Source organism: Brassica napus, chromosome A4 (assembly GCF_020379485.1).
Source record: "Brassica napus cultivar Da-Ae chromosome A4, Da-Ae, whole genome shotgun sequence".
NCBI classification, from domain to species: Eukaryota; Viridiplantae; Streptophyta; class Magnoliopsida; order Brassicales; family Brassicaceae; genus Brassica; species Brassica napus.
Genome location: NC_063437.1, coordinates 7,596,954 through 7,658,392, shown reverse-complemented (window position 1 = coordinate 7,658,392; position 61,439 = coordinate 7,596,954). Strand labels below are relative to the sequence as shown.

The 61,439-nt window shown below is 36.2% G+C and overlaps 5 protein-coding genes and 1 non-coding gene across 6 annotated transcripts; 2 read left to right on the top strand and 4 right to left on the bottom strand.

Moving 5' to 3' along the window:
• The first annotated feature begins 12,267 nt into the window (after positions 1–12,267).
• Positions 12,268–16,584, top strand: LOC106408885 (DNA-binding protein SMUBP-2-like). Its single transcript, XM_048777342.1, has 7 exons — positions 12,268–13,285; positions 13,366–13,674; positions 13,747–14,030; positions 14,187–15,218; positions 15,575–15,743; positions 15,851–16,008; positions 16,103–16,584. Exons 1-7 carry the CDS (start codon positions 12,592–12,594, stop codon positions 16,343–16,345), a joined length of 2,889 nt encoding a protein of 962 aa, XP_048633299.1. The 5' UTR covers positions 12,268–12,591; the 3' UTR covers positions 16,346–16,584.
• Positions 16,585–17,047: 463 nt separating this feature from the next.
• Positions 17,048–20,939, top strand: LOC106424948 (receptor-like cytosolic serine/threonine-protein kinase RBK2). The gene is made up of 7 exons (XM_048777343.1): positions 17,048–18,857; positions 19,355–19,606; positions 19,690–19,844; positions 19,932–20,011; positions 20,110–20,245; positions 20,322–20,471; positions 20,543–20,939. The coding sequence occupies exons 1-7, from the start codon at positions 18,524–18,526 to the stop codon at positions 20,651–20,653; spliced, it is 1,218 nt and encodes a 405-aa protein (XP_048633300.1). The 5' UTR covers positions 17,048–18,523; the 3' UTR covers positions 20,654–20,939.
• Positions 20,940–35,001: 14,062 nt separating this feature from the next.
• LOC125607871 (glutathione S-transferase T3-like) lies at positions 35,002–38,634 on the bottom strand. The gene has a single exon (XM_048777340.1). The coding sequence runs from the start codon at positions 37,742–37,744 to the stop codon at positions 36,803–36,805; it is 942 nt and encodes a 313-aa protein (XP_048633297.1). The 5' UTR covers positions 37,745–38,634; the 3' UTR covers positions 35,002–36,802.
• Positions 35,007–35,732, bottom strand: LOC106442857. The gene has a single exon (XM_048777341.1). The coding sequence runs from the start codon at positions 35,730–35,732 to the stop codon at positions 35,007–35,009; it is 726 nt and encodes a 241-aa protein (XP_048633298.1).
• A 4,692-nt stretch (positions 38,635–43,326) lies between the features above and the next one.
• On the bottom strand, positions 43,327–44,722 carry LOC106424968. Its single transcript, XM_013865708.3, has one exon. The coding sequence runs from the start codon at positions 44,125–44,127 to the stop codon at positions 43,540–43,542; it is 588 nt and encodes a 195-aa protein (XP_013721162.2). The 5' UTR covers positions 44,128–44,722; the 3' UTR covers positions 43,327–43,539.
• Positions 44,723–52,792: 8,070 nt separating this feature from the next.
• LOC125608503 lies at positions 52,793–52,899 on the bottom strand. The gene has a single exon (XR_007339393.1). It is a non-coding gene; the product is annotated as a small nucleolar RNA R71 (small nucleolar RNA).
• Positions 52,900–61,439: the final 8,540 nt, after the last annotated feature.

Genomic DNA, 61,439 nt, shown 5'->3' with positions numbered 1-61,439 from the left:
CCATGCTTTCAGATTCTTTATCATTGTGATGATGTTTTTACGGTCCGTCCCAATGTATTGACATGTTTGTGTGTTGAAGCACGTCTACATAGTCGAAGTAAGTGCTTCCAATTCAGAATGCAACGGAGACATCTTTCTTCGTTTCTCAGCCATAAGAGTTGTTCACTTCCAGAATCGTTTACCCATACCCAACCATACCCACTAAACTGTGAATCTGAAGTCCACAATCCATCTACCATACAAATTTGATGCAAGATTAAGACTTGTATATCATGTGGTTAAACTGGCATTTGACCGTATGTTGGATTCCTTGAATTCGGTTCAAACCATTAATTATATTCACTCTGGACGTGTCTTATTAACATTAATGAGTCTCTTGAGATTTTTCTAAATAATTTGTCATTAATACCCGTTTATAGGTACTAAATTATCTATGAACAAGGGTCTCTACCGAAATCTGGATTCTCGATTTCTCTTTTTCTCCAAAACAAGAAATTCAAATTTTTATACAAACTTGTAATTGAAAATATGCTCGGACTCGATGGCATTGAGGCAAGAGCCCAAATTTGTAAAGTAGGCGGACATTCGAATATCAAACGGTTCATCTAGTTCTCCACATCCAGGGCATCACATCGCATATGAAGACATGTCAAATTCCTTTTGATGGCTAATTATCTAGATACCAAACCGGGGCTTCTAGCTCTAGTGGTAATGGGCTTACAGCTGTGAGTACCGCCACCTGGGTTCGAATCCCGGCTACTGAGAATTAACATTTCGGCATCGCCAGGGACAGAGGACCGACACGTGGCAACACGTGACTAGTCTGGAACACTTTTGTGGGGCCAGGATACCTCTGTATAATTCAAAAAAAATTTTATCTAGATACCATCTGCCATATTTTTGTGTAACATTAATTTTTCAAGCGAAAACTTGGAGCTTTGTAATAATAGGCTCTGATACCAGTACATTAGGTTTTTACCATATATTATTTTTTGCAACCCAATAACCTGATTTAATTGTATAGATCCTATTTTTTGTTTGGCTCCAACTATATTTACCATTTCTATTGGTTTGACTTATGGCTAAACTCCGAATCAACAGAAAATCTTCTAGGTGAACTAAATTTTCCAACGCTTCTTCATTCCATTCCTTTGGAGAGCCATGTATAAGTTTGCTTATTGTCCTGTGTGGATGTACTACTGATGCATTAGGTTGTGCTGTCCTAGCATGGTTTGTAGGGATCCAAGGGTCTTTCAATACTCGTTTTCAAACCGAATGAACATTTGGTCTTATCTTCATGCTGAGTAAGGGTCTGGATGCCATTAAGCTCGTCCAAACATAAGAAGGACTCTCAATATCTTCTACGCGCAAAGGCGAGCATAATCGATGATACATGTCTTTCATCACTCTTGCACGAAGAAATTTTGAGAATTATATAAGCCTTCGTAGTTGTTTTATTAATATAGCAAAACTAAATTCTTGGAGTAATCAATAACTAGCTATTTACCGTGAGTTAGTGTAAATAATAGAAAGAGAAAAATAATAGTAGTGAAAAGCAAGAAAAATGTTGTTTAAAGGGCTTATTTGCCAACTAGCCATATTTAGAAGACAAATTAGGTGAGTGACAACGATTTTGACATAATAAGAAAACTAACATTTACATCATATTTCATCCGGTTATACTATTTCTCTTTGCCATTATCTGGTAAAAATATGTTATGTGTGTCCACGTAGTCTATGTAATACATGATCAAGTATGTCTAAAAATATTTCATTAGAAAGAGAAGTCACCCACACTACACCTTTATTATTCACACATATATATATATATACACCGAATGTTTTATTCCATATAACCGAAGTAGTGTAGAATTATAACTTCACCTACAATCTGTAATACTAAACATATCTCAACCCTAAACCCTAGATACTAAACCTTGTCCCAATCACACCTCAACCCCTAAATACTAAATCCTAAATTATAATCACTAAACCCTTACCCAAATATAAACCCCAAACTCAAATATAAATTCTAACCCAAATAGAATAGAACAAAATAAATAACAAAATACATATTGGTAAAACTATGAAATGTCTATGATTGCATGGAAGAAGTTAATATTGACCCCAACCATATCTTCTCACCTTCAAAATACTAAACCCTAAGTTATAATCACTAAACCCTTACCCAAATATAAACCCTAAACCCAAATATAAACTCTAACCTAAATAAAATAAAACAAAATAAATAACATAGTACATATTGGTAAACTTATGAAATATCTATGATTGCATTGAACAAATTAATGCTGACCCCAACGATACCTCTCGCCTTCTAAATATTAAATTCTAAATTATAATCACTAAACCCTTATCCAAATATAAACCATGAACTTAAATATAAACTCTAACCCAAATATAATAAAACAAAATAAATAACATAGTACATATTAGTCAAAATTATGAAATGTCTATGATTACATGGAAGAAATTAATGATGATCCCAACGATACCCATTCACCTTTGAATACTAAACCCTAAATTCTAATCACTAAACCCTAATCTAAGTATGAATCCTAAACCTAAATATCAAAATCTAAAAATACATAATATTATGTAATATTAAATTATATTATGTAATATTAAACTATACAATATAGGTTATAGTACGATTTTACAAGTTCAAAAACATGTAACGATAGTCAGCTCTAATCCAATGTCAACCCCAATTTTCCATAAATTAAACCCATAGTTTCAAAATGTCAGTAAAATGCATTACCATTCTACATGAGGCATATATAATAAAAATATAGTTGCAATCGAAAGATCATCTTAACATATTTCTCAACGTTGATATGGTTATGCTTTCATGGAAGGTGGTAATACTTGCAACGATGTCAACCCCAATTGTACATAAACTAAACCCAATCAACTAATCACTAAACCGTACACGGAAATATATACTCTAATCCAATGTTAACCCCAGTCTTTCATAAACTAAATCCTAGCCACTAATCACTAAACCTACATAGAAATATAAACCTTAATCCAGTGTCAAACCCAATCTTTTATAACATGCATTTCCATTCTAAATGAGTATATAGAATAATAAGGTAACAAACGATATAGCACAATACATATATATTGTTCAAATTTTGAAGTGTTTATAGGGAAAGAGGTAATGCTTACACCAAACTCAGATTGATTGTAGCAAATAAAAATGAAGATTGACGGCATTAGAGAAAAGAGGTGGAAGAGACAACATCATATGAATATCATTCCCTTTCAATATTACATTGTATCCCCTTTTATTTGATGTCATAATAAATTATATTCTATTTACGTTCAATATAATATTTCTCTTCTCAAAATTATATATAGACTAATGTAAAACACATGTATACACCAATACAAAACTTATATCGATAGAATATGAAACAACAACAAACAAGATTGAACCCTCTCTTTCAGGCATCGAATGAAATATAACTTACTAAGTACTACATTATATATTAATAAACATGGCAAATAAGAGAAGAGCCAAATTTGAAGAAAAAATAGTATGTTCCATTTCAAAAAATAGTATAAAAATACTATTACTCTTCCAATTCATCCATGATAAACCTAAAGAACAAAATGAAAATGAAGACACCCGTTAGTTTACAAGTTGGAAGGAAATGACAGTAAATGAGATAGGCTACTAGTATATGAATTACATTATGCTTAAGTTAAATATTTAGTTGTGTCAATCCCAAATAGCATATGCGAGTAAAGAAGTAACATATGCAACTAAAATTGTACCATCTGATATAATATATAATTTATATTTATGAAACGGAACAAATGGTCAGATGGAATTGATATTAGTTCTGCTATGATTCTTCAGAAATAGCAGAGGAATGGAATGGCACGTAACCGATCTCTAAAACTAAGATTTTCCATTTCAAATAGCACATTTTCCATATGATATTCCATTTCAAAGAGAACTAAACTTGTTTTATCGTCAAAGGAACTTTTCATTCCATAATCACTATCCTCCTTCCGCAGTAAATATATGAATACGACGAACCGAGAAAAGTTCAAACCTAAATCAAATCGTTTACCTCAGCTTACCAGATCGGGTATGCAACAAAAACAATAGGTTAGATTTATAACTTAGAATAGGCTAGGGCCGAATCTATTCCAAATAGAGAAAATAACAATGAAATAATATAATTTGTGTGGCACAAAACAGAGAACTTACAATATTGCAACAAATCTCAACCTAATCACACGATCACACTTACAAACTCTTCTCGCAACCAATTTCACAAGCAGAGATTATTTTCCCTTTGCAACACACTTCGAGGAGTCGAAGTAACGCATAAGATGCCGACAATGGCGATTGTGGAGAGAAAATCGGTGAATTGGAAAAGGGTGAGCAAACCGTTGACAACAACCTTTCACTTTCTTAAAAGTTACGAAAGCAAGTTAAAAGAGATAATGTGATGCTAATAGCGCCACGACTTACTTTCCACAGTCACTACAAGAAAACACAACTATAGCGATGAAAATTAACGAAAAAATTTAATCCTCTTAAATTTACGTCGACTTTACGAGTATCTTACGAGAAAAATTAAAATTAACGTTAGTTCGTCGTAAAATAACGATGAAACGATTTCCTCGTAAAAACGACGTAACATAACGTGGTTTTTACGAGGAAAAATGGTTTCCTCGTAAACTCGACGCAACAATAGCATCTACTTTACGAGGAAATATTTTACGAGGACTTAACGACAAAATTTCGAATCCACCAACTTTGTAGTTGTAACACGTTTTTTTTGTTTTGGCTACCTAACTAAATTTCATCGTAAATTTCTAGTAAAATTTAAACTACTAGATTCGAAAATTTCCTATAAATATGGACGTTTGAACATCATTTTAAACACACCAACAAGAAAAAAAATAAAAAGGTGAAAGAAAAAAAATGTCGGCCTCCGGAAATATTTTCGAGTTGCGGAGGTGGATGTATATGCACAGAGATGCTAACGGGAGAGTGACGAAAGAATACCTCGAAAGGCTGGAGACATTTATGCATCAAGCAGATTCCACACCGCTCGCCCAAGAAAGCGGTAAGATGTTATGTCCTTGTCGGAAATTCAACAATTCAAAATTGGTAAATCGTAAAAATGTTTGGAAGCATTTAATAAATAGAGGTTTCACGCCAAATTACTATATATGGTTTCAACATGGAAAATGTTATAATTATGAGAATGAAGCTAGTAGTAGTAATAGTAATTTTCAGGAAGAACTAGTTGATCATCATTTGTATAATGAACATAGTTACATAGTTACCATCAGGAGGAACATATGGTAGATTATGATAGGGTTCATGATATGGTAGCTGATGCATTTGTAGCTCATGATGAAGATGAAGAACCATAGATGCAAATTTTTTTTAATGAAATGTTAGATGCTGCGAATCAGCCACTTTACAGTGGTTGTAGAGAATGTCTCTCTAAATTGTCGTTGGCTGCTAGAATGATGAATACTAAAACTGATCACAATCTACTTGAAATTTGCATGAATAAATGGGCAGACTTGTTTAAAGAGTATTTGCCGGAAGACAATGTGTCTGCTGATTCTTATTATGAGATTCAGAAACTGGTTTATAGTTTTGGGTTGCCTTTGGAGATGATAGACGTTTGCATCGACAATTGCATGATCTACTGAAGAGATAATGAGAAAGAAGAATGTTGATTCTGCAAGAAGCCACGATTCAAGCCGCAAGGATGAGGACGTAATAGGGTATCGTACCAAAAGATGTGGTACCTACCAATTACAAACAGATTGAAAAGATTGTACCAATCTGAGCAGGCTACCGGAGGGATGAGATGGCATGCTGAGCATACTCAGACGGATGGTGAGATGACTCATCCATCAGATGCAAGAGCGTGGAAACATTTTAATATAGTACATCCGGAATTCGCTAGCAATAGCCGGAATGTGTACATCTCGGATTATGCACAGATGGATTTAGTCTATTCAGAATGTAGGAAGACAATATTCATTGTGGCCAGTCTTTCTTACGCCATACAACCTGCCACCGAAGATGTGCATGCAACAGGAGTTGCTGTTCTTGACCATATTAATACCTGGTCCGAACCATCCAAAAAGGTCTCTGGATGTTTTCCTACAACCACTGATAAAAGAGTTGAAGAATTTGTGGTCAACAGGGATGAGGACATATGACTGCTCAACGAAGACGAATTTTACGATGCGAATGATGCTTTTGTGGACCATAAGTGACTTTCCTGCCTATGGGATGTTGTCTGGATGGACTACAAATGAGAGATTAGCTTGTCCATATTGTAATGGAACGACAGATGCATTTCAACTGAAGAATGGTAAGAAGACAAGTTGGTTCGATTGTCACCGTCGATTTCTTCCAATTGGCCATCCGTACCGAAGAAACAAGAAATTGTTTAGGCACAAAAAGGTTGTGAGAGACCCTCCTCCTCCATATCTAACCGGAGAACAAATTAAAGCGCAAATCGATTACTACAAAGCTAACGAAACAGTTCGTTGTGGTGGTAATTGGCATGTCCCTGGTAATATGCCTTATTTTTACAGTGTTCGGCCCTACTGGCACAAAAAAGTATATTTTGGAAGTTGCCATACTAAAAGGATCTTCTTCTGCACCACAACATCCATGTGATGCATATAGAGAAGAATTTCTTTGAGAACATCATGAATACAATATTGAATTTCCCAGGGAAGACAAAAGACAACATAAAATCGAGGTTAAATTCTCCGAGCCACATCCGAACTGGAAAAAGACGCTAATCTACATCAGAAAGACATTGTTCAAAATTTTCTCTGTAAGTTACTATCAATTAATTATATATACTTTAATTTTTTTATGATTTAGATTTTTTAATTTTTTAAAACTAATTATTATTTTAATTTTTTTTTGTTACAACAAAAATACTATTGGTCCATGGGGGTCAATGAGAAGGTGAAGAAAGCGTTTAACGCGAAGGCGAAAGCTCGCTTGTTGGACACGGTCTACAACTAGAAGGGTGACTGGATCGTGAAGGGGTATTGATATTACGTGTACACGCACACCAAATAACCTAATGTGCACACTACCACAATCGAATGGTATGTCGATGTAGCACTTTAGGATCGAATCCACAGAGACCAATTGTCACACTTTATTTCTATAGGATCAATATTAAGCTAAAACAATATGGGGGTTTTAAGATTGAGGTATTATAACAGAAAATAAAAGACTAGTTAAAAGGTTTTCAGATGATTAAAAGAGCTAGGTTCAAGGTGATTCATTGGGATACTTAGGATCATGAGCTACACAACTATTCAGGAAAACAATACGAGCCAATCTAGAACTTGAACAACAAGAATAGATAAACCCACTGTCGTGGTGTCTACCAATTTATCAAGCAATCCTAATGCCTAAATTGTCGTTTGGATCAGAGAATGATGACAAGCATTAAGTTCAGATTCAATTGGTTCACGATTCACGTTAACATCAGCTTTCGTTGGCTAAGGACAAATCGCCTATCTATGATATTTCCAGTAACCTAAAACACTTTTGATGAATAGATTAAACTTGTGATCAGATGCTAAATGGCCAGTTTAACATAAGCAATAAGCATAACAATAGACAGAGATATCAAAGAATAACAATCCGATTTGTGTCTAGCTCATTGATCCATGATCCTTAACACCCTAAACCTAACAAGCGACTACTTAGACATGGACAAAGAAATCACAGAGACAAAGACTGAATAAAACATCATGCAATTCAATAGAATAAGAATAGGGTTCAGGATAATCTTCTCTATGACGAGAGAGATGGAGCCTTCTCCCTTTACAATAAGCAAATCCTCAAATTCTAAAGTCTCCAATCGTTTTTTTGTGTCTAGAATAGCGTAGAATGATAAAGAGAAGCAGAAAATATGATATATCAAAGCCACAGGCGGCTGGAAGAGAAAATAGAGATAATTAGGGTAAATCCCGTAATGATTGTAGTTTCCTTAAAAATCTCTGCCGCGGGAATAGTCACTCGGGTTGCTCCGCTTGGTTGTTCCGCTTGGTCGGAGCAGTCGTCAGACTGTTCTGCGTGAAAAACTCCAAATTGTACTCTTTTCCTCCAGCTGGTCCATCTGCCATCCAATGCAACTCCAGACCTGTAATGACTCGAAAAAGACTAGGAAGACTCAATAAAGACTTGAAAACCAATTAAAAAGCATATATACAAGATGTATAAAACACCATATATCAGGTATGAACGTGGTAAACCCCTTGAGCTCACCACGGAGGTGTGGGATGTCCTCATCCGTTATTGGCGGGATCCTGACTCCATTAGAGTCGCCGAATCTTGCTCTGCCTCCCGTCAGACGGTAGATGAGCACGACCATGGGCCGCTGCTTCACTCTACGGGTTAAAAACCCCACGCCAGTATCCGTCTGGATATGGTAATTAAATATTTAATAAATTATATATATATATATTCTAACTTTTTAAAATATTTTTTAGGCCAAAGAGACGGGAGAACCCACAAGAACAAGGCGGATTAATTTCTAGATGCTAGGTCCGAGCAGATCTTCAACGACTTGGTTGGTCGGGTTGAAGACCGCCAGACCCAGCTGACCCAGGAGTCCACCGACGGATTACCCGTCACCTTATCCACACTTGAAGTGGATAGGATTTACGAGGAGGTAAATTTTTTGAATTTTTTTTTTATTATTCATTTAATTTAACTTTAACTTTTTACTAACAATATTTATTTTTTGTTTTTAAGGCTATTCATGAGAAAAAGGGACGTACGTTGGGAATTGGTTCCGTCAACGATTTTCCTAGAGTGACATCGTCTTATGGTCAAAGACGGGATGATGAAGTCACTCAGCTGGGTAACAAGTTGGACTCGACGCGATCTTCGTTCACATCTCGTATGGGTGGAGTTGAGGGCTTATTGGACGTTGTAGCGGCCACAAATCCGGAATGGGAGTCCTTGTTGAGGAACATGCGACAACAAAATCCCATTCCAGGCAAGTCATCCGACACACATGACGAGGCAGATGTAGAGAGGAGGAGTGAGGAATTCTACCGGGCGATGAACGACCATTAGTTCTTTTCTTTTTTTTTCGTTGGTTGTATTATAAATGCAAAACTTATTTATGCATAAAATATTTTCGTATTTACGTTTATTTTAAGCTATATTTTTATTAATAAATTAAATAATTTTTATTATATTTTTTAATTCTGGAAAATAAAATATCGAAGTAAATTCGTAGCTAAATTACAACTACATTACGTGAAAAGTTTACTAGGAAGTTACAAGAAAAACTTTTACTTTAACACTACGAAGAAAGTTTAACGAGTATTTTATGTGGAAGGGTTTACGTGTAATTTAAGAGAAATTACTTTTGAGGTATTTACGAGGAAATATAGCGTCCTCCTTACGTGGAAATGTTACGTGGTTTTTACGACGAATATTTTTCTTCGTCTTTACGATGAAATGTGTTTCTCGCTAGTTTATGACGAATTGGCGAGGAAATATGCGTTACGACGAACGAATAACGATAAAACTTGTTTCTTCGTTAGTTCCTCTTAAAGCCTATTTGACGAGAAACTTACTACGAATTTTGTCGTCGTTAATGTTGTGTTTTCTTGTAGTGAGTTTCAAATTAAGAATTTTTAATTTTCTTTTCAGTAGGTTTAGTCGGTTGGTGTTTGGGACAAAACATTAATATTACATAAAATTGTATCGGTATATAGAAAAGCTAGGATAATTGTCTATCAAACTAATTAGGGCAATTGTCAATAATAGCAATTTTTGAAGTTTATGTCTCAAAAATAGCACTAGAAGGAGAAAGTCACAAAAATGACATTCATTAAAGGGTAAAATATCCCTAATACCCTTGGATTAAAATTAAATAAACAAACAAAAATAAACAAAAATAAATAAAATAAAAATAAAAAAATGAAAAAAGACATTTTTTTATAGTTTCAGATTATATGTTTTCAGATTCGAAATTTTTATAAATTTTTTTTGAATTTTTTTTTAAATTTTTTTTTTATTTTTTTTTCAAAATTTTCTTTTTATAATTTAAAAATACATTTTGAAACTGTTTTTAAAATTTTTATTTTTTATTTTAGTATTTATTTTTTATAAAATTTTAAACCCTAATTCCAAAACCCCACCCCTTAACTCTAAACCCTAAGGTTATGATTAATTAACCCAAGGGTAAAAGTGTATATTTACCTTTTTAATGAAACTTATTTTTGTGACTTTGAGCCTTGAGTGCTATTTTGGGAACAAAAACTTGGTTTGGTGCTATCTTAGTCTTTTTCTCAACTAATTATGCATTATTGTGGCTTCATACAGCCCAATTTTCCTTGTTTAAATCATATAACCCTTTTTTTCCTTTTACATAACACAAAATCTCATTTTCTCCCCAAAAAAAACATATACTATTTCTTTTTAAACCATAAATTTTCATTTTTCTTTTAAACGACCAGATTTTTTTGTCAAAACTATAAAATTTTGTTTTTTACTAAAATCACAATTTAAGTTTTATTGTCAAAACTGTAATTTTTTTTGTCATACTCACAAAGATGTCTTTCCATAATTATATTTTAATAAAGATTTTTAATTTCTTTTTTTTTTTAATTTCATACTTTATAAAAATTAATAAATTATATGTTATATTAATAATTATATCAAATTATATATTTAAAATTATATATTTAATTTTGGATATACGTATATTTGTAAGTCAGAATAGAGCAGAAATCTGGCTCTATTTTCTTAGTATTTGTAATTTTCTACGTTTTTAACAATATTAATTTTTAATATTTGGTTTGCTTGTATATAAACTTTTTGGATTGAATTGAAAAAATAGTGAAAAGAATTAAAATTAACGGATAAAATGCCCGTTTTAGATCTGAAATTATTTAGTGTTTAATTACAGCAAGCCAGTTAGTTTGACACGCGGTGTTTCGTTATTACATGGACGACATGGCAAAAGCTCGGTCTCCAGCGTTGATCCTCCAATTTTGTTCCATCTTGCCACGGCCATGTTTCGACCACCGCGTATGCATCCGATTAACCGGCTACGCTTCCTTCGTATTTTTGAACTGAGCTAAAATCAAATCCAAAAGTGGAGGATATTCAAATAATGATATACTGTCCATAAATAAATCTTTTGAAATTTCTAATACATTATTCGCGGGGTATGCTTCGTTGTCTGCCACATCGTCTCTTTTGCTACAGGCTACAACACACCTCACTATTGAGGACTAAAACTGTTTACTAGTATTAAATTAATATACCTTTCGAAATCTTCTAAACCGTGACCACTCAATCAAGGGTGGACAAAATATCCGCAAATATTGATTCGATTCCTTATTTATTTCGATTCGATCTGAAAAATCCGATCATCCGTAAAACTTCGAAGCAAAACAAATACTAAAAATTAATATCCGTTAAAATCGAAGCAAACCACAAATATTAAAATTTTGAAAAACGGATATTCGATCCGATCCAGCAATATATAAATACATGTATATCTTGATTATATTTAAAATTTTAAATGTATAAAGTTATATAATTATTATTTTAACATATAATTTGACAAATTATATCCACATTATTACTTATATAAAAATATTACATAAAAGGAAGTGAAATTTTTATGACAATTATAATTTTTTTTCTTAAGTTTTGTTTTATTATAATTGTTTATTAAGTTTAAAAAATTTACAAAATATGTAAACTCACTATTTCTTTTAACTTTTATTTTATATATCATCCAAAAATATATTTTGCAAAAAAAAAAAATTATATCAAATTTTTAAGATTATTTGTATTAATTAAAATAGATGAGATATCCGCAAGTATTCATAAACATCCGCAAATATTTATTTATTTTTCAGATATCCGTTTTTCTGAATATCCGTATTTTCTCGAAGCAAAGCAAATCAAAAAATTAGATATCCGTGACATACAAAGCAAAGCAAATCGAAAAATTAGATATCCGTGACATACGAAGCAAATCACAAATACTTTCAAAAACCCGGATATCCGATCTGTGCCCAGGCCTACACTCAATGCAAAAAGGGGAACAACTGCGAATGCTAAAGTTACGGGGTCTGTAAAGAAGAATCTGAAAAGAAAAGGGGGCAAGAACAAATGACTGGACAGTAACTAAACACGTCGCTAGCCCACAAGAATCAATCCTCACCAATCACAACTCTCGACTACAATCTCTCATCACGACTCTCCGCTGAGTTGGAGTCTCAAAATCAAATTCCGTTTACCAATTTTCAAACTAAAATAAAAAAATAAACTCAGAGAGCCTCAAGTTTCAGCTTGCGGCTAAGATTAAAAGTCATCATCAACAATTTGAGAGAGATTCGTGTCTTTTTAATATCTGAAACCCTTCCCTCTATAGCGCTCCACACGAAGATTTTCTATTCTCTGCCTGAAAATGTCGATACACTTTGCTTTCTAGCTTTAATTTTTCTTTTCTTGCGGTTTTTTTTTTCTCGGGAAAATCTGAACTGAAACTCCGGGAAAATCTGATGGACGCAGCTTCAAGTTTTCTGTGCAGAAGCATTCGGATTCCCTCGACGGCGTTCACCTTCACTCGACCGCCGGTGAGTTACGTCTGTCTCGTCTCCGATAAGAGAGACGGCGTTCGCGTATCCCCGACGCGGAAGGTCTTTTGCAGCGGCGGTTCTAGTGCGACGAAGAGGAAGCCTCGCAGGAAAAGTAACGTTTCCGATAAACTTAGGCCTAGGAAAGTGGAGAAGAGGAAGGATACTGAATCTGTGAGTGTTAGCAGTGAAACTTGTGTTGTCGAGCAACCGAAGGAGAAGGGTAGAGAACTGAGTCTCCGCGCTTTGAATCAAAACGGTGATCCCTTGGGGCGGAGAGATCTAGGGAGGAACGTGGTGAAGTGGATTAGCCAAGCCATGAAGGCGATGGCCTCTGACTTGGCAAACGCGGAGGTTCAGGGTGAGTTCTCGGAGCTAAGGCAGAACGCTGGTTCGGGTTTGACGTTTGTGATCCAGGCTCAGCCCTATCTCAACGCCATTCCTATGCCACTCGGCCTTGAGGTCATCTGTATGAAGGCTTGCACCCATTATCCTACCTTGTTCGATCATTTCCAGAGGGAGTTGCGTGATGTTCTCCAAGACCTGGAGAGCAAGAACGTCTTGGAGAATTGGAAGGAGACTCAGTCTTGGAAGCTGCTCAAGGAGATAGCTAATTCAGGTTTTCTTTCTTTTGGCTATTATTTTCTTCGCTCTCTTATTGGTTTGGCTAAAGTGGAGATTTTTTTGGGTGTTGTGCAGCTCAGCATAGAGAGGTTGCTCGCAAAGCTCATCAACCAAAGCCAGTTGCTGGAGTTTTTGGGATGGACTCAGAGAAGGTGAAGGCTATACAAGCAAGGATTGATGAGTTCACCTGCCGCATGTCGCAGTTACTTCAAGTGGAACGAGATACGGAGCTGGAGGTTACACAGGAGGAACTAGATGTTATCCCTACTCCAGATGAGAGCTCTGATTCCTCCAGACCGATCGAGTTCTTGGTTAGGCACGGTGAAGCTCCGCAGGAACTTTGTGACACTATTTGCAACTTGTATGCAGTTAGTACCTCCACAGGTTAGTTCTTTGTTGTAATATGTTCTCTTTCAGTTTCCAAAAAATATGTTGTAAACTTTAATCAATATGCAGGGCTCGGAGGTATGCACTTGGTGTTGTTTAAGGTTGGGGGCAACCATCGTCTACCTCCTACAACACTTTCCCCTGGTGACATGGTTTGCATAAGAATTTGTGACAGTAAGGGTGCTGGAGCAACTTCTTGTACGCAGGGGTTTGTTCACAACCTTGGAGATGATGGGTGCAGCATTGGCGTGGCTCTAGAATCTCGTCATGGAGATCCTACTTTCTCCAAGCTCTTTGGAAAGAGTGTCAGAATTGATCGTATTCATGGGTTGGCCGATGCTCTCACTTATGAGGTATATTTTTTTGTAGAGTTTAATCCCAGTAATTTTCATCTTTACGACATTCAAAGATGCTTATCATGGCCTTTTATTGCAAGTGTTTGCTCAAATGTCGATTGTTCACATTACTATTTCTTTCTGCAACTCGCTTATTGTAATCTTCGGTTGCAGCGTAACTGTGAAGCCCTAATGCTTCTGCAGAAGAATGGGCTGCAGAAGAAAAATCCATCAATTTCTGTAGTGGCGACATTATTTGGGGACGGGGAAGATATCACATGGCTGGAGCAGAATGATTATGTAGACTGGAGTGAAGCGGAGTTGAGTGATGAGCCAGTGGGAAAGTTATTCGACGATTCCCAACGGAGAGCCATAGCGCTGGGAGTAAACAAAAAGAGACCGGTTATGATAGTTCAAGGACCTCCTGGTACTGGAAAGACTGGAATGCTCAAGGAGGTCATCACCCTAGCTGTTCAGCAGGGAGAAAGAGTACTTGTAACAGCACCTACTAATGCAGCTGTTGACAACATGGTCGAGAAGCTCTCACATCTTGGGCTAAACATTGTCCGAGTCGGAAATCCTGCAAGAATATCATCCGCTGTTGCTTCGAAGTCTCTGGGGGAAATTGTGAACTCCAAGCTCGCAAGCTTTCGGGCAGAACTGGAAAGGAAGAAGTCAGATTTAAGAAAAGATCTTCGGCAATGCCTGAGGGATGATTCTCTTGCTGCTGGTATTCGACAGCTTTTGAAACAGCTTGGAAAGGCGTTGAAGAAGAAGGAAAAAGAAACTGTGAAGGAAATTCTATCAAATGCCCAGGTTGTTTTCGCCACTAACATTGGAGCAGCTGATCCTTTGATTAGGAGGTTGGAAACATTTGATTTGGTTGTTATAGATGAAGCTGGTCAGTCTATCGAGCCTTCATGCTGGATTCCAATATTGCAAGGGAAACGTTGCATTCTTGCTGGTGATCCATGCCAATTAGCACCAGTTGTTCTATCACGTAAAGCTTTAGAAGATGGGCTTGGTGTATCCTTACTGGAACGAGCTGCATCTTTACATGATGGGCTTCTTTCGACAAAGTTAACAACTCAGTATCGTATGAATGATGTAATCGCTGGCTGGGCATCAAAGGAGATGTATGGTGGATGGTTGAAATCTGCTCCAAGTGTGGCCTCTCATCTGCTTATCGATTCTCCTTTTGTGAAGGTACTTCTTCTTACTGTTTGATTAGTTTTCTTATTTATTTGATGGCAACATGGCATGCAATCACACATATGTATACTTGTATACTTGTTCTACTGAAACATTACATGATTTCTTTAGCAAGTCCGTTGTTTTGTGTGTTTATGATACTATCTTTGCTTGTGGTTAAAAGTAGAGCTGCTCTTGAGCTTGCGAAAGATGATTCGCGTCTTCTTTTGTTTGGTGATTAGAAATAAACCAATAGTGTCGAAAAGTAGCTTACCTTTGGCAGTCTAATAGACTGCAACAGGACGCACTATGGTAACCCCATGACACTTAAGGGTTTAACACCATCTTTCTTTTTTTTCCACCTACTGCAGCCTACTTGGATAACGCAATGCCCGCTGCTTCTCCTCGACACAAGAATGCCATATGGGAGTTTGTCGATGGGTTGCGAGGAGCGTCTAGATCCAGCTGGTACAGGCTCATTATACAATGAAGGAGAAGCAGATATTGTGGTTAATCACGTCATCTCGTTGATTTATGCAGGTGAGTAGTATATTTTCAGTTAGTTGTAAATTAGAAGAAACAAGCCATAGTTTGGAGACTCACGCATGTTTAAGCTCGAAATCCTAATAAATTCCAAATGATTGTAGGGGTTAGTCCAATGGCTATAGCCGTTCAATCCCCATATGTTGCTCAGGTGCAGCTTCTCAGAGAAAGGCTGGATGATTTTCCAGTTGCTGATGGAGTTGAGGTCGCAACCATTGACAGCTTTCAAGGACGGGAGGCTGATGCAGTGATCATATCAATGGTACACTATTACCTTCTGTAGCATTGCATACCTTTTTATTTTATTTTGCCAAGTGGAAAGAAGATTCATGTAGTTGGTTGCTGCTTTTGTGTAGGTACGGTCCAACAACCTAGGTGCAGTGGGATTCCTAGGGGATAGCAGAAGGATGAACGTAGCCATAACAAGAGCCCGGAAGCACGTGGCGGTGGTATGTGATAGCTCAACAATCTGCCACAACACATTCCTTGCAAGGCTGTTGCGTCACATACGCTACTTCGGAAGAGTGAAACATGCGGACCCAGGTAGCTTGGGTGGTTCAGGACTAGGCTTGGACCCGATGTTGCCTTACCTTGGCTAAACTCCGCCAAACATACAATGTAAGTACTACCAACAACAAGAAAACCAAAAACTTCTTTTCTCTCTCTCTCTCTCTATCTTGGTGTAATATGTTTCCATGGCGAGTTGTTCCTTGTACAGGAAAAGATTTGTTATCAGTTGTCGTTACCACAGAAAGTAATCTGTATATGAAAAGACAGAAATATTCATGTATATTTTATACAATTGGTGTGGCGTCATATTTTACCACATATCCACTAAGTTCTCTGTTCTGGTCTGGTAAAACAAACACAATTAAACAGTTTTTGATTACTGTTCTATATTCCAAATCATTTTAGTTAATAGTTATTAAAGAAAATGGTTAAGTCGCTCGTAGATTATTGGGGAGTGTAACAAACAAGAAATCAAAGAGTTGTCGTTATAATTGTGCTTTGATTTGGTCGTGAAGTAAAGTTTTTCTTGATTATATGTAACACGTAACAACTAATGACAGTCAATTGATTATTTAGTTTATATATTAAATATATCTTCTTCTTGAAGAGAAAAAAAAAATCCTTAATTACTCTATAATGATTACAGTTTGGTAGATATGATGTTATTAGTGCTATTATAATACACATCTCTGGAGATTGGTGGATCTACAAGGTATTACTCGAAGCCAATCATTATCATATATTTGTATACATGTTATACGAATAACGTTTGGTGGTTCAGTAGTACTATTATATAAGAAAGCGATGGTTGATTTGTACCTAAAGTGATAGTTTACACCATTTATCCTGTCTCACTTTCTCGTCCAGCAGAATATATATATTGAGTTTCTCCTCTCTCATGGTATGCTCTCCTGTTTTTCTTATTCTTTTAGATTCTGCATTTCTTTTTTTTATTTGGGTTGATTGTCATTTTCTTGTTTCATTCTTTTATTGAATTATTTTCTTAGAAGATTTTGTTGGTTGAAGGCTAGTCTTTCTTCTGTTCTTGGCTATTGCTTTCTTTTTCTACATTTGTATGATAATACCTGACTACTGTAGTCAACTTGTTTTGATATGTGCACAACTTGCAGAGTTAATGTTGATATGCTCCTTATACAAAATGTTTTGGTTCGAATAAGCCCATATGATTTCGTTTCACATTGTACTGTGATTTTTCTTGTGATTCACTAACTCCCAATGTTTTTTTTTTGCCATTTTCCATGCTCCAAAATTTTCTTTAATAAGATTTGTCTTATTTCTCATTCATATTGTGAAAGGGTTTATTTGGGTATACACCAAAATAATCTTATTGGTTTATAAGTTCAGTAAAGAGTGTCTTTAATTTGAGACCTAGAATCATTTATAGTAAAATGGCAATTGGATGTTAAACATGAATCTTTAGAAAATATTTAAAAATTTCGTGTTATTGAACTTATGATTTTAAAATATATTAAAAATGTTTCAATGAAAATGTTTCAGTTAGTGAATAATAATAAAATATTGTGATCTAAGATGTTGTGGTAGAGATTTTTAGTTAAAAGGATAAAAAATGAATATTTAATCTTTTTAGATGATATATTTAGTGGTGTTAGTAGGAACTGAATTTTGAATGATTTGTAAAAATTTTATTCTGTTGTTATTAGTTTATTGATTTTAACAATCTAGTGTTACTAGTTTGATGATTATTTAATTACAGATAAAATCTACTATTATCTAAAAAGTTTGATCTTTAATGATTCAATTATGATGTCACTGGAACTTGAATTATAAAAAATTTAATTCCTAACAGAATATTTTCTTAGATTTTATAAATATGCAAAACCCTTTGCAGTTCTTTATAAACTTAACAAAATTAGAATCTCTTAGGATCAATACTTTATGTAAGTTAAACTTCCACTAACACCTTTTAAGTGTTTTTATATTTAAACGTTTTACATATTTAGTCCTTGTTTACAACATATTCAACCCTTTTTACGTATCTAACTTTTTTCTTGTCTCTCTCTCTCTTTGATATTTCATATTTAACTTTGCTTGCAAAATTCCCATGTTCGATTTTCTATTCTTTTATTTAAAATAAAGGAGAGAGAGAAAGAAAAAAAGACTTTCATGTTTTCGCGGAAAACAAAAACAAAAAATCGCCGCTTCAAGTTTCAAAATAAATGCTGAAAGTGAGTTGTGTGTCTGTCTAAATTCAAAACCGCTTTTGTCACCTTCCTCAGAGCATAACGATGCTGAAAGTTCCTGATTCTTCTTCACCCACCGGAGTTCTCGAAGAATTCTTCAGAACCGAAGAATTTGAAAGCTCCGAGGCCGCGAAGAACCCTTCCTCTTCTCGTTTCCGCAGAATCGTTGAGCTTCTAAGAAGCACATCGAAAAAATCGCTGGAGAATCTGAAGATTCCGTTTCACAACAATGCCATTAAGAGCTCTCTGAGGAGATGCACTAGCTTGAGGGACAATCTCAGATTCGGATCCTCCAACGATGCTCATTTTCTTGTACACTCTCCTCGAAGAATCTTCACTTTCTCTGAGCTCAAGATTGCTACAAACAATTTCGCTTTCGGTAAGTATCAAATCCGAAATCTCAACATGGCTTTGTCTGATTGTTTTGTTTGTTGCAATTCGGTTTAGTATCGGTTTGATAAAATTCGTACTGTTGATTTTCTAGTTTACTTGGTTTAGCAGACTTTTTTTTTGTTTACTTGGTTTACTACTAAACTTTAAAGTAAACCAGTGAATCAAAGTTGTCATGTCTAAGGGTTTGAATGGTAACCAAGGGAACGAAGAGAAACACTGCATTCCTTAATGTTCCTCAAAAATGTTACCATTCGTGATAAATATTTTTTCCAGGAATCCTTATTCCTTATCGTTCCCAAAATTTTATTTTTATTCATTTTTTTCCTAATCATTTCTAATGTTCTTTGGTGGTTACCAGTCACACCCTAAATGTTTTATGATTTGAATTGTTAATAAAATCATTTTTTTGTTGAACATATAGTTGAACTGACCAAACTAAAGAAGATTTGTCGTGTAATAATAGCAATATTTTCTTCTGGGCAGAGAATCTAATTGGGAAAGGAGGTTATGCTGAAGTGTACAAGGGGAGGTTGTCAAATGGACAAATGGTAGCTATAAAACGGCTGATGCGGGGAAATAGCGAGGAGATCATTGGAGACTTTCTATCAGAGATGGGCATAATGGCACATGTTAACCATTCAAACATTGCCAAGCTTTTGGGCTATGGTGTCCAAGGTGGAATGCATCTTGTTCTTGAGTTATCACCTCATGGGAGCTTAGCTTCTATGCTTTACAGTAAACTCTCTTCCTCCATCACTCTTGCATGCATGCCTTTATGATTATCATCCAAATTAGAGAACATTGTTTGATTGATATAGGCTCCAAGGAGAAGATGAATTGGAGCATCAGGTACAAGATTGCATTGGGAGTTGCAGAGGGTCTCGTCTATCTTCACAGAGGATGTCACAGGAGAATCATTCACAGAGATATTAAGGCCGCAAACATTCTTCTCACTCATGATTTTTCGCCTCAGGTACGGTATATGTATGATGCATTGGAAGAAGACAAAACATATCTTTAATTGGTTCTTTGCCTCTTATGAAATGTCTTGGGATTTTAGATATGCGATTTTGGGCTTGCAAAGTGGCTACCTGAACACTGGACGCACCATATTGTTTCCAAGTTTGAAGGCACGTTCGGGTAAGACTACGTACGCATTAAGCATATACTTCCTTGGATAATTGTTTTCTTTTTTTTTTCGTTTACCAAGCAAGTCTCAGAGATGGATTTTGTTTCAGATATCTTGCTCCTGAGTACTTAACTCACGGGATAGTAGACGAGAAGACTGATGTATTCGCCTTGGGTGTTCTCTTACTCGAACTTGTTACTGGACGGCGAGCTCTCGACTACTCCAAGCAAAGTCTTGTTCTATGGGTTAGTTCTATAAAAACAAGACACCCGTGACTGAAACTCCACTTCTGTACTTAGTTGCTTTTATATTTCTTCCCAGGCTAAACCATTGATGAAGAAGAACAAAATTAGAGAGCTGATCGATCCATCTCTGGTGAGTGACTATGATTGGAGGCAGATTAAACTTGTGCTTCTGGCTGCTTCGTTATCAATCCAACAGTCATCAATAGAGAGGCCTGGGATGAGTCAGGTAGCTAACAAATATTTCTTGTGTAACAAGTAAAGTTAATCACCTTTGTTTTGATCTTGTCTTAAAATTAGGTCGTTGAGATCCTCAAAGGCAACCTGAACGACCTCAAGTGCATCATGAAATGCAAAGTTCCCTTTTATCGGAAAGCTTTCAGGGATGAACACATCTCAAGTGCATCTTGAAATGCAAAGTTCCCTTTTATCGGAAAGCTTTCAGGGATGAACACATCAAGAGATATTCATAAAATTATATCTTGGAGAGTGGAAATAGATAAAATACAACTAAAGGGGAAAGAAGAAAAAGTTTAAAAGGGGGGGAGAGGAAGGGGGAGTGTACATCATTTTGAGGGATAAAAAATAAGTATTATACAAATTACTTGTGAAGAATAAGATTTAAATGACAGTGACATTGTATATATATTTTCCATATAGATTACTGCATTAATGACTATTATTGCGTTATACGTGAGTCGGGCGATCAGGTCTTCGTAGAATATATATTCAGAATTGCGTTATACGTGAGTCGGGCGATCAGTATGAGCCTAGCAAGTTAATGAAAAATCGGAGATTGATGACTAATTTTAAGGCCTTTTTAGTTATATGAGTAAATAGTACACATTATGATACGTGGTCTGTGGGTAGAGTAGATTATGTATTGTCTTTTTTAATGTTTTCTTTTAGTGAATGGCAAAACCGTAAATAAATTTTCTTCTTCTTTTAGTTGTCGATTAAGTTTTCTGCATTTCTACCATGGCCTATAACAGAGATCTGACATTTCTCACTCAAATGTTGTTTTTTTTTCTTATTGTTTCTTCATAAAATATGTAGATTTAACATCCAATTTTCAATTTCAAGCATTTAAACCCTAAAAAAATTGTTTTTTTTTGTGAAACCGATTTATTAATTGAACGATTAAGATGAAATCACCTCGGTTGACCTCCGCCAAGTGCTCCAACCGAGCGCTCCAACGCTGCATAATCAGCCTATGTGTCCGCGTTTTCGAACATGGTATATATATAGCTGGGGTGGGGAGATGGCTTACATATGAAAATAAGCATTATACAAATCATTTGTTAAGAATAAGATTTTAATGACAGTGACATCGTGTATATAATTTTAATATAGATTACTGCATAAAGTAGTGACTATTATTTGTGAATTTTGTTTATTTATTCAATATATACAAAAGTATGACGAGGAGGCAAATACATAATCTTGTGAGAAACAAATTTCCGTAGAATATATGTATAGCTGGGGGTGGGATATATATATAATCTTGTGAGAAACAAATTTTCGTAGAATATATTTCTAAATGGACAACCATCATAAATTTTTGTTCTGTTTTAACAATTTTCCCTTACTGAATAAAATGACTATTATTTGTGAATTCTGTTTATTTATTCAATATATACAACAATATAATGAGGAAGCAAATGCATAATCTTGTGAGAAACATGTCTCCGTAGAATATATATAGTTATTTTCTTAAATTTCTCTTCATATTAAACACTCCACTCATTCATCCTATTTACAATATGATTATCGTGAATTTAGTATATATATTGAATATATACAAATATGAATAAACAAATGCATGACTGTTGGCAGAGTCGGGCCAGATAAAAAATAAGTATTATACAAATTACTTGTGAAGAATAAGATTTAAATGACAGTGACATTGTGTATATATTTTCCATATAGATTACTGCATTAATGACTATTATTGCGTTTTACGTGAGTCGGGCGATCAGGTCTTCGTAGAATATATATATTCAGAATTGCGTTATACATAAGTCGGGCGATCAGTATGAGCCTAGCGAGTTAATGAAAAATCGGAGATTGATGATTAATTTTAAGGTCTTTTTAGTTATATGAGTAAATATATGTGTATATAGAAATTTATTTTCAAAATAGTACACATTATGATACGTGGTCTGTGGGTAGAGTAGATTATGTATTGTCTTTTTTAATGTTTTCTTTTAGTGAATGGAAAAAACTTAAATAAATTTTCTTCTTCTTCTTCTAGTTGTCGATTAAGTTTTCTGCATTTCTACCATGGCCTATAACAGAGATCTGACATTTCTCACTCAAATGTTGTTTTTTTTTTCTTATTTTTTCTTCATAAAATATGTAGATTTCACATCCAATTTTCAACTTCAAGCATTTAAACCCTAAAAAAAATTGTTTTTTTTGTGAAACCGATTTATTAATTGAACGATTAAGATGAAATCACCTCGGTTGACCTCCACCAAGCGCTCCAACCGAGCGCTCCAATGCTGCATAATCAGCCTATGTGTCCGCGTTTTCGAACATGGTATATATATATAGCTGGGGTGGGGAGATGGCTTACATATGAAAATAAGCATTATACAAATCATTTGTTAAGAATAAGATTTTAATGACAGTGACATCGTGTATATAATTTTAATATAGATTACTGCATAGAGTAGTGACTATTATTTGTGAATTTTGTTTATTTATTCAATATATACAAAAGTATGACGAGGAGGCAAATACATAATCTTATGAGAAACAAATTTCCGTATATATATATATATATATATATATATATATATAGCTATAGCTGGGGGTGGGATATATATATAATCTTGTGAGAAACAAATTTTCGTAGAATATATTTCCAAATGGACAACCATCATAAATTTTTGTTCTGTTTTAACAATTTTCCCAAAAGAGAAATTGGTGCAAACAACTTGTCAAGAATAAGATACTAATGACAATGACATCATATATATACTTTTTATATAGATTACTGAATAAAATGACTATTATTTGTGAATTCTGTTTATTTATTCAATATATACAACAATATAATGAGGAAGCAAATGCATAATCTTGTGAGAAACATGTCTCCGTAGAATATATATAGTTATTTTCTTAAATTTCTCTTCATATTGAACACTCCACTCATTCATCCTATTTACAATTTGATTATCATGAATTTAGTATATTTATTGAATATATACAAATATGAATAAACAAATGCATGACTGCTGGCAGAGTCGGGCCAGACAACTGTAGGTCGAGAAGCACAATTTTTTCGCCCTTATAAATTATTATGTTGTTAGCTCAAATCAAACAACACACCTTGACTAACTCAACATGTGTGCATAACCAGCAGTGCTATTTAATCAAACATCACACCTTGACTAACTTAATATGTGTGCATAACCAGCAGTGTTATTTAATCGAATAACGCACCTTGACTACCTCAACATGTGTGCCTAACCAGCAGTGCTATTTAGCTCAACACTTTGATAGAAATCCTTATTCGTGGATAATCTTATATCTCTGTAAAGCCAGGAACGATAAACTATTCAGAGGAGTTGACAGAGACCCTTTGGTGCTGATCAAACACAAAGAGGGGAATGCCAAGCTCGGTATTCAGCAAATGCAGTTGCATCTACAGCGACACAACCTCCAGATAATATTGATTCACAAGTTATATATGCTTACAAAACTTATGTTTGGTGGATGGTTCTTTGACTTCGGCAGCACATTTAGTGGCTGTGGATGAGTTTTGAGAGACATGTCATGCCAAATCCGACTAATGAGTACAAGAAACCAAAGAAGAAAGGAGTGTTCTTTGCATTCGGAGCTCGAAGCACTTGCTTGGACAAATGCCCGATCACTCTATCTGCCAAGAAATTTGGAATGGACTGCAAGGACGTTCTTGCGATGATTAAGAAGCCTAAAGTGTGGCCAAACTTCTCAACAGAGTTGAAGGAGATAGAGGATTTGCAACAAATATTACACAATTTCAGGATTTTCTATATCCCTCGAGGGCAAAACGATATTGCTGATTCTTTATCTAGGACTATTAGAGCTTTTCATATAAAACTTTATTTTGTTGATTGTTCTATTCCAATCTGACTTCCAATTTGATTTCTAAGACCACTTCATGTTTGAGTAATATAATGAGCTTTTCATTTAAGTAAAAAAAATCTTTATGAGAAACAATACAACTTTTCAAAGGACAAACAACATATTAAATAAGGTGTTTGGGTCAATAGGTTGTGCGTATGGTTAGATTAGGGGTGTCAATTCAAACTACAGCCTGAAATTCAGTCTGGTGAAAATACTTTCATTGAGGTTATTCCAACATGAGATTATCTACTTAATTAACATTCAAGCATGAGTATCTAAAAATCATAAAGAAACTCAGCCCATAATATCTTAAACATAATTTATAGTAATTATATTTCATAATATTTTGAGAACTCCTTCATCTGATACTTTTTGTTGTCATAATAATTCAAACAATATATCACAAGTCAAAGGACATTGCAACAACCAAAACTAAAATAAAAGTGGACACCAATAGGCACCAAGAAAAAGAAAACCCAGAGAGTAGGATAAAGAAAATATAGTATGAGACTTTCAAAGCCGAGCAAAAGCTCAGGGGAATCCAATACACGCTAGTAAGCCATGTCATGTGTTCAAAGTAGCTTCCTTACACAGTAGACGAAATAACCACTACAGACCATTCATTGCCACATAAGATTGGTGACGTTGGTCCCTATTGATACTATAAACAATTTTCTAAGTCGGAGAGTTATAGAGCTCGTAGACCTGGTGGAGACTGCCTCCTTGAATCGAATAAAAAATCCTTTGAATTAATACCATGGCAAGTCTAATAGGCGAACTGGTGAGTAAGAGGATTATCAAGAGCACCGCCAGAAACGTAACGACGAAATTCAAACATCACTTTCCTCATTTTGAGATCAAGAATGGCAGCTGCAAACCAGGATAATGTTAGAAGATCTGCTTGAATATTCAAAGTGATGCCACTGAAAGATTTTCTCCTATGAAACAACACCTTCTCGGAAGAATATCTGAGCAGCAGGCCGCACCTCCTGTTCAAGAGTCCGGAGACCAAGAAGACCTGATATTGAATTTGAGAAAGGACGTAGGCGATTTCTTCCATGTTTGATGGCCTCCTAGGTCTGGAGGTGGACACACTGTGCTTCCAGGGATGAAACCCTGAAGGCTTAGCCATACTGTTGAACTTGCTCATAACTGAATTAGTTTCGAGCTTTCCAAATCTGCCAGAGCAACCAGGGAAAATCAAGAAGAAAAGAGGCACCAAGAGCCCAATTTTGACTACAAGCAAAAATGTAATGTAGATTCAGGACAACCGAGTTAAGGACCACCCAACAGGCGGGAAAGGAACATCTGATGCGTTCCAAACTTTTTACGCTGTAGGACAATGGAACAACATGTGACAAAAAATCTATGGGCTTCATGATACAATGAATATACGATATCAAGAGGGATCCCACGAGATCAAAGTTGAGACTTAACAGCCAAGGCTCCTGATAGTACACAACAAATAAAATAGTATGGGTTGAGTTTTAGGCTTCCACAACTTCTTCCAGAGGTGTGTTTCCAAAGGAAGCAATGAAATAGGAAGATGATACCACTCAAATTACTCTAAGGAGTGATTTTACTCTCTCAAATAAGAGGTTCAATTGTAGTGCTTAGGGATCGAATCCACGAGGAGCTAGGAAACCTAATAAATCTAATCATACTTGTAAAGTTAGATGGTTTAATTGTTTAAATGTAAAGTTGCAGTTGCTTGAGCAAATAATTGCTCGATTGATTGGTTGAGGTTTTGGTGCTTAAAAGGAAATAGCTGGACTTAGGGTTTTTATTCAGGAATTTTGGAATTATAATCCTATAGATGCCTAACAAGTTGCATGCATGATATTATAGAGCTCAACACTTATAAACGAACCACTAGGCTCTCGCTTTCTAGGTTCGTCTATTGACCAGTGTCGATCGATGATTCTATATGAATATCGATCGATTCAGTATTCGAAACGTCGACCGATTATTTTATTTGAATATCAATCGACGCTGTTGGTCAAGCGTTAATACGCGGGTTGAATGTGCTCAATTAGAATGGTTTCAGGATGAGATGAAAGCTATCGCTTATATCTAACAATCCTAGAGCATGTTCTAGGTAGCTAATATAGAATAATGCATTAGTGACAACCGTAATGATTAATATCACAACTTAGCAATCTATAGTTGGGGCTAATCCCTCATAACCTATTTAAACCCTAAAATCTAACAAGAGAACATGGCCAAGCAGTTCATAACAACAAATAGGTATGAAAACTGCATTAGAATAATAGATAGATATTAATGGAGTTCCAATCAAACATAACTTTGGATCTTCTCTCCAATCTACTAAAATCCTAGAAAACCTTTGCTGTGAAAATAGTAAAACAAAAAAACACACTTTGCCTCTAACATGTTGGCAAAGCTTATATAATTAGGTTAAAACTCGTCAAGGAAATCTGGTAAAGTGGTGAAGACTTGGACTCTAAGTCGGCTGTGACCGAACGGGCTTTCTACGCACTTCGCTGTCGATCGATGTCAAGATGTGAACATCGATCGATTATTCCTCTTCATTATCGACCCATGGTCATCTCGGGTGCTTACTTCAAATATCTCTAAAATACTCCAAAATCATCATTTTCCTCCAAATCACTCCTGATTCTATAAATATTCAAAATAGACTCTATAATATAATAATTAGTAATTAAAACACTTATAAACCATGGGTAAAAGTGGGTCAAATCCATAGTCTATCAACTCCCCCAGACTTACCATTTTGCTTGTCCTCAAGCAAAACAAACATGTAGTCTCTCTGAAAGAGGTTTGAAAACAGCAGAGACTCACATGATTTAGAACTTAGAATCATCACTTCTACAATATTGCAATCCACATCTAAGAAGTCCTAATCACAAAAACACATTATACCATATCCTAGCTTAGCAACCAAATTCACCTAGTCAACAACTTAGCAAATCTTGTCTGACATTCCCATCTACCAACCTCATTTCTTAGCATAAATAAAAGTGTCGGCTTTGCTTGAGAGTATCGATCACATGATGCAAAGATTTTCAGACAAGTATCTGGATCTGCATGCAAACATTAGTTCCTATCATCTCTCTCAGTCAAAGTCTGCTTATATTGCAAGATCATTGACCAAGATTGTACAAGCTTCCATGAATCAAGCCGTAATGGTGGTTGCCACCAAGTCATGTTCACTTCTTTTGGACCTATATCCTAGGATTATTTGTGAAGCAAGCCTTAATGGTTGTAGCCACCAAGTCATGTTCTAATCCTTTACCTATAGAATTCTTATGAAGCAAGCCTTAATGGTTGTAGCCACCAAGTCCTGTTCAATCCTTTCCTAATAAATCTCTAATAGATATATATAGATATATATATATATATATATACATATATATATATATATATATATATATATTAATTTTTCTTCTTTAAATTTATATTTTGAAAATAGAGAGAAAGAGGGTGATAAATCTATCTACACAAGGCTTTACCTTCCAGACTTGTTTGAAGAATCCGATCCCATGTATATCAAGCCCCAAGACAAGCAGTTGTGTCAAGTTTAGTAACTTTCTTTAGTACTATGTGCAATCATTAAGTCTAGAATGGTACTAAAGAGTGGTTACATAACAAGGAAAAATTTAATAAGTTCATTTTCCCCTTCTTGACTCAATAAAATCTTTTTGTAAATATTTTAATAAGATTTATGAATAAATTACTATCAGTAAACCTCCCCCAGACTTAAACTACACTGTCCCCATTGTAAATTCAGTCGGAGTTATGGTGATAACTAAATCATAAGGACTCAATGTAACAAGTTAGAACGATATACCAGACGGGAATGGATGTCGACCGATGTAAAGGTGTTGATATCGGTCGCGGCAGGTGATTTTTGTCGATCGATGTCGACAGTGTTCCGTCGGTCGATACTCACGGCAATTGTCTACTCGGATCATTTTTTATTTTTTATGACCTGCAATAAATAAATAAAAACCAACATAAATACTAAATTATTAGAACCAATTTAATATTACCTAATAGTGGGTTGCCTCCTACTCAGCGCTTTGTTATATTCATTTAGCTTGACTTTGGTGGTGATTTGGCTAGTATTTTTGAAAGCTGGAACTTGCTGGAAAACAAGTGTCCATCTCTTCTCTGCGCTTGTTGAACCATGTACCAGTGAAGTCTCGCATTGCTTCATCTCCTCTGCGCAATTTTTCTTTCATTGTTGCAGTTGTGTTTTCCATCTTCTGCAATCTATCTCCAAGACTCTCAAGGTTAAACTGATGTCTTCTGAGTGTGGTGTAAGTATCAGCTGAGATCTCCTCTCCCTAATTGTGTATCAGACATGTCTGATGTCACCTTTGGTACTAGCCTACCTCGGTTTGTAGCGTCGTCGACCGATGTTTGTCTATGAATATCAGTCAATTTTTTGTTGCGTCTGTTGATCGATGATGATGCTTCTGGTGGACGGGCAATGTAACTATGAATCTCCACTAATTCCCTATGAATTTCTTCTATCTGAGAAGTCAAAGCATTCATGCTAAGGTCCATCGGGAAATAGATGTCATCACATCCCCTGTCAAGCCTCTCTTTTGTAGTTTCCAGAGTTCTGTAGATATTTTCTACCAACTGATCAATCTCTGCTCTGGTGTGAAAATCTGGTTGAGACTTCATCGGATGTGAGTTCTTTGGGTCGTCGTCGATCGATGTTGAGTTGTGTCTGTCGATCGATGGTGGTCGATGTTTGTCGGCCGCATGCTGAATCTTGGATTTGTCCTGCCTCATCTCCTCCATGCATGTAGTCAACCAACTGATGTTATCATTAGGTGGATAGTAAACACCATCAAGCTTCATCTGGAAACCACCTTCATTCTTTTCTTGGGCTCCAAAGACTCCATAGAACATCTCATTGATCTCATCCTTGGGGTAGATCTCTGGTACCAACTTAGTCTGTGTGAATGAGCTAGCATGTTCTAGAAGACATATGTAGTTGTGCTCATCTCTCAAAGCTTTTTTCATTAGCTTTCTGATATCCTCCTTTGACACATTGATGATGTGTCCATCCACATCTCGTGCACATCCCTGATCATCTCTATATACTCCATACTCATCCTTCTCTTCCAGTAGAATTTTCTGGTTCAAAAAGGTCAAAGGCTCTTCTTCCGAATTTTGGACGTATGCCGAATTCTGGACGTCTGTCGATCGATGGTGGGCGTTAACGTCGATTGACGGTCGAGTAGGATGTCTATACTTCTTTTTGAAGCAATTGTCTATGCCACCAGCTGTGTCATAGAATTCTTTTGCAACCCTCTGCTGATGTGCTGGAACGGTGCGTTGTTGCATGAAGAGATTATCTGCTCCATTGCAAGATGCGGTTGACTCCGTAGGTGTCATCGATCGATGCTCAGGAGAGCCTGTCGATCGATTTGGGTTGTAATCCATCAATCAACACTAGTGCAATCCGCCGAAGCTCATTGAACTTTCCACTTCAAAATCTCCTTCTTGTAGCTTCTCTTGCTTCACCACTTACCAGAAATCATCTCCTATGATGGCATTCACGTGGTGTTTCATCACATCATCTCCTACCCCTCTTGTTAAGGCTTCCTGTCTCTTAACAACTTCTCCTATCTGAACAACCGATATCTCCAGCTTCTTCACATGAGTACTCAAAGTTTTGAACTTTGTGTTCAGGTTGGTGTAGACAAGATCAATCTTTCCATTAAAGTCCACTGTCATGCTCTGCTGTCCCTCAAGAACTCTGTCAAGCATCTCTTTAATCTTGCTCTCTTGAGTAGGTGGTGGTGGCTTCTAGTAGTAGGAATTTCCATAACTTCTGTTGTTGCTGTAAGGTTTCTGGTGCTGTGAACTCTTGTTGAAATTACCTCTATTTCCATAGGAGTTTCTGTTTCCACCCTGGTTTCCAGATTCTTGGAATCCAGTTATACCAATGAAGATTTTTCCTCTGCTCTACCCTCTGTGTCTATAGCCTTTGCATCTTCAACCAAGCAGACCTGCTTCTTGAGAAGCTTGTGAACACTGTCCAACTTTGCCCTCACTTTCATCCATCTGATTATTTCCTAAGGACGGTGGCAGATCTCTTTCTCTCAAAGCCAGTGTTCTTGGTGCTGCTGCTGGATGCTAAGTTCTCAATGACTTTCGCAGCCTCCTATGGATTCCTGAAGTTGAAGTTCCCATTGTTGGAAGCATCAAGAGCCATCTGATACTGTACCGCGATGCCTCTGTAGAAAGTATTGAGCAGTTGTACTTCATTGAATCCATGGTGTGGGTAATCTCACTGATAAGACTTGAATCTGATCCAGGAGCTTCTGAATGACTCTGCAGGCTCCTGAGTGAAAGTAGCAATCTTGCTCCTCAAGTCTTCAGCACACACTTCATCAAAGAAGTTGCATAAGAATGCATTATTTATGTCGCTCCAAGATGTGAGAGATCCTGGTGGTAACTGCTTAAGCCAATGTAAAGCATCTCCAGCTAGTGAGTACTTGAAGAGCTTGCATAGGAGGTAGTCTTCAGAGACTCCCTCGACTTTAGTAGCAGATATAAGATCCTCGAAACTCTCCAGATGGTCTATAGGATGCTCGTGAGATAACCCATAGTAGGTAGTTTGTCCACGAGTGTGTAGTACTACGGCTTCAACTCGAAATTCTCCCTCTGAATAGTTGGAGGACGAATGGCTGATCTGTTGGTGTAGAACTGAGTTGGACGGTTGTAGTCAGCCAACGTTCTAGGTCAAGCAGCCTCATCTACAAGTAGAGTAGTGCTTGTAGCATCAGTATCAGACTCAGGGATTGCAGCCCCCTGAGCATATATCCTCTGACCTGCTACATTACGCAGATGACCTTCCTGGTCATGCAGGTCTCCTCTCTCATCACGTACAAGAATCAATGTCGCAACCATGTCTCGCAGCTCAGTATCGATCGATGTGAGGATTAAAGTATCGATCGATGTCAGATGGAAGATGTCGGTCGATGGAAGATGAGTGTCTTTAGTCGATGGTGGTTATCAAGTGTCGGTCGACAGGACTAGTGCCTGGGTCGATGGTGGCTGACAAAAATCGAGCGACGAACAAGTGTTGTTGTCGATCGTTGAGGAACATACTTCCTTGCAGATTGAAAGGTCCAAGCTTGCAGGATCTGATGAGAATAGCAGTTGAGTTTTCTTGTTGCTTTTGGTACTGCTGGGCATGTACCTGAAAGGCCAAGACAAAATTTTGTGTCAGAAAGCGGTTTTAAACTTAACAAGAATCAAATCTAATAGGTGATCAAAGCTTCCTGGCAACAGCGCCAAATTTGATATCACTCAAATTACCCTAAGGAGTGATTTTGTTCTCTCAAATAAGAGGTTCAATTGTAGTACTTATAGATCGAATCCACAAGGAGCTAGGGAACCTAATAAATCTAATCAGACTTGTTAAGCTGGATGGTTTAATTGTTTAAATGTAAAGTTACAAATCTTTGAGCAAGTAATTGCTCGATTGATTGGTTGAGGTTTTGGTGCTTAAAAGGAAATAGATAGACTTAGGGTTTTTATTCAGGAAATTTGAAATTATAATCCTATAGATGCCTAACAAGTTGCATGCATGATATTGTAGAGCTCAACACTTATAAACGAACCACTAGGCTCTCGCTTTCTAGGTTCATCTATTGACCAGTGTCGATCGATGATTCTATATGAATATCGATCGACGTTGTTGGTCAAGCGTTAATGCACAGATTGAATGTGCTCACTAAGCTCACTAGATCAGCTCTCCCCTTACTCTTAGCAAGATCTTAGCGCAATTAGAATGATTTCAGGATGAGATGAAAGCTATCGCTTATATCTAACAATCCTATGGCAAGTTCTAGGTAACTAATCTAGAATCAGACATTAATGGCAATCCTAATGATTAATATCACAACTTAGCAATATATAGTTGGGGATAATCCCTCATAACCTATTTAAGCCCTATAATCTAACAAGAGAACTACTCAGACATGATTAAGCAATTCATAACATCAAATAGGTATGAAAACTGCATTAGAATAATAGATAGATATTAATGGAGTTCCAATCACAAATAACTTTGGATCCTCTCTCCAATCTATTAAAATCCTAGAAAACCTTTGCTGTGAAAATAGTAAAAAAAAAAAAACACACTTGGCCTCTAACATGTTGGCAAAGCTTATATAATTAAGTTAAAACTCGTCAGGGGTAATCTTGTAAAGTGGTGAAGACTTGGGCTCTAAGTCGGCTGTGACCAAACGGGCTTTCTGCGCGCTTCGCTGTCAATCGATGTCAAGATGTGAACATTGATTGATTATTCCTCTTCATTATCGACCGATGGTCAAGCTCGATGGTCATCTCGGGTGCTTACTCCAAATATCTCCAAAATGCTACAAAATCATCACTTTCCTCCAAATCACTCATGATCCTATAAATACTCTAAATAGACTCTATAATATAATAATTAGTAATTAAACACTTATAAACCATGGGTAAAAGTGAGTCAAATCCATAGTCTATCAGAAGACTAGACTGAATATCTACCAGAGAGAGTCTCAATAAGTTTGTAGCCACTTTTAGAATCATACTTTCCATTTTTTGAGAATCCCCACCAGACAGATTCTGCTCTCAAGACGTGGAGCTTGGTATTGAGAACCAATGCGATCCTCCTCTACAATTACTTGTCGGAACTGCCAAACATTCTAAGTTCCTAAGTTTCAGTCGATAATATCATTGGCCATCTACGTAAGGTCAACCGTAGCATCTTTGCGATAACACGAAGGTCTTGGGATCAGATCCATCACCAGTTATGAACCCACACCCTTGTATCCATTCCATCGCCAATCTGTTTCACTAATCCTTACTTCAATAACTTCTGTCCATGCATTATACTGCGCCAAGCGTATGACAGACGTGTCCCAAGATACACTCCAGGAAGGAGGATAAAACAAAGTAGCGATGTCTCAATATAAGAGCCAACAATGAGTTATGAGAGCTCCATAGTCTCCACGCCTGCTTTGCGAGCAGAGATTGATTAAAATTTTCAATGTCTCTGAAACCATGACTATCTTTCTCTTATCGTTACATAGCTTTGCCAAGCTACCCAAATAAATTTTCTCCGAATGTTTCCACTACTCCACCATAATTCAATCATAGCACTTATCAATTTGGTATACACATCCTTAGGAAGCTTGAAGCATGACATCTCAAATAAAGGGAGAGACAAACTCACCTGACTTCAGTAGATTTTCTTTACCTCTCTAAAATAACAATTTAGCAAACTAGCGTTGAATTGCCTCTTTAACGAAAATAAGGAGCTTTCTTTTTGAACCCTGTAACATTTCAGAAGACTCATGTAAGATCCTTTTCCTCCTTCCTTATATATGAACAACTGATTTGACTTCAGTTTTTGTAGAATCAGAGATCAGTAAAACAAGGATCACCGAAGACTTTTGGTGGTTAACAATTTGACCAGACGCCTCACCATACATCTAATGCATGACATAATCTCCCCAAATTCTTTAAAGGTAGCTTTACAAAGTAATAAGCTATCATCAACAAACAAGAGATGGTGGACCGAATGATGAATCCATAAGCTTAACTCCATGGAGACTACCAGTTTCGGCAGAGACGTTTAGACAACTCATCACTAATGCTTCCGCATATAAGGTGAAGATAAATGGCGACAGAGGGTCGCCTTTGACGTATACATCATTGGGGTTTTATAAAGCCATGTAAATTACCATTCAACAAAACCAAGAATCTAACATGTAAAAGAATGATAATTCACGTATAAATATAAGTGTAAATAGAATCTTTATTAGACTATATACAAAAGATTCAACACACAACACCCTCCACATCATATTCTCTTTCTTCCACATCAGTTTCTCTCTCTTCCACTTAATAATTCAACACCCACTCATTTTCTATACTCTACAATGGTTTGTTTCATAAAATTCAACACCCTACCCTACCAATTTTATTTTCCATATTTTTGTTTTGTTTTAGATTTTTTTGTTTTGTAGTTACATATTAATAATAATTATTAGTTTAAACTAAATTATAATATTTAAAAGCTATATAAATGATTAATTAATTTATGTTTAATTTTATAATTTCAATAAAAATATCAATTATTAAATATAACAAATATAAAGAGCTATTAATAAAAAAATAGAATTACAACAACTTAAAATTCAATACAATACATTAATAAGCATACAACACAAATAATAAAACACACATAGCATAATTAGTACAATAAACTTAACTCACAAACTTAAAAAGATTTCTAACCACGGAACATTCTAAATTTTTGCCATATGTGTTTGACTAGATCTGCTTGCAATTTGTGATGCACGTTTGAATCACGCAACTCAGACCTAGCACGAACGTGATTAGCAAATGCAGGTAACACTTCGGTCGAGAATGGTTGTGGTGCATTAGATACACTTGCCTCAGGTTGATCATAATCAGTCCAGTGTTGAGCATATGTATCTCGTTCATCCTCGACAATCATATTATGCAATATGATACTCGACCTCATTATGATAGCCAAATCAGAAATTTCCCACAAGCGAGCTGGTTCGCGAATGATTTTAAATCGAGCCTGCAGCACTCCGAATGCACGTTCAATGTCCTTTCAACATCCCTCTTGAACTTGTGCAAATAACTTGTCCGGTTCACTTTGAGGAAGCCTAATCGATTTGACAAAAGTAGGATAAGAAGGATAAATACCGTCAGCTAGATAGTACGCCATATTGTAAGGTCGTTGGTTCACGAAGAAGTTAACTTTTGGAGTATTTCCTTGTTCAACAGCATCGAACACTGGTGAACGATCTAGAACGTTTATATCGTTCAATGTGCCTGGACATCCAAAAAAAGCATGCCAGATCCATAGATCATGGGTTGCAACCGCTTCAAGAATAACAGTGGTAGTTCCCTTATCTCCCCGAGTATATTGTCCTTCCCACGCTTTAGGACAATTTTTCCATTCCCAGTGCATGCAATCAATACTCCCAATCATCCCCGGGAACCCTCGCATTTCACTAACATGCAAAATTCTTTGCAGGTCATCTTCAGTTGGGGCTCTGAGATACACTTGCTCGTACATTTGTATGATTCCCTTGCAGAACCTACGCAAGCACTCCAAAGCTGTTGTGCCTCCAATTTTGATGTATTCATCAACTGCGTCGGCCGCCATACCATATGCTAACATTCGCATGGCTGTGGTACATTTCGCTAATGGAGATATACCTTCTTTATTAGCTGCGTCATATCGTTGAGTGAAGTAATCGTCACTTCTTGATAGGTCCCCTACGATTCGGAGAAAAACATCTTTTCGCATCCGAAATCGTCGACGAAACATTGTATCGTCATATGTAGGTTGATTGGAAAATTAGTCGTCAATCAATCTTTGATTTGCCGCTGCATGATCTCTCTTGTGGTATCTTCTCTTGCTTCGAGATGGATAGTCTTCCTCTATTTTCTTTCGATGCTCACTAAACTGGTTGAGAATATACATTTCTTCAATTTCAGATTGTTTTTTGTAAGCTTCAATATCAAAAAAAAGTTCTGATGGATCCATATCAAAAGGAATTTCTGATGGATCCATTGTGGTTTTGATACATCAATGAAAGAATGAGTTCATATTTATAAGACAATGAAACCGATAGATCATGTTGAGTGGTTGGAAGATAATATTTTTACATTAAAGAAAAAGTCACGGGCACTTGACAGTATTATTAAATCACATTGTGTGGCTAGAAGATAACACTGATAGAAAAGTCACGGGCACTGAACAACATTATTGAATCATGTTGAGTGGTTGCAAGATAAAGTTATGCATTTAAAGCCAAAATTGACGGATAACACTGATAGAAAAGTCACGGGTACTGAACAACATTATTGAATCATGTTGAGTGGTCGCAAGATAACGTTATGCCATTTTTAAAGTCACAGGCGCTTTAAAATCATGTTGAGTGATTGGAGGATAAGATTTTATATTATTAAAGCATAACAAGAAAATATATTATTAAAGCATCAACTGACAACAACATTATTAAAGGAGAGAATGACAAAAAAAAATTATGAAGGCGTGGAGTGCCATGACACAGACAAGCATAGAGTGGTATGATGCAAATAAGCATGGACGTGGTATGATGCATACAACCACTTTTGACCACAATTAATTTCCAAATAATTCATCGCTCAACTATTGGAACATATCTTTGCTCTTGTCATTGAGATGTTCTTTTCACTTAGCTTCAGCCACATTTTCATCTTCTTAGCCCGAGTTTTTTCTTTCATCAATTGGTTTGCCTCATCTTGCCTTTGGTTTGCCTCCACTTGTCTTTGGATTGCCTCTTTTCTCCTTTGGTTTGCCTCCTCTTGCAACATGGCTAATTTTTCCAAGCGTTCAAACTCTTGAGCCTTGATTTATTTGAATTCATTAAAATCTTCGTTGACCACTTCCAAGGCTACGCTCTTGCCTTTCTTTTTAGCTTTTTTCTTTGCTGCATCCCTTCCCATTGGACGAGCAGTGGATCCAACAGAGTTAGAGTCACTAGCATCACAATCGTGGGCTCTCTTAGATCCACTGCTTTTAGAGCCACTATTCCCTCCAACTTGACTACCATAACGTGGTTGATCACGGACAGCGATCCATTCTTTCATTAAATTGAAATTTCCGGTACCACCACCTGAATAGATTTCTTGCGCTTTCGCCAATACATCTTGCTCCGACCACCCACTTTGTTGCATACGCTTAGCGTTATCGTAAGCGCTAATCCATTTTGACAATTTTTGGTTCATGTAGTTGTAATGATTTCTGCATGAAACTCCACTGCGCGGAAGATCAAATGAGCAATGTTCATTACAATACTCAACAATTTTGCCCCAAAATGATTCACTTTTCTGGTTTCTGCCAACAACGCTGTTTGTTCCATATTTGATCCACCCACTCAATAGCACCAAATTTTGCTCAGTTGTCCATTTGACGCTTTTTCGGGTAGCAGAGGCTGAACTGTCTGCTCCAAGAGTTGCTTCATTAACTCCACTTATACCACCAAGAGTCATTTGTGTAGAAAACTCGGGAAATTCAGTTGCTCCAACATTCGAAGCAATTTTCTTATCCTTTGGAGTAGAAGAATAAGTGGGTGGTTGAGATGAATATGACATTGGCGAACCATAATATGGATGGTAGTTTGGAACAGCCGATGGCGTGAAAAAACTTGGTGGAAAACCATAATTTGGTATGTTTTGGGGTTGGTTGGGGTTAGGAAACGGATTTTGGAATGGATAGTTGTTGGGATTCGGATAGTTAAAAGGGTTGTTTGAAGGGTTTTGGATATTATTAGAAGAATTTTGGTTGGGATCCATTTTTTCAAAGAAGATAGAAAAAATATAGAAACGAGAGTTTTTTTTTTTTTGACGTCAAAAGGCCATTCTATTACTCAAACTTGAGGTGGTCTGGGTAACCAAACCGGAATAGAACAACCAATAAAAAGTAACTCCCTATGGAAGGATCTTGCAGTCTTAGCTAAAAAATCTGAAATCTGATTGCGCGCCCGTGGAACATGAATGATGCTGAAGTCCAGGAAGCATATCTGTAATGTCTCTATTCTCTCCAATTCTGTCGCAAAGCTTGGCCAATCTTGAGGGTCCTTTAACATTGCAATCAGCTCGTTGCAGTCTGTCCCAAAGTTCTGGCATGTTGAATGTTGAAGCATATTTTCCATCGCCCACCGCAGTGCTTCTACTTCCGAATGCAAAGCTGATTCACGTCGAGTGAAATTCTTTGTTCCCATAAGTTGAATATTCCCAGCACTGTCCATCCATACCCAGCCGCATCCGCTAAAGTAAGCAGAAGATGTCCAAGATCCATCTAGCAAGCATATATTACCCAAACGTATGACTTGGGCTATCTTAGGGATATTAGCTTGAACCACTGGTTGTAACACTGGTTGTACCGCTTCATTAGCATCAAACCATGCTTGACATTCACTCTCTGCGTGTCGAACTAGCTCCAATGGATCTCTATCTATTCCTCTGAAGAGTTTGTCATTTCTAGCCTTCCAAATGTACCATAATATCCAGGGATAAGGATCCCTGTCTCGTTCTGGCTCGATGATGCTATTCTTCCTCCAAAACAGATAATCCATATTTGTGTAGACACTTGATACTGGGAATATATCAGGGCTTGTTGGAGTCGATGATAATGACCAGACTTGAATAGTTGGCGGACATTCAAAAAATGCATGGGTCACAGTTTCCTCTAATTCTCCGCATCTTGGACAGTAATTGTCACACCTCATATTGCGTCTTGTCAAGTTCCTCGTTACTGCCACATGACCAGTCAACAATTTCCATATAAGATGACATATCTTCTTTGGCGCCTCTACCTTCCAAGCAAAGGCTTGGAGCTTTGTGATGCTCGGCTCTATAACTTCTTTCTCTGTTGCTGGTTTTAATACATTTTGTGCCACCCAATAACCAGATTTAACCATGTATTGGCCATTCTTTGTGTAGTTCCAGCAAAAAGTATCTCGACGATGAGTCGAGCTTATGGCTAAACTCCTTATGAGAGGTATGTCCTCAGGGATGACATAATTCTCCAATAGACCAATATTCCACTCCTTCGATGCTTGATCAATAAGATCGCTGACTCTCATATTAGGGTGCATGACTGGCACTATGGAGTTAGCTGGTCTCGCGGAGGTCGTTGGAATCCACGGATCTTCCCACACCTTAACTTCATATCCGGAATGAATTTTCTGTCTGATCCCTAATAGTAACAATTTCCTGGCTGCAATAATGCTCGTCCACACATAGGATGGGTTGTTAGCAGTATCCACTCTTAGTGGAGAACTCAATCTATAGTATCTTCCCTTCAAAACCCGTGCAACTAGGGAATCAGGGAACTGAAGTAGCCTCCATAATTGTTTAGCCAACAGGGCCAGATTGAACTCATGGATCATACGGAAACCAATTCCACCCTCCTCTTTTGGTAAACAAACTTTCTCCCGCTTCGCCCAGTGTATCCCTCTCTTTGGTGGATTTGAACTCCACCAGAACTGTGCAATGGCACTGACAAGGTTTTCACAAATCTCTAGTGGGAGCAGAAAAGTAGACATAACGTACGTCGGTAGAGCAAGCAAAATGGATTTAATCAACACTTCCTTTCCACCTTTTGAGAGCCATCTGCCTGTCCATCCATTCACTCTATGCATCAACTTATCTTTCAGAAATGCAAAAAGTTTGCACCTAGATCCACTTATGTCTTCTGGGATACCAAGGTAAGTTCCTATTCCTCCTTCATTCTGTATTCCAAGCACATCTTTAAGCTGTTGTCTAGTAGCCGCATTAATCCGCTTACCAAAGAGTAAGGAAGATTTATCAAAATTAATACATTGTCCAGACGCTTTGCCATATTTCCTGATTACTTTCATTACTTCTTCACATTCACGGGGCTCCGCCTTACAGAAGAAAAGGCTATCATCAGCAAAGAGAAGGTGGGATACCGACGGACACGCGCGTGTAACGCGCATCCCTGTTATCTTCCCTTGGTTCTCTGCATGATTGAGAAGGCTAACGAGCGCTTCCGTGCATAGAATAAAAATGAAAGGAGACAAAGGATCTCCTTGACGTAATCCTCTCCCTGGAACAATATTTCCTCTTGGCTCACCATTCATAAGGACCTTATATTTCACCGACGTAATACAACGCATTATCCAGGCAATCCATATCTCTGAGAACCCCATTTTGCGCATGACAGCTTCAATAAAGGACCATTACATCCTATCATATGCCTTACTCATATCTGTCTTGATAGCCATCCTTTTACTACGTCCACTAGGTTTAGTTCTAAGAGCGTGGAACATCTCCTGAGCAATCATAATGTTATCTGAGATCTGTCTCCTAGCAACAAAGGCTGACTGAGTCTCCGATATCAGTCCTGGTAGCACTTTCTTTAATCTTTGGCATAAGACCTTAGAGATTATCTTGTAACTGGCGTTACATAAGCTGATGGGTCTAAACTGGACCATTTCATTGGGCCTCGTTGTTTTCGGGATAAGACATATATTTGTATCATTCAGTCCATTCGCCATCGTCCCCTCGAAAAGGAATTTATTAACCATAAGAGTTAAATCCTCCTTTATAATATCCCAGAATTTCTGATAGAAAAGTGCAGTCATCCCATCTGGACCTGGGGCCTTTTCCGGATGCATAGCAAAGAGCGCTAGTTTGATCTCCCATTCAGAGACCGGAGCTGTAAGATTTTCGTTCATATATCCAGTGATCGTCGATGGAACCTGAGAAAGTACGTCTTCAATATCTTCTGGATCCGATGATTCAAAGATCTGTCTAAAGTAACTAGTAGCAATGGCTACTAATCCTTCTTCGTCCCCAACTACGGCTCCATTCGCATCTAGGAGCTGTGTAATCTTATTTCTCGCTCTCCTTTGCTTTGTTAAGGCATGAAATTTTTTTGTATTTCTGTCCCCTTCCCTCAGCCAAAACACCTGACTCTTCTGTTTCCAGAATAATTCTTCTGCTTTAAGAGCATCAGAGAGATCCTTCAGCGCTGCTGCAATTTCCTCAGTTGTTGCATTATCATCAGCATACAGACCCTCCACTTTTTCCTTAAGCTCCTCCACTAATTTGGCCGAGTTCACATTATGTTGTCTCCTCCATTCACTCAAAGCTTTTCTGCAACTGGAAATATGTTCCATAATAGTCGCATTAGGAGGAAGATCAGGAGATTTCCATCCATCAAGAATAACTTGCCTTAGCTCGTCATCATCCAGCCATCTTTTATCAAACTTAAACTTTTTCGATCTCTTTATTGGCTTTATGAGTATGTCTGCAAGGATCGGACGATGGTCCGATCCCCATAGCCTCATATACTTCACAGTCGAGTGAGGAAACTTTTCGTGCCAATCTGCATTGCCCACTGCTCTATCTAAATAGAAACGAGAGTTATAAGAGGCTAAAGATGATTTTTTTTCTATGTTCAAATCTAATGAAACAAGTCTCTATTTATAGAGTATGAAAAATGATAAATTTTGATATAATATTTTTTAAAATAAATATTTTAATATAGAATAATTGAATGAAATAATGTAGAAGAGGAAAAAAAAAAACACAGCCAATCAAAGAAAAGTTGGCAGAACCACTTTCTCTTTGGCCAATGTAACTATGCCACATCAGACTGTCTCTCTCCCTCTCAACGGGTTTAATTTTTTCAGCTAGTTGTGTGTCAAGTCATTTTAAACATATGATTAAACACACCACTGCATCTGGTCAACTGTTGAATTAGTTTTTTCAACACGCCATTGCACTTGGTCTTAGATGCAATATAATATATATACAATTATATATATATATATAATTTTATTTTAAAATAAAATATTTTTTAATTATTATAACCAAGTATGGTGCAAAAAACTTCATAGTTTTGTATATATTTGCAAGTTTTCAGATAGTGATTTTCAATATTCGATTTACTTTCACCCTACCAATAGTTGTGATAGTTGTTGAAATCCAAATTTATAGCTGTGATCGTTGTCTTACAACCGTCACGTGCCAACCCATTCAAAAAATGAAAATACAAGTCAAATAGTAATTTACTGAATTTAACAACTCGATCGCATTTTAGTCAATGTAATTTACTGGGATATTGATCATTATTTATTAAACTAAATAGTTTCAGTTATTGATTTAAATTTTGGGAAATTACCAAAGCGAAACAAAAATTTAGGATGGTTGTCCCCTTAGTATAGTAATTTACTGAATTTAACAACTCGATCGCATTTTAGTCAATGTAATTTACTGGGATATTGACCATTATTTATTAAACTAAATAGTTTCAGTTATTGATTTAAATTTTGGGAAATTACCAAAGCGAAACAAAAATTTAGGATGGTTGTCCCCTTAGTATAGTACCATCACTAAGTTGTCCCTATAATATAATATTGTTCATAATACCAAAACTAACCTTTCATTAAGCATATATTAAAACTATTTTTAACAGTTTAATGAAAAAATATAAAAATAAAATATTGTAGAAAGACAAAATAAATGTAAAAACAAATAAAAAGAGAACAAAAGACACTCGAAACCAAATATCCCTACTAACCCTAATCTTCTTCCATATCAAAATCCTCCACAACCATTCTTTTAAAATTTTCTAAGGTAGAACTTGATTCCAAGAGCAGTAGCCTACCCCTTTTGTCATCACCCAAAAAAACTCATCTTGTGGTTGCACCAAATTTCCAAACACCACATGTTGTATAGATATGCATCATAGAACAAGAGTTTGTGAAAATCACAAGACAAACTATGGGAAAATCATAGATTGATGAAGAAGAAAATGATTTTTTTTTTTGATATTTTGGCAAAGCAAATCGATGAAAACATGTTTTAGGAAGTTCGAATATTTTTAGAATATTTTTTTTTAACAGAAACTTCCTTAATTTTCGAAAAACAAGTTTTCTTATCCGTAGAAGAAAAAATCTTGAATGCATTTTCTATCTCATGTAGACTTACGTGTTGTATTTAGATTCCGCATTTCCGAAATTTTAGAATACTTCATAAAAGTAGAAACTGCATTTGAGAGAAAAGTAGATCTTTACAATTAGTAGAATTCGCATTCCCATATTTAGAATTTTAATTAAAAGTAGATTTTTCGTTTAAAAAAAAGTAGATGAATTTGTTTATTCTGGAATTCGTTTTCTACTAACTCATTTTCCGTAGAAGACACATTCTACTTTCAGCAGAACAAAATTTAAAAATTTTATTTATCAAGTTTTTCGGCTAAAAAAATATATGTGTTTGTGTATATTGGTGTTTTATTAATTGTTTATATTTTTAAAAATTTTTTATTCATAAAACTATTTCTTTCATTAAATTTCAGAAAAAGAAAGAATAAAATAAAAAAATGACAAAATGGACAAAATTGGTTTTATACCAAAGAGATAACTGTGATAAATTTTTGTTCCGTTTTGACAACAATAGCAAAACCCCACAAGGCTGGAGAAAAAAAAGAAGTATAAATTGCAACTACATAGTTTATTAAAAACACACAGAAAACTTGTGGCGTGCAAAAATAGCGGAATAATTACTTTACATACAATCGTTATTCCCTTCGTGGTTGTAGAAAATATGAACATGTATCAGGCTTTGAACTGAAACCTGGAACATTTGATGGATCCGATTGAAATATCGATTTCGATCAGATTATCATCTTCAGACTCGGCTAATAGTTGGATATGCCCGAAATCTTGATGTACAGTCATAGTACTGAATTGCTGGCCAACGTAGTGACCGCTTGGTAAGGAGAGTTCTATAAGGCTTTCCTCATCAGGAATTGTTCCCTCTTCTTCATCTTTATTTCTGACAATATCATCAGTGCTCGTAGATATTTCGATGTTTCCTAAAGTGTCTTGTTGACCAAGATCCTTAGCTTGAACCTTGGAGTCTATCATAGGGTTTGGTTTTTGGATTGTGAGAGGGAATAAGAAAGAGGAGAAGAAAAAAGAGGAGAAGAACACAGCAGCTGAGGTTAGGATGATTTGCGAGAAATCAAGCCCTACGATGTGAAGAAATGGTGGGGCGATAAAAGACAACCATGAAACTGGTTTCTTAAAAAGTAATGAAATAAAACTCACTCCATTTTTCATTAATGCGTTCTCAAGATTTATCTGAAAGCAATTACTTTGTAGTTCCACCAAAAAGGATAGAAGAAACAAGAGTTCAACCATATTATAACCGTCAGATGCAAACAATAACAAAAAGAAGAAAATTAGATTTGATCAAAATACTTTTGGATAACAAAAACCCTATAAAAATTATATGGGTTGATGTAAAAAGCAGAAAACAAAGAAAAGAGTGATTGCTTACGATCTGAATTACTCAAACGTTCTACTTCAAATCATGAAGCGGGGAAAGGGTTTATAATTGGGAGATTAGAAAGAATTAACTAGAAAAGCATAACATATCATTTTCTTTACATAGAGATTTGAGGAGCAACAGCTCGATCCCTAAGTAGTCTACCTGGCGAGAAACTAGAATCCCGAGATTAATTAATCTCAATAACTTTTTGGTCACTCCTTTTAATATTTATAATCAAGGGTGCGCGGAACGAAATAGTTTATTAGATTATTTATTGTATGTTGTACTAAGAGATCTGTTGTATAAGTTTTTTTGGGGGATAGACATTCATATATCCATTCGGATTAAGTTGATCCATTCGGATTTCAGATTTTTACAAATTTTGGTTTGCATTTGGTTCGAATCATTGCGTGTTCAGTTCGGATTCGAGTTCCTATACCTATTTTAATTATGTATTTTTTTTAAAAAAAATCCAAATATATTTAAATCCTCAAAATCCAAAAATAAAATAATATAAATCATAAAAAAATTGAATAATGTAAGGCTAAATATTTAAATTTACATAAAAATTAGTTCAATTTAAATATTTGGATGGAGAACAGTAAATATTTTCAGTATTTTGAACACTTTAATGTTATTTTTAGATATTTACTTGTGACTATGTTGATAATTTTCAGATATTTTCATATTTTTGAATAACTAATAGATACACAATTTAAAATAATTAACATATTTAAGTATATAATTTTGATTTAGATATTTTTGGTATTCAAAATATTTTATTTTGGATCAGATTCGGGTTTGCTTATCTGAATATTAATTTTTAGATCCATCTAAGTATTTAATCAGTTTTAGTTTGTGTTTAGTATTACTTTCAAATCTAGTTCGGCTTGGTGCTTTGGATCCAAATATTTTACCTGCAGCTACTTTCTTGAGTTCTTCTACAAATATAAAGAAAAATAAAATAAATGTAAAACAAATATTATGAGCTTATTTAACATACATAATCATTGGTCCATACTTTAAGAATACTAATAAAAATGGTTCGGCGTCGTGTTAATATTGCTGGGCATGTTGCAAAATTGATAACATGACTAAGTTCGACAAGATACAAAACTTTCAATATTGTTGGGCATGTTGTAATACAATCTATAACCAATAGCATGTATTTTTTTATAAAGTTTCTTGATAAATATAATAAAAACTCTATACAATCGAGTGAAAAGTGTTAGAGTTGCGTGGAAAATAAAGTGATCTATTCACTCGGCATCTAAATTTTGTTTTTTGATCTATTTCATAAATTTTGATTTCTATTAAAGCTTTATTTTTCAAATTTTTTCTACCAATCTGATTATATTTATAATTCTTGGTATGATATGAAAACTCAGCAAAAAAAAAGGGGCAATATTTGGCTAAACTAAAGATCCGACTTTATGTGTGGTGTTCCTACCTAAGTTTCCTTAATTCATAACCAATCACAATTATTTATTTTATTCGTGTACAAAACCATCAACCATAGCTAAGTTCGGCAAGTTAGAAACTTTCAATTTTTAAAAACATTCTTATTCCAGTATTTTAGTTGATGTGAGTCTTAATGATTTTGTAATTTTTTTCTTTGAAAATAATATTTTACAAAGATAATTTTAGTTCACTAATAATATTAACCAATCACAATTATCTAAGTCTAGATCCTCGAAGGCTAACTCTCGTTGTGCGACCAATTTTTCTAGATAGACATTAAGATTTTATTCGATATGTTCACTAAGTTAATTAGGGCAAATTTTGTTGTGTCTAGAAACCTAGCTCAGCAGGATAGAGATCAGGAAACCAGTCACATTCTCGTTTTATTCCAATTATCCTAAGATCAAGTTACTAGTTAATTACTCGAAGAAAAAGCAGAAAGAACAATCCTAATGAAGGAGACACTGGATTTACCCTAGCATATATATCAATCACAAATTCATTAAAACCTTAGAAAATCCCTAAATCTAACAAATATATTACTCAGACATGATCATAAAAGAAGCAATAATAAAATAAAAAAAATGAATAATAGATTGAGGGAAAGAAATATAGAGGTTTCAATCAATCTTTGAAGAAGTTCTGATATTCTCTCCAAAATCTCTCTCTCAAAGTATAAAGTGTATCCTAAACATTGGCTAGAAAATAGATAGAAATAGGTTAAACATGCTCATGGGCTTATTTGCAAATAAGAAAATTTATGGGAAAATGCAATTGTTGAAAGTTTAGTCGGCTTCGTTATTTTTCATCAACCTCAATCGACGCCAAAGATACATTGTTTGACGCTCACAACATGTCTTGACTCCAATTTCTACACAGCTATGGGGTCTCTTCCTTTTAACCTCCATTTTTCTCCATATTTTCCAAAGTGCTCCAAAACTAACATGAACCTGTAAATGACGTAGAACAGACTCGAAATAGATAATAAGGACTCTAAACATAGCATAATATATGGCCTAAAACTGGTAAAATCTAGGATCTATCACTCATGCGGATAAATATTAACAACTTCAATGGCCCAACCAGTGAGAAGGCAATGGAGCATGAATTGAGTAATATTTTAGATGCAATACTGACCAAAAATTTTGATGGAAAAATTTAATGATTTGGCAACGAGAGATAAAAATATATATTTAACTCATTTGAAGTTGGATAAGTACCTAACTAAGGATAAACTAGTTAATCCTATTGGAAATACTGGTGTCTTTATTTACCAAGTGTTGAGGCTTGGATCCATGGTGATTATATGTGTAAATGTGTGATATTATTCTTACTAATCGACCCCCTTTATGCATTATATTCTCAGAAAAGATTTCAAAATATTTCTGAGTATTTTTGAAAAAGAATCACAAAGCAGATGTGATGAAGTGTCAAATTGTGAACTCTAAACCTATTAATAAAAAAAATTGACCTATTTCACTCAATTTTCTGCCAGTTGACGTCAAAGGGTATTTTGCTATGCAATATTTTTAATGTAAACTTTTTTATCGAGAAGCTTCTTGCGAGTTGGATAAATTTCTAGAATATTTGAGTCACAAGGTAGATTTACGTCGCTAGATGATATACTCAGCAGGATAAAGCTTAAAGATATAAACAAGAACCTCCTCACGTATAAAACGTGTTTCCTTACATATGGGAAGTTTAACACCTACAAAAAAACAATATTCAGAAGATCGAGACATACTTATAAGAAGTCCAAAAGATTTTTGGGAAAACTGTTTTTTTAGAGCAAAAAAATGGTAACTATGTCCTTTAGACTAATCTATATTTTGTGTCATGTTTTCCTATAACATCCTTTAATATTTTTGAAAATAAATTTAATAAATAGTTTTACAAACAAAAAAAATTTGGAAAAATTGTAACTTTTGATAAAATACCTATATGAACTTAGTGATATTTTTTCCAGTTATAAAAAAGTTAAAATTATAAATTTTATATTATGTTCTAAATAAAGTAGAAATGACATTCTACGAAGTAGAAAACGAAATCCACTTTTTTCATTGAATCTACAATGTGTAGAATACATGATCTACGTAAATAGGAGTATTCTAAAAATATTTAGAATACACATTCCGCGCTTAACCTATCATTCTAAAATCTTTAGAAATCAAAATCTACACATTAATATAAATCTAAAACACGTAGAAACCGATTTCTACAGATTTACTATAAATCTAAAACATGTAGAAATCAAAATCTAAACATTACTATAATTCTAAAAAACTGTAGAAACCGATTTCTACATATTAGTTGTATTCTACGGATAAGAAATCAGTTCCTAAAAATATGGAAACAAAATATTTGAGAATATTCACTTTTATATTTTGAAAAAAAAATCGATTTTTTTTAAAAAAAATAAAAAAACGAAAAAGGAACAAAAAAACAAAAAAAAAAACGAAAAAGAAATAAAAAAATAAAAAAAAACGAAAAAGAAATAAAAAATTACAATTTTAAGGGCATTACTGCCATTTTGAAAAAAATTAGTCTAATGGGACATAAAGTAGTATAGATTAGTATAAAAGGACATAGTTACCATTTTTTTGCTCTAAAAAAACAATTTTCCCAAGATTTTTTTCACAAATGTGGTTAACACTACCATGTTTAATAGGATTTTGTATTTTTGTTTTTTTTTTAATAATTGATTCAAACTACTATATTACTAGCAAAAGTTTCAGTTGGTTGCTATACCTTTTAATTTTTCAATAAAGCTTTTAATATCTACTATTTATTTCAATAATCTAATTATTTATAATGATGTGTATTTTCACCATTCAAAATAAAAATATTATGATTATACATTTCGCAATTGGATAAAAATATTGTGATTATATCTTGAGAAAATGGTAACAAATCAATAACATTAATCATACCAAAAAAATATATATTTCAATAATCTAATTATTTGTAATGATGTGTATTTTCACCATTCAAAATAAAAATATTATGATTATACATTTCGCAATTGGATAAAAATATTGTGATTATATCTTGAGAAAATGGTAACAAATCAATAACAATAATCATACCAAAAATATATATTCACCGACACAAATATTTTTATTGAAAATTAATGGTTTGTATTATCAAATATTATGTCTCTATTTATTATAAAACAAATTCCATCAAATCTACATTTACGTTTTCAATACGACTAGAACAACATAAATGAAGAATTTAATATTATTTTAATTAGCGATTTTGATTATATATTTGGTTTAAAAATAGTCATCGTGACTATATATTTCACCCAAAATATGGTAGTCATTTTCTTCTCACACCACATTATTTTTTACGATATAAGATTCATCAGATCTGCATGCATTCATAATTCTGTTGTTAACTAGGTTAAGATCTGCATCTTGTGCTGGACGAACCTTTGGTATACAAATATTTTTATGTATGCTATTACTTATTTTGCATTTTTTACATATTTTAAATAATCAATATTAACTATATTTTAAATAATTGAGAAACACGTAACTATTACATATATCATTAAATTGACACGAACAAATAAATTAAAATAATCATTTTTTATTTATTGACAATGTGTTATGATAAATAAATCAAAACAGCTTTATTTACCTATGTTCTATGGTATATAGTTAATTTTAAATGATATAAACATACATATATAGTATACTTTTAATATGGTTATCTATTAAATAAGACTTCATACTTTTGATGTGGACTTTACATAATTTTAGTAATTTATAATCTTATTAAAATTTCAATGCAAATTGAAAACTTGAAATATTAAGTTCTCAATAATTGTTCAATGCAAATTCATAAACTAAAATATTTATTTTATATGGTATATAATTTAATTTAAACAGTATTAAAATATATGTACTCTTAATATGAATGAATATTTATTAAATGAGAATTCCTATTCGTATAGTTTGATCATTTGTATCTTATTATAACAAAAATTGAACCATTGATCACATATTTTTAAATGTGAGACCTTTTAAACAATTTTAGTAATTAAATGTCATTTTCAAAATTTAAAATATAATATATACGAAAAAGTTAATTTTTGTTCTATGGTGAATACAATTTTTAATTTATTTTAATAATACAAAATTAAACAAAATTGATTAAAGATGTAAAATTTGTTACCAAATCTTTATTATTTAAAATCACTAATTGCAATATATATTTTAATCATATTAGGTAATTTTGTATCTTTTATTTAACGAAAGAATTAAAATATCCCTTTGTATATTAATATTAAAAAAAATTAATTAGTTTAATAAGAAGTATAGTATATGTTTTTTTTTTGATGAAATTTTAAATTTATTGATCATCTAGGAAAAATAATATTTATGTACAACTAAGGAATCTGAGTAGAAAGTAAACGTATAGACTGCATTTCTAACTATTCCCCATATGAGCCCCAAACAAACATTGCATCAAACCCCGAAGCTTCGGTTTCGCAGCATACCCTGTGGACAGAATGCGCTGCCTTATTGTTTTGTCAATGATCCTTGCTAGCTAATTCACTATCCTGAACCATTGAGAGTGTCTGCGATCATTCCTTTCACGCCATATGTAATATATTGTGACTTGGGACGAAAGCTTCAAGAGAATTGAGATTAAAAGACCATGAGAACCTGTCAGAACTGCTTGAACATTCCCATCCCAATCTGAAGAAGGATCTGGCTACAAAAGGGAGCCTAGGACCTGTAACCATAGTGTATAAGTATAGGGGCACACGAAGAACAGATGATCTCTAGTTTCCTCCGGTTCACTGATACCACTCAAATTACTCTAAGCAGTGTTACTCTTAGAGGTTCAGATGTAGTACTTAGGGATCGAATCCACAAGAAATTAGGGAACAATTAAATCTAGTGTTTATTAATTCTAAGAGTTGTAAATATTTAAATGAAATAGCAATAGTAACAAGCGAAGTAAATAGTAAATGTAACTTGGTTAGAAATAATATTAGATGCAGGGCCACTATTCAGGTGTTGGAGATTATAATATCTATAGATGCCTATTTGTTGCATGCATGATATGATAGAGCTCAACCGCTTAACTCAGTGATCAGCTGTCGCATGTTTCACTGGTTAACAAGCTAGATCTCGTGTCTCAAAGGTTAGTATGTTGACAACGAAAGAGTGTCGATCGATGGTCCTATAGGGACGTCGACCGATACACCTTTACCTACGTCGACCGATAGTCAGTTGAGGACATCGATCGACGGGTTCTAGCCAGGCCTATGCGCGAGTATGATATGCCCTATTAAGATACTAAATTGGCGGTTAGCCCTCTCTAGCAGCCCTAATATGATAGATAGATGTCAGGATGGGATAACAATGGTGCTTGAGTATGCAATCCTATGATCATGTTCTAGTTAGCAAGGCTAAAACAAGCAATGAATACAAATCTATCATAAATATCATAACAAGGCAGATCTATAGTTTGGGGCTAATCCCACAAACCTATATGAACCCTGGATCTAATAAATGAACTACTCAGACATAGCAAAGCAATTCATGACAATGAAGAAATGGGAATTCATAGTATAGATGAAAAGAAATGAAAACAAGGAGTTCCAATCACAAGTGATCTTCTCTCCAAAACTCTCTCTCTCTCTCTCTCAAAATAAAACTGTAACAAAAAGCTCTCTCTGCCGTCAAAACACTTAGGCAGTATATAATCTACTAGGTTAAAAACTTGTCAGGGTATTTTTGTAATTTGGCTTGGACTTGGGCTTCAAGTCCGTTGGATCCAAAATGTCGCATGTCCAATGTCTCGACATCGATTGATGGTACTTGTGTACATCGATCGATATTAATCTTCATTTGTCGAGACATCTGATGGTGTCGATCGACAGCACTGGATGCGCATCAATCGATTGTTCTTCCTCTCGTCGACCTCTACATGGTCAGCTCGGATAAAATGTCCTTTAAGCTCCAAAATGCTCCAAAGTCATAGCTTTATTCCGAAATGCACCTGAACCTGAAAACATACCTAAAAGAGTAGAAAACATAGATATATATATATAGTAAAACACCTATATACCATGGATGAAAACGGGTCAAATCCAAGGTATATCAACTCCCCCAGACTTATCCTTTTGCTTGTCCTCAAGCAAAACATACATGCAGTCCTCTGCTTTTAAATAAATAAACTTCTTAGTCTATCTTTATTTCTAATCCCTTAGATCTGTTGAGTAATCCTAGAGTCCTTATGGATTCGATCCCTAACTACTAAATCTGAACCTCTTATTTGAGAGAGTAATTCACTCCTTAGGGTAATTTTAGTGATATCAAATTTGGCGCCGTTTTCAGGGACTCTTTCTTATTACCATTAGATATAATTTAGAATTTAGTATAGACTTGTTACGAAAAACTTGCTAAGTTTTCTTTCTTTCTCTGTCTACATAGACACTAAGAATGGAGAACATAGAACTCGGCCGAGCATCGATCGACGAAGATGTAACGTTATCCAGCGACGTGGAGATCTAAGAATCGACTGACACGGAGCTCCCGACATCGATCGACACCGCCCAGCTGGAAGCAGGTAAGTCTTCTCTTACCGAGCTTATTAATGAGGAAGTAGTCCAAACTGAACCAATATGTCAATTAAGCAATGAAACTAGCCAAACTAAACAGGGGACTGAAATCCCTGTTAAGACAAATCCCACCTTGATAAAAGGTGAAGAGATAAGATTGTCTATGCAAGACTACGTAGACCCTGGTAGAACCTATTCCAATAGGTCCGCTATTAAAATACCAAGAGACAATACCAAGAAATTACGCAGATTACTACTGTATGGTTCGTCGAAACCCATTCCGTGTATCTCTCTCTGAGCACCCACAAGATCACATCGAAGGTTTGGAAGAATTAATCCCAGATGAATACAATCGTTGCAAACTACTCTCATTTTCCTTAGAGACAGAAGCTCTCAGATGGATAAACTGTTTAACAACAGGATCCCTTACTTGTTGGGAAGAGATTAGAAACGCCTTCCTTAAGAAATTTTTCGATGATGATCGCTATTGGCAAGTAAGGAGACAAATCTTTATATTCCGCCAAGATCCACGTGAATCGTTTAAAAATGCATGGGGAAGATTCAAGAGCTATGAACTTGAATGTCCCCATCATGGTTATTCAGAACCACAATTCCTTAACATCTTCTATGGAGGTGTTAACCTGAGCTACAAGACCACACTCGACACGACGAGTGAAGGAAATTTCGTCACTAGGACCCTCGAAGATGCTAGACGCCTTATCGAAAATGTACCAATGGGAAAATCCTATGAAAAGATGGATGAAGAAATAGGAAATTCGATAAATTCAAAAGATAATGAGATCAAGAATTTCCTCAATTCACTCCACTCTTTTCTTCAGAATCAACACCGATCTGATATAGCCCAGATCAAAGATGATGCCTTGTCTGATATGGAAAATCAATTAGAAGAAGAGACAAAGCTATTCAGACCCCTATTTTGTGTTTAACATTTATAGTTTTACCCAAGCCTATGACATTGCTGTGAAATCACACACTGGAAAAGAAAAGTTCAATATCAGACAAACACTTACTGGCAACCGTAAAGCAAAGTCAGATTTTTACAGAAAAATAAATATGGTTTACGGAAAGTTAATGGGGAAAGCAGATTCTTTGGGTGAACTTATCCGAAAATTAGAAAGTCAAGTAGCTGAAACTGCGACTGCCATCAACAGAGAAACATGACGTCTTCCCGGGAGAACTGATTTAAACCTAAGACGTCAAGTCAGTGCCGTAATGTTGCGTAGCGGAAAACGTCTCACGACAAACACGAAGAGCAACACCAAAATTGGCAATTCTGCCAATGCTGATGAAACAGGCAAGAGCGATTCTCAGCCTATACTTCTTGATGACCCTGACCCAAAATCTTCTTGCGAAAACGGGAAGTCTACCGCTGAGATTAATAAGGAAAAGACTATAGACTTAGAAGTAGAAGACGATTCGGAAATTTAGGCCGAAATCGATCGACAATATGGCACCCACGTCGATCGACCAGTGGATCCTGTCGTCGATCAACATACGAATAACCCTATCGATCGACATCCCACTCGGCCCAAACCAACGATTGAGAGAGTCTATAGAACCCTACCTTCTTATCCTCCTAAATCGCAGACTAAGAAATCATTAGAATATGCGATCTGCAAGAAAGCATTGGATAAAATTACTGTGGAGATGTCGCTTAGTGATGCTATAAAAATAGCACCTTCGATAAAGAAGTATGTGAAGGATATGACGTCTCCAAATTATCCAACTGCTGAACATAGCGTGATGATGGTGTCAGAGGAAGTAAGCGCCATGATTCAAGGAGAAACTCCAGCTAAGAGGCCTGATCCTGGTAGTTTCGTCCTAGATTGCAATATACTGAACACACGTTTTCCTCTATCACTATGTGATCTTGGCTCTAGCGTATATCTTATGCCTTACACCGTCGCAGTAACCTTGGGATATAATGAATTTATGACAACTCCGATAACCTTGGTTCTAGCTGATCGATCTATCATGGTACCTGAAGGAATTCTCGAAGAAGTTCCCGTAAAAATTAATAATTGCTTCGTGCCTACGGATTTTGTTGTGTTAAAAAACAGACAAGAACCAAAAGACCCCCTCATTCTGGGTCGGCCATTCCTAGCTACGGCTGGAGCGATCATTGATGTGAAAGAAGGACGGATAAATTTGAACACCAGGGACATCTCGATGATCTTTGATATGGAAAAGCTAATCAAGCGACCCTTGATAGATGACCAAGCCTTCTATACGGAAGAAGTTTCTGAGCTGGAAAAGGAATCTTTCATAGACATGTGCTCAGACGACCCCTTTGAAAATGCTCTTACCCATGTAGAAAGGGAGATCTTAAGCATAGATATCAGAACAGACGATTACGTGCGACTGATGGATGCAAGTATCGAGGTTGCGAACATCAAAGAAGATGATGACTCAGACAATATCGTTGATCGATACCTCAGAGAGGCCGTCGATCGACAACCATCTTCATTATCTAATTGGTCTAAAGACAAAGCACCAAAAGTTGAATTATAACCCCTCCCTAGGGGTTTTATATATGCATTTCTTTATGACCAATCCTATCCTATTATTGTCAATGCTAATCTCACTAGCGGAGAACTTGCATTATTATTAAATAAACTACGCAAGTACATGAAAGCAATCGGGTATTCCCTCGATGATATTCCTGGTATTTCTCTTGATCTATGCATGCACCGTATTCATTTGGAAGACAACGCAAAAACGTTGGTAGAACAGCAAAGGAGATTAAACCCGAATTTAAAAGTAGTCAAAAAGGAAATCATTAAACTCCTAGAGCTGGATTTATCTATCCTATTTCAGATAGTAAATGGGTAAGCCTCGTACATGTTGCACCCAAAAAGGGAGGTATTACAGTAGTGAAGAACGAAAACGATGAACTCATCCCGACCCGTACCGTTACTGGACATATGATGTGTATCGACAATAGGAAATTAAATGCCGCTACTAGGAAAGATCACTTTCCCCTGCCCTTTATTGATCAAATGCTGGAGCGTTTAGCCAATCACCAGTATTATTGTTTTCTTGATGGATATTCAGGATTCTTTCAAATTCCCATACATCCAGATGATAAGAAAAGACAACCTTTACATACCCCTATAGAACGTTTGCGTATCGCAGAATGCCATTTGGTCTTTGTAATGCTCCCACCACCTTCCAAAGTTGCATGATGTCAATCTTTACAGACATGATCGAGGACTTTATGGAAGTCTTTATGGATGACTTTTCAGTCTACGGATCAAATTTTAAGAGTTGCCTCGATAATTTATGCAAGGTATTGGAAAGATACGAAGAAATGAACCTTGTCCTAAATTGGGAAAAATGCTATTTTATGGTTAACGATGGCATCGTATTAGGACATAAGGTTTCCGACGCTGGTATAGAGGTAGATAGAGCTAAAATCGAGGTGATGACCGGTCTACCAGCACCCAAAAATGTAAAAGACATGCGAAGTTTTCTCGGACACACCGGATTTTATAGGAGGCCGGATTTTATAGGAGGTTCATACAAGATTTTAGCAAGATCGCTAGACCTTTAAATAACCTCTTGTGCAAGGAAGTAAAGTTCGACTTTACCCTAGAATGCATGAAAGCTTTCGATGATTTAAAAAAATCCCTTATAACTGCCCCCGTCGTTCAAGCCCCCGACTGGAATCTCCCTTTCGAGATTATGTGCGATGCGAGTGATTTTGCGATAGGAGCAGTTTTGGGCCAACGGAAAGATAATAAGCTGCATGCCATCTACTATGCTAGTCGTACGCTTGATGAAGCGCAACGGAATTATGCAACAACAGAAAAAGAACTACTCGCCGTAGTTTATGCATTTGAAAAATTCCGTCAATATTTAATTGGCACACATGTGATAGTTCACACTGACCACGCTGCCATTAAATATTTGATGCAAAATGAAGATGCAAAACCTTGACTCATACGCTGGATTTTACTACTCCAAGAGTTTGATATTAAAATTAAAGATAAACGAGGAGTAGATAATGGAGTCACTGACCATCGTTCTCGAATCAGAATAGAAGATAACGTCCCAATAGACGATTTCTTCCCAACAGAGAACGTTGCACACATAGGCACATCTTTCGTAGGTCAAATATCTCTCACTTCCGATGAGACATCGATCGATGCGAAAGAAAACATATCGATCTATTCAAGTAGTGATACATCGATCGATAACGATAGTATCGCAACACCTCGATTCTCTAGTAACCACAATAACAGCACCTCGTCTATAAAAATAAATATTGACATAACGGTTAATGTTGCTGGTGATAAAATAAATCTCACACCTGATGAAGAATTGCAACTTGAGGTGCACGCAATTGGTAGAAACTCAAAAGATCGACTATGGTTTGCTGATATAGTCAATTATTTGGCAGCCGAAGTCGAGCCTGAAGAACTCAAGGGATATATGAGGAAGAAATTCTTTAGAGACGTTAGAAGATATCATTGGGATGAACCATACCTCTACAGGCACTGCTCTGATGGGATATACTGACGATGCGTATCCGAAGCTGACAATGTCATGGATCTGACTATGCAGGACATTTCGCCACCTACAAAACGGTTTCGAAAATCCTTCAAGCAGAATTCTGGTGGTCGACGACTTTTCGCGATGTCCATGATTTTATAACCCAATGTGACAGATGCCAAAGACGAAGAAAAATCAGCAAAATACACGAAATGGAACAGAAGTTCATTCTGAAAGTAGAAGTCTTTGATTGCTGGGGGATAGATTTCATGGGTCCTTTCCCATCCTCATACGAAAACAAGTATATACTAGTCGCTGTAGACTACGTATCCAAATGGGTTGAAGCAATAGCTTCCCCAACCAATGACGCATCTGTCCTTATTAAGCTTTTCAAGAGCATAATCTTTCTACGGTTTGGAGTTCCTAGAATAGTCATCAGTGACGGTGGAACCCATTTCATCAATAAGGTCTTTGATGGATTGCCTAAAAATAACGGTTATCAGCATAGAGTAGATACTCCCTACCACCCACAAACCAGTGGACAGGTAGAACTCTCTAATCGGCAAATCAAAGAAATTCTATAGAAAACTGTAGGAATTTCCAGAAGGGATTGGTCTAGGAAACTAGATAATGCACTTTGGACCGCCTATAAGACACCGTTGGGAACAACACCATTCCACCTCCTGTATGGCAAATCCTATCATTTACTAGTCGGACTGGAGCATAAAGCAGCTTGGGCCACTAAACTTCTGAATTTTGATGTAAAGCCTGCTGCTGAAAGGAGACTCATCCAGCTTAACGGGCTTGATGAAATCAGACATTTAGCCTATGAGAATTCGAAACTATATAAAGAAAGGAGAGCTTGATGAAATCAGACATTTAGCCTATGAGAATTCGAAACTATATAAAGAAAGGACTAAAGCATACCACGATAGGAAGATCTTATCCCGACACTTTGAACCGGATGATCAAGTCCTTCTTTATAACTCTCGGCTAACGTTATTTCCTGGAAAGCTTAGATCTCGTTGGTCCGGACCATTCACAGTAACTTAAACCCTCCGGCGCCATAACTCTAAAAAGCGATAAAGGGGACAAGTTTACAGTGAACGGCCAACGAGTGAAACATTATTGGGCAAAACCACCATCGAATCTGTCCATTATTCTAAGAACCCCTGATAACTAGTTTATTCAGGAAGTCGAGCTAAAGACTTTAAATTTAAGCGCTGAATGGGAGGCAACCCATTTTCTTTCAAAAAAAAAAAAATTTCTTGTAATTTTATTTATATCTTGCTATTAGTAAAATATTAGGAGCAATAGAAATTAGGAGTAGTTCATTTGGAGAAATATCGATCGATGTAGCTGTTCTGCCATCGATCGATGCGGACATATCGAGGGTTAACCTCATTTAACTCGGCATCTGCCTCTTTCTCCTCTCATACGCAAAACCCTAACGAAATCAAAACCTCCCTTTTCTCTCTCGATTAATGACGGATTTCTTTCGTTTCTCGCCCTAATCCACTCGATTTCTCATTCTCTATCTGTTTAGTTCATTCACTCACCCAATCTACAAGGTTTGACTTAGAAATTCTCTTTTATTAGGAATTCTTAGAGTTGAGTTTTGAGATGAACTAGAACTTATGATTAGACGTGAATTTGGGATGGTTTTGAAGTTTCTAACGATTATCTAGTGTTAGGATTGTGAATCTTATGCTGTTGATACCTTGAAAGTACGATTTCAACTTGAGTGATTTTTGCAGGTTTCGCGATTCGACATCGATCGATGCGAAGACTATAGCATCGATCGATATCATTATTATCGACTAATCCTTAATGACATATATCGATCGATGTCTCACATACTTCATCGATCGATATCAAAATATATCGATAACACTATCTTGAGCTCAGACGCAGTCGCAGAGAGACGTGAGAGGAGGATGAAGAGGAGATTCGACGAAGCTAGCACCTCCGTATAGCACCGCGACCCTTGGCCTCATGACGAAAAAACACCCATCGACACAGTCGAGGAGTTTGCTGACCCGAAGAAAGCGGTCAACAGCAAGGAGTGCATCAACCGCGTGCTTAAAGACGAGTAGGACGACTACGTCAGCTTGTTCTACAATGCTTGGCTTGGCGTCTCTATCGAGCCCACACGGTTCATCGACCCATACATCTTACGGAAGCTATGGATCGAGACATACATCGAAGAGATGATCACGCAGCTCGGACTTGGCACGATGGCCACTCGCGCTTACGATCTCCATGTCGACTTGGTCAGACAGTTTATGGCCACAGTCGAGTTCACCTACAGCACCTCGAGGGTGAGGGTAGCAGGAGATGGTACACTGACCTTCTTCGCCAGGGGGATTCGATACAGGATCTCCATCCCCGAGCTCTGCCGCATCTACGGTTTCGATGAGACTGCAACCCCGAGCAAGCTCCCACCCTTTCTAGGCCTCAACAGTTTCTGGGAGATAATCGACACGGGAGCGTGGGACTCCAACTCCGCCACGCAGACAGATATCCATAACCCTACCCTCCGGTACTTTCTACGGGCTCTTGCAAACACGTTGGTTTGCAAGATGGAGCCCAACAAGGTGAGGATACTAGAGCTTACACTACTCTTATGTGGAGTAAACGGCTTGGTGGACCTGACTCATCTCGATGAGGCCAAAGACGTAGTGACTCCAAACCTTGGAACCATTTTTGCTGCGCACTTGGTGGAATTGAAGAAAAAGCCCTTCACGGGAAAAAGGCAGGAAGAAGGAGACGGTTGGGAGTTTGCTGACACCGATCTTTGAGTATCTAGGCATCCACCTAGACCCGAGCACAGCCGACTTCTCCCACCGCTTCTTGGACGAGCCACACCTGATGAACTCAGGTTCGCTCAAGGAGGAACTTCTCTTGAGTTTCAGAATCGGGAACCACCACCGCCTACTGCAGATGCCGAACAGGACGATCACAGACTTTGATTACAGTGTCGAGAGACTCCGGCTCATGCCCGATGCCCAGCTCCTCCGCGATCTTCTGGCCATCCCGCGCAGACCTCCCGGAGTGCGTCGAGCCAGAGCTACACAGGGACCACCAGAGGCACCTCTTCCTTACTTCCCGAACATACCAGACATCCCTATGCGCGATCAGGGAGACTTTCAGAGGGTTGTTGTGGATGCTCTTTGTGCCATATGGGCTAGAGTATCTTGCACGAGCAGGAGGACCATCAGAGCTCACTCACCAGCAGCAGCAGGACGTTCTAGGTGGCGCATAGATCCCTTGTCCGAGAGCGACGATGAGACCAGCGAGGACACCGACAAGTCCTCCCATTTCTATCTCTTTCCCTTATGAACTTGTTTTTCTATTTTTTGAACTTGTAGGATTTATATTTTAGACATATCTATGCTTTATGTTTGAGACTGTTTACTTATTTCTTATGTTTGGAGGGTCTAAAAGAGCTAACCACATTGACAGAGCACACGAGTTAGATTCCAAACATGATGCAGAATTTTCTGTTCTTCGCCATCGATTGACACGGAGTGGATGGTATCGATTGATGTGTGGGAACGATAGGTACGACACCTTGCTCTAACATCTCGCACATATAACTTTGCTTATCACCACCTTTGGACACTTTACACCGGGACGGTGTAATTTAAGTTTGGGGGAGGTAGTACTAACACCATCTTCTTGAGTTTTGTCAAAATCTTTTCAAAAATAATTTTAGTGAATCAATAAGGGGACTATGAACTTATGATTTTTACTTGAATGTCTAACCACTTTTTAGCATCATTCTTGCAGATAGTACTAAAGATGCTAAAGTGGATCAACCTGTCAACTATACACACTTGCCTAGCTTGTTTGAAAGAACCAAAGCTAACCTCCAACACTAACCTGACACTACTGCTTGTCTTGGGGTTTGGTATACATGAGATCAGATTCTTCAAACAAGTCTGGAAGGTAAAGCCTTATGTAGATTTATTTATTACATTTTCTCTCTCTATTTTGACCCTAGAGTAGTTATTTAGTTGTCTCAAAAAAAATCGAAATTTATTATTTAAATAAGACTTAGGATTTAGTTAGGTGGAATCCGAACATGACTTGGTGGCTACAACCATTAAGGCTTGTTTCATAAAGATTCCAACAAAAAGAATTCGAACGGGACTTGGAGGCAGCAATCTTCAAGGCTCGCTTCACAAATAATTCTTGGATATAGGTCAAAAGAAGTGAACAGGACTTGGTGGCAACCACCATTAAGTCTTGATTCATGGAAGCCTGTCCAATCTTGGTCAATGATCTTGCAATATAAGCAGATTTTAACTCAAGAGAGAAATTAGAGAGAGAGAAATTTGGAACTAACTTTTACCTGCAAATCCAGAAACTTGTTTGAGAATCCTTGCATCCTATAATCGATACTCCCAAGGTAAAGCCTGCACTTTTATTTATGCTAAGAAATGATGTTAGTCAAGGAGAATATCAGATAAGATTTGCTAAGTTGTGGCTAGATGAATTTGGTTGCTAAGCTAGGATATTGCATAATGTGCTTTGTGATTAGGACCTTTTAGATGTGGATTGCAATATTGTAGAGATGATGACTTCTGTGTTTTAAATCTGTGAGTCTCTGATGTTTTC

Excerpts from the sequence above, each read along its gene's own strand:
- LOC106408885 (XM_048777342.1), top strand. The coding sequence starts at position 12,592 with ATGGACGCAGCTTCAAGTTTTCTGTGCAGAAGCATTCGGATTCCCTCG. Across the intron at positions 15,219-15,574 it reads TCGATTCTCCTTTTGTGAAG|CCTACTTGGATAACGCAATG; the intron begins GTACTTCTTCTT and ends CACCTACTGCAG. Across the intron at positions 16,009-16,102 it reads ATGCAGTGATCATATCAATG|GTACGGTCCAACAACCTAGG; the intron begins GTACACTATTAC and ends GCTTTTGTGTAG.
- LOC125607871 (XM_048777340.1), bottom strand. The coding sequence starts at position 37,744 with ATGGATCCCAACCAAAATTCTTCTAATAATATCCAAAACCCTTCAAAC.
- LOC106442857 (XM_048777341.1), bottom strand. The coding sequence starts at position 35,732 with ATGTTTCGTCGACGATTTCGGATGCGAAAAGATGTTTTTCTCCGAATC.
- LOC106424968 (XM_013865708.3), bottom strand. The coding sequence starts at position 44,127 with ATGGTTGAACTCTTGTTTCTTCTATCCTTTTTGGTGGAACTACAAAGT.
- LOC106424948 (XM_048777343.1), top strand. The coding sequence starts at position 18,524 with ATGCTGAAAGTTCCTGATTCTTCTTCACCCACCGGAGTTCTCGAAGAA. Across the intron at positions 19,607-19,689 it reads CTTAGCTTCTATGCTTTACA|GCTCCAAGGAGAAGATGAAT; the intron begins GTAAACTCTCTT and ends TGATTGATATAG. Across the intron at positions 19,845-19,931 it reads CTCATGATTTTTCGCCTCAG|ATATGCGATTTTGGGCTTGC; the intron begins GTACGGTATATG and ends TTGGGATTTTAG.